The 72089-nt window shown below is 37.4% G+C and overlaps 3 protein-coding genes and 2 long non-coding RNA genes across 15 annotated transcripts; 3 read left to right on the forward strand and 2 right to left on the reverse strand.

Annotated features, from left to right (window-relative positions):
• The first annotated feature begins 3651 nt into the window (after positions 1 to 3651).
• On the forward strand, positions 3652 to 9470 carry LOC127126139 (uncharacterized). 2 transcript variants are annotated; one of them, XM_051055020.1, is made up of 7 exons: positions 3652 to 4049; positions 4456 to 4537; positions 5124 to 5174; positions 5919 to 6019; positions 8474 to 8556; positions 8755 to 8927; positions 9114 to 9470. In XM_051055020.1, exons 1-7 carry the CDS (start codon positions 3850 to 3852, stop codon positions 9228 to 9230), a joined length of 807 nt encoding a protein of 268 aa, XP_050910977.1. In that variant the 5' UTR covers positions 3652 to 3849; the 3' UTR covers positions 9231 to 9470. The 2 variants fall into 2 exon arrangements, with proteins under 2 accessions (XP_050910977.1, XP_050910967.1); XM_051055010.1 differs by having other exon boundaries at positions 3669 to 4049; positions 8474 to 8627; positions 8724 to 8927.
• Positions 9471 to 10219: 749 nt separating this feature from the next.
• LOC127126166 (uncharacterized) lies at positions 10220 to 27396 on the forward strand. Its single transcript, XR_007804921.1, has 4 exons — positions 10220 to 10581; positions 23212 to 23260; positions 24152 to 24340; positions 26910 to 27396. It is a non-coding gene; the product is annotated as an uncharacterized LOC127126166 (long non-coding RNA).
• On the reverse strand, positions 14943 to 25364 carry LOC127126153 (protein FLOWERING LOCUS T). Of its 2 annotated transcripts, none has more exons than XM_051055040.1 (5): positions 24945 to 25364; positions 24717 to 24778; positions 24591 to 24631; positions 24139 to 24355; positions 14943 to 15024 (listed from the first exon to the last, which is right to left on the reverse strand). In XM_051055040.1, the coding sequence occupies exons 1-5, from the start codon at positions 25143 to 25145 to the stop codon at positions 14958 to 14960; spliced, it is 588 nt and encodes a 195-aa protein (XP_050910997.1). In that variant the 5' UTR covers positions 25146 to 25364; the 3' UTR covers positions 14943 to 14957. The 2 variants fall into 2 exon arrangements, with proteins under 2 accessions (XP_050910997.1, XP_050910988.1); XM_051055031.1 differs by lacking the exon at positions 14943 to 15024 and adding an exon at positions 22512 to 23051.
• Positions 27397 to 46447: 19051 nt separating the features above from the next.
• LOC127126172 (uncharacterized) lies at positions 46448 to 48859 on the forward strand. 2 transcript variants are annotated; one of them, XR_007804923.1, is made up of 3 exons: positions 46448 to 47069; positions 47166 to 47216; positions 47380 to 48859. It is a non-coding gene; the product is annotated as an uncharacterized LOC127126172 (long non-coding RNA). The 2 variants fall into 2 exon arrangements; XR_007804924.1 differs by having other exon boundaries at positions 46448 to 47057; positions 47166 to 47293.
• Positions 48860 to 62949: 14090 nt separating this feature from the next.
• On the reverse strand, positions 62950 to 64612 carry LOC127126182 (uncharacterized). 8 transcript variants are annotated; one of them, XR_007804930.1, is made up of 3 exons: positions 63535 to 64419; positions 63283 to 63422; positions 62950 to 63203 (listed from the first exon to the last, which is right to left on the reverse strand). XR_007804930.1 is itself a non-coding variant. In XM_051055068.1 (3 exons), exons 1-3 carry the CDS (start codon positions 63946 to 63948, stop codon positions 63007 to 63009), a joined length of 402 nt encoding a protein of 133 aa, XP_050911025.1. In that variant the 5' UTR covers positions 63949 to 64421; the 3' UTR covers positions 62950 to 63006. The 8 variants fall into 8 exon arrangements, 1 of the variants encoding a protein (XP_050911025.1); XR_007804931.1 differs by having other exon boundaries at positions 63349 to 63422; positions 63535 to 64417; XR_007804929.1 differs by having other exon boundaries at positions 62950 to 63422; positions 63535 to 63691; positions 63818 to 64414.
• Positions 64613 to 72089: the final 7477 nt, after the last annotated feature.

Here is a 72089-nt window from a genome sequence, read left to right on the forward strand (position 1 = left end):
TCGCTTCCCGGTTAATTTTTGCTAAAGATCTGTTAAGGCTTATGGTGAACATGCTAATAATTTTAGGGGTTACGTGTCAGTATAAGGTTGAAGCAAAGTTAACATTTTGATAGACAATTGACACGAAGTTTGTGGTGAATTGAAAGATCAATTATGGATTGATATTATGATATTTATTTTAAATTTTATGATTTGTTTTACAAGTACAAATGACCATTTTTTTTTGGTTTAATACTAATATCAACTCTATTATATAAACGTAGAAAGTGTTTATTGTTCCAGAGGATGATATGCTGAAAAAGAAATGGATTGAATATGTTGGTGAGTATTTGAGGGGCTTTAAGATACAACTCACACATGATTATATTACAAATCCAGAGGGTAAATTAGAGTCTCCATACGTGATGTATTCATATATTGATAAGAATGTTTGAGAGGATTTTGCCAAGTCTTGCACCACTCCTAAATTTTTGGCTAAGAGTCAAAAAGTAAAGGGAATGAAGCCGGAGATATCTATCCACATAGATTGTCTCGTGGAGGATATGATAAACTCGATCAGATAATGATTAATGAAAAAAAGAAAATAAAGATAGAGCTGAGAGATCCTTCTATAATTCTTGATCGCTACCCATCTCCATCATTACGCCATGAAAAATGGAAGAGGACACATCAAAAACCAGGAGACGAGTTCACATCAGAGGCTACACGCAAAGTTGTTGAAAAGATTATAAGTATATATTTTTTCAACATTAATTATTTAAGTTAATTCAATTTGGTAAATATGAATTTTTATATGTGTTGTAGGATTTACTGGTTGAAAAATCCAAATATGGTATCTTTGTTCCACGATAACGTCATGACATTTTAGTAGAAGCGATTGGAATGGAGGAACATGGTGGGTGTTTTCGTGGTCTTGGAAGAGGTGTCAACTTGAGGTTCTTTTTTGGACCATCGCAAACAAGTAACAAAGTAATCCGTAAGAAACAAATTGAATAGATAATTGATCAAAGGGTGGGGGAGAAAGTACAAGAATTATTAGAACTTGAGCGGGAGAAGCGGACTCAGGAGGCGCTGGAGAACTGGACTCAAGAGGCACAGGAGATAGTGACTCAAGAGGAACATGATAGGGTGAATCTGGAGGAGCGAGAGATGTTATTATAGTGCTTCGGCACCCGTCCTCGCTTTGCCTACGTGCACTCTTCAATGATTTCCCATTGGAACCCGCATTGTTCCTTTTTATTTGATAATTTTTTTGCAAGAGTTTATACAATCACCAATCCACAATAATGATGAGAATTATAAAATCTCCTATCGGGATCTTGACTTGTATACATCATAATGTCAAACTCTTATGCGTAATCTTTACTCGATTAATGCTTCTTGAATCTTCCAATATCACAAATAAGCTCCAAGCCTCTGTGTGTAGAAATATACCCCTTGATCCTACCAACTCCTTGAGCGATAAACTGTCTGAAGATTTGAGAAGAACTCCACCTTATCCGTAGCCTTCCACACAATCACTGCCAAGGAAATTTGGAGAGAAGAACCTCCTTATTTTCACTGAAATTTTACAGCACCAATGACAACAACCTCAATATTGCAAGCTACTTGAAAATCTCAATCAATTCTTCAAGAACGATTAGTTTCAAGAGCACATCTCCTTCAATCAGTTACAAATCTCTCGTTATCAAGATCTGGAATCAAACTGAAGTTGAAGATGTAAGAGTTTTGTTGCAAGAGATTTGAACTTTCAAAAGCCGACGGTGTTGATATTTCACAAAATGACACAAAATAGTTATCAATTTATTGATTCGTTACATGAAAAACGATGACAACAATATTTTATATGTGCTTAAGATTAAACACAAAATGTGGTTGAAAAATTAGTTATATTCGAATCAAGAGTATTTAATGATTTGAATCAACTGAAAAAATGAAGTGGAATAAAAGAAAAATAGTGTTTTGACCCATTTTTTAGTTGATTTGACTCAAGAACAAAGTCTGATTCGAATCAAAGACCCTGTGATTCGAATCAAGTGTTAATTCTGATTCGAATCAATCAAGCTGAGCCAACATAAAAATGTGGAAAAAATGTCTGATTCCAATCATGTGTAAAATCTGATTCGAATCAATTCTAGCAGAGGTGACCCAGAATCGGCTGATTTGAATCATGTGTAAATTTTGATTCGAATCAAAGTGTTTGAAGATATTTGGTTTGCCTCTATCCAAAGTGATTCCAATCAGGATATGTGCTTGATTCGAATCAAACACACAAAATTTCAATTTTTCATAATTTTCAAAAGATTTTGAGATTTTTCTTTCCACCTAACTTGAATCAGTAACATATATGGCTCTTGTTTTGCTGACTCATGCAATTGATTAAAAACATCATAATCAAGTTCAAAACCTAACCAATGGTTTATGCATGCTAAAAACATAATATTTGAAAGTAAATCAAAATGAAAGTGATAAGACAAGGAATAAAATAATTGTATTAAAGGTGCTTCCCCTAAATGTATTAGGGACATGCAACTAAAAATGTGTATAAAGATGAGCTACTTAGAGAACAACAGGCTGCTGATGATGACAAGCAGGTTGCACATCATAAAGCATACACTATGAGAGCATACTTGTTGTATTTGGTTGACATTTCCATTTTGATGGACAAAAGGGTCACTTATGTGGATGCCATTTACCTGCAATACTTTGATGACTTTGAGCGGATCCATGAGTAGAACTAGGGGACCGCTTGCTTGGTATACTTGTACTCTAAGTTATCTGAAGGCTATATGTGGAAGACGAAACAGGTGACAAACATCGTCACACTATTGACAATAATATTTATTGGTATTTTAGTGTTTGTGTGTGATTTTTATTACACTTTTGCAATGTCATTACTGATGATTCTTGTGTTCCAACACTTTTCATGCTTGGATCCTCCAACACTTCTCACGTATCTCCGACTGGTCATGTGTACCGCCCTATATTGAGGATATGCCACGAACTTCTCCATTCGCCCCGTTCAGAGGGAACCAGACGACAAAGTCGTTCAAAGTGTATCTTAACCGCCTGGTAGCAGAGAATATACACTTCCATATGTACGTCGATCACCGTGAGATGCACCCATTTAACGACATAGTCTTATACTCGAGATGATTGGCTTGCAGCTCACGTCAGACATTTTCTTATCTGACTGAGCGTGTCATATGGCAGTTCGACTACATGGAGTACATTCTCAGAGACCCTTATGTGTTTATTCCTCCCGCTATGACGCATATCGATATGTATGTTATACTTCATGATTATCTTAATGAATTAATTGTATTTTATTTTGACTTATTTTGACTTCATTATATACTTTAAATTCATTACTTTATATATGTCATTTTCTAATTCATCATCATATATATATATATATATATATATATATATATATATATATATATATATATATATATATATATATATATATATATATATATATATATATATATATATATATATATATATATATATATATATATATATATTGAATTTAGCTGAGACCACCAAAACAAACTTAAAATTTACTTGTATCTTTAAATTGTATTTGATGTGAATATGGAGATGTATTACCGAAATAATCAACCAAAAAAAAAGTTGTCTCCTATAGAGATGAATGGTGTAAATTGAATTATTCTTCATCTTCTAATTAAATTTTACAAAATATATTTTTTTAACCAAAGACAAAGGTGCGCGTATGCATATCCGAAATGCGTGTAAAATTTTAGATTTTTATAGGTTCTTTTCTACAGCGGAATAGAATTTCACCTATAATTTTATGAAATTGATTGAGAAAAACAAAGAGCTATGATGAAACTGTTTGATGCACATTGCCATCTTCAGGATTCAAGAATCTTAAGCAAGACACCACAACTGATAAAGGCAGCACAAGACAGCGGCGTCGTCAATTTTGCCGTTAACGGAGTTTGCGAACAGGATTGGCTTTCCGTCAAGCAATTGTCCATCACTCATCCTTCTGTTCTTCCTTCCTTTGGCCTTCATCCCTGGTTAGTGTGACTGCGAGGATATTAGACCAAACGAAAATTAGAGAAAGTTAGTTAGTTATTTTTGTTGTAGTTAGACAAGTTAATGTATGTTTAGTTTCACATAATTGATTATGGAGGTGTAGAGTTGATTTTGAGTATTGAGGAGAATTGATTACGATATGTTTAATTGCTTTCGAGTAGAATCCATTATATGTTTGGTTGCTTTCGAGTAGAATCGATTATGGTTTCCGAAATTGATTTTAGAAATTGATTCTGGCCGAAAGTTAGTTGAAGGTAAAGTGATTTATATTTGAATAAATTCTTACAAAAGTGAGTTCAAGAGTAAATTTCAGTGTAAACACCACTAGTAATTTAAGAAAATAGAAGTGATTGAATGTAACCGTATGTGTTCTCGTGTAATTTTCAGGTATGTTACAGAGAGGAGCCCCAATTGGTTTAATAAATTGAAAGAATATTTTGATTCTACACCCTCGGCTGCAGTTGGAGAGGTATTTTTATTCCATGGATAAAATGTTGGTCATGTTCTTCTCATCTGTTTGCACCGTTCGACAACTATAATATCTTGCATGTATAAATTCTTCAGTTAAATTTAAAACTGTCGGGATGTGCTATTAACAGTTGCGTTTCCTATCATTATTAGTTGAGATTATCACTTGCTTTATACTCGAAAGTGAATTGAATTGTTCGCTCTAGAGAAGTCTAATCGTGATTTTTGTATGTCTGAATTGTATATGGTTCTGTTCGTAGGTGCATGTGCATCGAATGAATGAATTGAAAAATAATACACCCTCCTCCTTTGTTTTTCTTCCCTTGTTAGTTTTGTGATTTTCATGTAATAAGCTAGTAAAGACAGTTACCGTGTAAAAGACTTGATTTTACAATATCATAAAAAATTTCTTTCCAAGCTTGATTGTGGAATTTCATTGTGATTGGCGTTTTCTTTGTATTGACTTTGTAAACCATCAAATTTCAAAGGTACCTGAAAACTCGAATCACAAACAAGACACTGTTTAAATTGCAGACGAACAAGACTTTGTGATTGTGATTGTTGAGTTGTCTTTTTGTCTTCTACAGATTGGCTTGGACAAAGGATCACACGGAAAGAAGATTGATTTTTCTGAGCAGGTATTAGCTCCCCTTTTATTTTTGGCTAATTTTGTTTGATAATTTTGAAACTCTAATAACTTCACCTAAAGCAATAAATAGATGCACTTTTTTCTTGTTATTGTTTATATGCATTCTACAGTAATCTGAGTATGTATGAAGATTTCAAGAGAAAATGGGAGCAACCTGAGTCTTTCTAAAGAGTGAATTACAATTCTTATGTGAGTTAGCAATAGATAAGATGTCTATAAATAGACCTAACAGACGCTTAATTGCAATTCGGTTGGACCGGGCCCACCTGTTATAACAGATAACTTACAGAGTCAGTTATACCTGTCAGAGTAGGTAGTTATTGAATACAGTGAGTTAAAATCACAACAAATAGAAACTGTTCACGACATTATAATTCACACTCTAACAATAATTTTCTTTTGAAACATTATTTAAGCCTAAGATGATTTTGGTGTCGTTTTAGCAGTAATTGTTCGCGTATGGGGAAACAGATGTGCTGTATGTATATGAAGTTGAGCACTATTTCTACTTAAGTAAGTTGAATTGAGTTAACTTTAAAATGATCTTTGATGTTAATGCCCTTGCATTCGCTAAATAACAAAATTCCAAACAGAATCTGTAGCGGTGATAGGACAAATGTCATGGAAATTTTTTAAACTTGCTGGTATTGGTTTTGAGAGTGAAGACGGTGCTTTCTTGCTGAAGAATGTTAGCTGAATTTTTGGTTTCTAATAAATTAAGATATCTATGCAGGTTGAAGTATTAAGGCAGCAGCTTGAACTTGCTAAAGAGTTAAACAAGCCAGCATCTGTACACTGTGTTCGCGCTTACGGTGACCTTCTTGAGTTAATGAAGTATGCATATCTGTTCTTTCTTTTGTTAGGATTTAAAATATTGCTTGAGAACAATGATGATGAAAGGTCATATTTTCAAATTGCAAACTGCATTGTTGTCAAAATTGAGTTTCATGTCGGAAAAGAAAGGATGGGGGAGGTGTAGGATCATAACACGAACGATAAGATCTTGCCAAAATGATTATATTTGCATTGAAAACAAACTAGATAACAAATATAAATCACATATAAGACTTAATAAAACTTAAATTGAAAATTCATAAGATCTTATACAACTCATAAGCCACTTAAGTTTTTGATAACAGATAAAACCAAAACATAAAAGAAAATAGTCTAGCTCTAGACATCTAGAAAATCATTAAGCTAAGGTCATAATAGTCATCCTTCATATTATCTTCATCTCCGTCATTTTTCACGCCAGCTCCAACTTCATCAAGTTCATAACATGAATTACGCATTTTGAAATTATTTACAGGTACTGCCCCATTACCAGTCTTTGCAAACTCATTGGAATTCTATTTCTTCGACGTTAACATTCTTATCAATGCCCTTTTGTTCTCGTTTAGGAAACCCAAAGTCAAGTAAGGATCTGAACATTAGTTCTAAATCTGTTTCCATCATTACCCCTCAAGATGGACCATAGAGTTCAAGATAGGAAATGATTGGTTCTCGAAGAGCTTTGGTGAGCAAATTTGCCAATTGATCATTTGAATTAACAGACAAGGTGTTGGTTTCTCCCAGAACAGTCTACTCATGATTAAATGACAGCCAACACTAATATCATTGGTTCGCTCATGGAAGACTGGGTTGGAGGCAATGTGGAGAGAAGTTCTAGTCATAGTTCAAACCTTGCAAAACTTAACTTTTAATGTAAGAAATAAGTAGCAGAAGATCTATATAGTGGATGAGTTAGGGTAGAGAGAAGAAAGAACATCCATAAGACTACTAAATCCCAAAACTCTAGACAGTAATCGATTAATAAGATATGCTGCTGTGAGAACAACCTCTCCCCAAAATAGTTTTGGAACATTCTTCTGTAACAACAGTGGCCGAGTTTGGTCTAACATATGCCAATTTTGTGTTTGTAATACCATTTTGTTGTGGTGCTTTGACACAAGAAGACTCATCGACAATTACTTCTTTTTGACAAAATGAAGTAATGACGTGGTTGAAGTACTCCTTGCCCTTATCTGACCTAAATCTTTTGATGCTTACACCAAACAGATTTTTTGATAATTGAGAAGAAATTTGGGAAGACAGTCTCACTTAGGAGCTTTGATACCATGTGAACAGTTGAAAGACAATTTTTTTGAATGTGCTTGAGTTGCTTAGCACCCAGCAGCATTCTTGCCTAATTTACATACGTAGAAATTACAAGGATCATTAATGACAGAAGCAATTAAAATGGAAGCAATTAAGCTAGCACTACTTTCTAAGATACATTGAACTTGTTCTACTTGCTACACATTTGATCTAATCAACTTTGAAAGTGGAACATTAAAGAGGTATAGGGAAGTGAAATATTGATAAGCTTTTTCTCCTCACAATATCCTATCTTTTCTTGCTAGCCACCATTTAAGCCTCAATTATGTCCTCCAAATGTTTGGTCACTCTAGTCATGGTGTAATGATAACTTCGCATGCCACAAAACTTCGTCTTTTCAAATTGGTTTTTACTTGGTGTTTATTATGATTAAACACATAATTTTAGGGTTTGTTTGGATGTTGGGAGGGGAATGGAGAGGAAGGGGTTGAGATTAAAGGGAGCAGAAAATGGAAGCCTCACCTTGCATGGAGATTTATTTTTCTTAAAAGGGCTAAAATCCCTATTTGATGGAACTCAAAAAATGAATTGGAGGACTATTTGAGGAGTTTGGATTTTGGAAGGCTTTGAAAATTTTCCCAAATCATTTCCCTCCAAAAAAACTCCCAAATACGGTTTGGGAGTCGTTTCCCTTCCACTGCTTTCCTCTCCTATTTCTCAAACAAAGCCTTATAGAAACTAGTGAGAATGTTGTTCCATTGTTGAGAAAGGTCTACATAGTATGAATGTTGTCTAAAACCATTCAACATACACAACAATCGCCTCCAAGTCTATCATATTAAGAGGATATCTAACAACTACGTAACTGTTCTGTGCATAATTAGATATATTACTGCCACATTGCCTGGTTTTACATCCTAAGCCTCCTTTCAGATTGGAACGTCGAGTCCAATCAAAAAGAAAGATATGCTTTTCCATTTAGAAGTCTGTATTTTGTGGATTGTTACCATAATAAGAAGGAAAGCATTCTGAAGAAATTGAAAAGCTGTTCAGACCTGTGTACATCCCTGAATCTGACAATTTTTTCTCTGCCCATAATCTTTTTTTTCTTCTTGTTGTTAATATGGTAATTGGTAGTTACTTAGTGATTATTACGAAGTAGCATCCTTAAAAGATTTCAAAATGTTCCAGGTCTATGGGACCTTTTCCCGCCGGTGTCATCCTTCATTCTTACCTAGGTTCTGCTGAGATGGTTCCTGAATTTTCAAAGCTCGGTGCTTATTTTTCCTTCTCTGGCTTTCTTATGTCACTAAAACACAATAAAGCAAAGAAAATGCTGAAGATGGTGATTTTTGTCACTTCTGTTGTATGATTGATGTTCAATGTAGTTTAACATTATAAATGTCAAAACAATTACATTCTTGTATTCTATTCTATTTAGGTCTCTTCTGATAGGATCTTGTTGGAGACAGATGCACCCGACGCGCTACCAAAGTCGAACATAAATTCTCTTTTCTTTGTTGAAGGAGATACTTCTCTTGCCGAAAGAACAACTTCATCCTCCACTTCTGATTCGTCTCAAGCTGTAACAGATGCTTCGATGTTGCCGAAGGAAACACTCAATCATCCTGCTAACATTCATAACGTAAGTTGCTCAAGTATTTGCCTTTATTGTAACATTGAAGCTTTCAGAACCTACTTATCAGTTGTTTCTAGTTTCAAAATCCTCCTCAGTGTTCTTAAAACCGGACCTAACTGGTGAACCGAGAACCGGTAAATTTTCCAGTTGGTTTGCAATATGTTACATTTTCTATTTCATTTTTACATACAGGTTCTTGATTATGTTGCATCTATGCTAGAAATTACAAAAGAGGAACTAGCTGAATTAAGTTACCAGAACGCAGTTCGCATATTCTCCTATGAAGGATCAAAACTACTTCAAAAGTAAACAAATTACAGGTTCTTGTCAGATAAATTCTTAGCTTAATTAGGCAAGTTTATTTTGTAAGATAAGTCCCAACCAGAATTTAAATAAAGATATAAACAGAAAGATTGTAACAACAACAGTTTGATTAGGTGTGTGGTATATCTCATAGATTTGTTCCTCTCTCAAATTTAATTCTCTCAAATTTAATTACACTCAATTTTCCAAGTTAAATAAAAGATTAAATATATTATAATTTCTCTATTTTGCATCATTCTCTGTTTTGGTGTCTCCATTTTGTGGATAAATTTTGATAATGTGCCAAATGAGAGATGCTTGATTATGTGATGGATTTTATTTATTTATTTATATATCCCTCCAACTATAAAGTAAGAGGAAATAGAAATGTTTGAGATAATTTTTTTTTCTATAAAAAAATATTTTTTTTTAATTTAGGGAAATTAAAAAATGATTTTAGAGGAGAATTTTAGATGACTTAATTGATATTTTAGATAACCTTCTTGTAAAAAATAAATTTTTTGAATAATAACTATTGTCTTATAATTTTCTATAAAATCACTTTTAAATAAGATGAAATGTTTTTAAACTTTTCTCTTCCTTGATAGCATTTCTTCCAAACTCTAAGCAAAACCATATTCAATATTGTTTTTTTAAGTTCAATTGACAAAAGTTGATAGATTTAATATCATTGAAATTTATATTTTAGTATTCAGATTTAATAAGATTTAATATTATAAAATCACATGATAGATTTAATATCAATTGACAAAATTTATATTGTTTTTGAGTTTTTAGTGATTACTATCAACTTGTATATTTTCAGACAAGAATATTGGTTTGGAATACAAATGATTTTTCTAGAAATATGAATTGGTAAAAAAAGTATCATGCTTTATGGTTTAAATAAAAAAAATTGAAATGGGCCCATGAAGAGATAAGAAGAAAAGAATGGACCCAAACAACTTTTAGTGTAAAAAAAAACTTTAGCCACTTAATATCTATTCATGTGCTGTCTCCTCATTTCCCAACCAAAAAAAAAACAAACAAGCCTCTCTTCTTCTTCTTCAAGGAGATCTCACACTACAAACTACAAACCATTGTTATCACTTACTTATGAGGAATGATCAAAGAACTGTGATCCAAAATTAGAGACAGAAAGAGAGAGATAGTGACTTTTATTTTTTTATATATATTGTTTTTCATTTTCATCAATTTTTTTATTTAAAAAAGAAAGAAAGAAAGTTGTTGTTCTGTTTCTGTTTTTGGTTGGGGATCTTTGGCTTGGGATTGATTGATGAAGTCAAGGGACATCTCAAATTTGCAATGAATTAGACTCAAATTAGGCTTTTCTTAGGTTGGTATTTTCCTTTTCCTTCTCCTTCCATTCCATTATTGCTCATCTTTTTCAATTATCAATATTTACATATATTATTATTATTAATATTAGAACAAAATTTATATATTATTCTTAGTACTTATATTTCTTTTCCATAAAATACACTTATATATATTTTTTGTTAATAAATAAATAAATAATTATACTCTTATATAGTTTTTGTTTTGTTAGGAAGTGTGGTAGCTATTGCTAACTAGATATTTTCTTGAAAATATCTGTGGTGTGTGGGATATTTTACTACATTTTTTAGAAGAGGATATTTTGGTACATTCTGTACAGAAATTTTGGTACAGCTGTATCTGACGAGATACTCTTTGTTTTTACTTTTTCTTTTGATGCAAAAGTCAAACAAATTTTATTTAAACTAAAACTGTAGCATGTGATCTTAGCCGTAGATATGAAAAATGCGATTGAGTGGTATGATTCATTCTTTTGATTAATCTCTTACTAAGAGGAATATATATTAAGAGTAGTGCAACACTCAAGATGGAACAATCTTTTGAAAAAGTAAGAGATAATGATCGAGATGGTGCTGGTGGTACCACTTCCAGGATTTGTTTTCTTCTATAAAATACAACTTGCTTAAATATTAGTAACATATAAAAAAATATCTATAATTTAATCTTTCAACACATAAAACTATTAAACTATATTAACAAAATATTAAAAACTATACTATATTTTTCTGTTTCAACCGACTGCAGTTTAAAATTCAAACCAAACTTTCAATTAATATATAGGTAACTGACTTTAACGATTTATTTTTTATCGTTAGATATGTAATCTCCGAAATTGAAATATATTAATAATAATTTTTTTAAAAATACATAAAAAAATGTTTAAACGGGACAGATATACCTGAGAAAACAAATGAAATATCCATTGATTCGATTTATATGCTAGCCAACCACAAGCACAACAGATTTCTAGAAAGAGCAAGCTAAAGGGAGGAGAATTCGAACATCTACCAAACACAACATACCCCTCTAAATATCCAATCATTTTAGCGTGTCCAACTTCCAATCAAACAGAGAAACAACAAAATTCGGAGCTTGAGTTCGAATGGATTTTCACGCCAAACTGATAGTGATTCACAGTTAAGCAAATCTGCCTAAAACTAGTCTAAATAGTCCAGACCACATAATAGCAGATCCATACCAGACTTTAAGAAACCAACTTCTCCTTTCCAAAACTTAAAAACAACTTAAAGACCCCAAAAACCAAGTGTTGTGTTATGCAGTGCCATTTGGGCTATACAGGCAATAAATTGGTCTAGATGAATTGCAAATTAGGCATATCACATTTTGGATTGTTTGTCACATTTTGAGTTTGAGATTTTGTTTGAATTGCTAAAATGTGATAGAATGGATGAACTAAATTTAAATTTATTGTTTGAATTAGTTAAAATATGATGAAACAGAATGAATTGAAATGATATCCATTCTATTTCTATTCTATTATGGGCCCGTTTGTTTTAGTTTTTCTTTAAAATGATTTTTATAATGTTAAATATTTTAGTGTAAAAAAAATTTACTGAAAATTTGGTTTGAATAGTTATTCTTAAAATGTTATTTTAGATATTTCATCATTTTTATGGAACTTTTTTTGGATATCAAAATTTCAAAAAATCACTTAACTTTGAAGCTATTTCAAATAGCTTTTCATAAAAATCAATTTTGAGATTCAACTTTTTGAAAAAATTGTGACTTTGATTATATTTTGATCTTCAATAATGTATATTTATGTTATAGAATGAACAATTCAATCTTTTAATTTATAAAAAACAAATTTAGAGAAACTTGTAATATTTTGAAAAACATTTTGACTATATTTTGATCTTCAATAATGTATATCACCTATCACTAGGATTATTCTAAGATACAGTTCTAATAGAAAATTGAACCAAATCGAACATAAAAAAGTTATCTAAACTAAACAAAAATGTTTGAAATTTTCAGAACTAAATTGAACCAAACTTATTCTTTGATATATTTGTTCAAAATTTCGAATTGTACCAAATTATTAGAAGATAACCTTTTTTTAAATTAGACTATTTATTAAAGAATTGAACAATTATATATTTTTAAATAAAAAATTTTAAACTTGTTTTTAGCAATTTTTATTTTTAATTTCGTTTCGGTTTATTTATCATTTGATTTGGTTTTAGAACTGTTTGTGCAACACAAGTTCGATTTAGTAACTAAACATAATGGTTGGGTTATTTTAATTTTAGTTCGTATGATTCGGTTTAAGATTTTTGTTTTGAACAATCCTACTTACCACCACATTTTTTACCTTCTAATTTGGACAAAATAAGAAATTTTCTCTACCCACCTTATAATATCTAAACTATAGAACGAGATCTCCACGCTGCTCTGCGCCATTCTGATGGGTTATCATGAGGAAAAGGTTAAAGACTCGTCAAAACAAGTAAGAGAGACATCACATATTCATCCAAAACCTTAAGGTGTATGAGTTATTTTACTTATAAAGTGTTTAACCTCCACTTTTCTGAGTAATGTGAGACTTATAACTCACATTTGTTTCTCAACACAACTCATATTTGTTTCTCAACAATCTTTCCCTCAAGTGTGAGTCCATCCACTATGCTCCCCTTCAAGCTCTGACAGGTCATCACGAGGGAGAAACATTCACATTGGATCAAACACTCACCTAAAGGTCAAAGGCTCACCCAAACAAGTGACAGAGACACCACATATTCACAAAAAATCTTAAGGTGATAGATGTATGAGTCATCTTACTTATAAAGTGCTAAACCTCTATTTTTCTAAGTAATGTGGAACTTAAAACTCACATTTATTTTTCAACCCAACTCATATTTGTTTCTCGACACATTTCAGTCTATTCCATCTTATTATGATTAGCTATTTTAAAACTAATAGAGTGAAACAAAGGAGGATAAAAATGTCTTTCCATTGCTTGCATATTTCATACTGGAATCAAACAAAATTGTTATTCCACGGAAATTAAAAGATATAAAAAACTGAAGATAAATGATGAAATGAGATGAAATATAATTTATCATATTCTACTCCATTTCAATCAATTCAAACAATTAACATAGATTTATTCATTTCTATTGTATCTTATTTCATCAATTCAAACCTAAGGAGTAGACTCCAAAGTTGACTTACCAATAATTCTATTTGCAAGAAAGATCTCGTGAAACTAAAATGAGGAAATCTCTATAAGCATTCATCCCTAAAAAAGAACTCAGAACTGAGAAATTTAATGGGATTATATATTTCAAATCTTAATTCGTAATTTCACAACAAAACATTTGATTTTTCAACCTTCAATTTTTATAGTTTTTTTTTCTAAGTCTCTTTTCACACAAAAATATTGCAAATCATTTCTTAATACGCAACTACCAAAAATTGAAATTCACCAAAAAAATTAAAATTGTTGTAATAAAGAAAATCAAAAGATTTTACTATTAAAAGTGATGATGCTACACAGATTATAATATTATAGAAGTTGTCTTATAATCTCTTTTAGATGGCTTGAAGCACAATTCCTTAAGGAAACAAAAAGTTGGCTAAGATTGGTGCCAACTTGTCCATAAGGATATCTTAGACTTTCGAAATGCAAGTGTGTGCATGCACACACATGTAGTTGGAGTAACGGTTCTTCATAAGACTCAGTTGAGATGAAAATTATATGCAGTACATATCAACTTATCATATTGTATTTGAATTAGAGTTTCGTCTAATTTTTATAAAGTCATTCTATATAATTTTTTTTAAAATTCTATCTTTAATATGAGATTTAGTTTTGTTTGGATATCTCTCACTTTCAACGCTGTTGAATTTGGTGCGTGGATATAAATGAATGATTGGAATAGATATTTAACCACGGCGATGGTATGTGGTAACGAAGGATGTGGTAGCAAGTGAGCTAATTACCACCACATAATATTGACCGTGATAATGAACTAAAAGCGTGCTACATATAACCGTACAATTGGAATTAACAACCGTGGTAAAAGGTTATTTGGTTTGATACTCAGGAACGTCATTTTGGGGTTTATTAAACTGGATAGCGCCTTACGGTTGAAAAAATCAACTGTGGTGAAATATATTGCTTTTTAAAAATGTATATTTTTTTATTTTACAGAAATCTCATTTTTTAACATGTATTTTTGAGAAACAGAAACAGAAACAGACAAAAAATAACAACACAATACATTTGTGAATAAAAACAAATTGACAACTATTATGAACTAAAATGACATCAAATCGACATATATTTTACCCATCATTACATCAAATAAGAAACCAATCAACATACAAAAATATTATGCACTACATTCATTATTTTAAAGAAATCAAGATGCACAATGTGACCGTGAACGTCTTTTGGTGTCTTGTCTTTAAACACCTATAATTTCAAATAATAATACTTGTTAGTATATAACATATAGAAATTATAACATACAATAAATTATGAATAAACAATAAAAAATATTTATTTATTATTTTTATCATATGCCTTCTTCATGATTATAACAAATAGCATGCACATCATATGTATCATCTTCTTCATATGAAGTGAGCACCCGTGTTGTGAAAGAAGGGGTGTCAGAAATATCAAAATTTAAATCTTAATTTTTATCACTATGAAGAATGTGCTTTCTTTGGAGAACAATTGACTATCTTTTGTCAGAAGGGTCAGAGACATAAAACACTTGTTCTTGGGATGCCATGATGAATAGTTTGATCATATAAGTTGCCTTGGCAAGGTTAACCTGTGTGAATCTTAACTCATCAGTTTGTAAATCGTGAGAAGAACGGACCACAAAGTCTGGTTAGTACTCTGATTACAAAAGGAGTTCATTTCATCAGTGCTAAGTCCAAACCTAAGGTTTCTTGGTTCATGGTCAAAATCTGGAAACCACAAATCAATTTTCTTCCATTGCAAAAATCAACTACATGACAAATTTTTCCATCACGTTTTCTTTCATCTACATGCCATCTAATATTCTTTGCATCATTCGTATTAGCAAAGAGTCTCTATTTTGGCAGGAGGATGCTTTTTGCTAACATCGTCATCGGCATCATCTCTGTTGTCCTCACCTTTGTAGCGTAACTCACCATATTCTCTTTCTTGTACAATATGTAATCATTACGGCATGCAAGTATTTTGATATACTCCAAATTTATTGGACATAATATCTTCTTGACCTCATAACTGTTCATGAGAATGATCAACACTCAGCTGCCGTAATTGAAGACGATAGTGATGAAGACGAAGTCTGCGCCAACTTTGTGACGCATGGCCAGACTTGCAAAAATTGGGTTGCTGTTGACGTTCCTACTGTTATTCATCGCTCTAAGTAAGTTATTTTCATTTATTCCTAAAGAAAAATCCTTCTTCTATGCCTAAGGGAGAAGTGAACATTGTTGGACATTTTCCTGATTATCATCAATAAAATACAATTTTATTCATCCACATCTATGATGTTTTATTATTTTACTTACTTTTTGCTTTTTCTGAAAATGGTAATCACAAAAAAACATAAATAAATAATAATCTTCCATCTTGATAATATTTGGTCGCACTCCACTTCTCTAAAATCAAAATATCAAATCATTATGCAGGTTGTTTCTCAAACCCTTTGAATACAATGATCCTACTCCCTCTCCAAACTTCGATTTCCCTGTGTTTGAAGCTGAGGAAGAGAATGATGATGAAGAAGTATTTGATGAGTTATCTCGTTTGCTTGAGCACGAGGAAAAAGCCATTCAGCCATTCGAAGAGCAGATTGAACTGGTCAACTTGGGTTCCGAGGATGATGTGAAGGAAGTCAAGATTGGGTCTCAACTGTGTCTAGAAGCTAAGAAGGGGTTGATTGATCTTCTTCGTGAATATTCTGATGTGTTTGGTTGGTCCTATCAAGACATTGGTTTGGATTCTGAGATTGTGGAGCATAGATTATCGTTGAAGTCAGAATGCCCGCCAGTCAAGCAGAAGTTGAGAAGGACACATCCTGATATGACAATAAAGATCAAAGAGGAAGTGCAGAAGCAGATTGACGCTAGTTTTCTTGTAACCGCCGAATATCCGCAGTGGGTTGCAAATATTGTGCCTATTCCTAAGAAAGATGGAAAAGTCCGTATGTATGTTGATTATAGAGATTTGAAAAAAGCTAGTACGAAAGATGACTTTCCTCTTGAACATAACTGTTGGGGGAGTTTTTCAAAAGGGAGCATTGAACATTGTGAGACTTCTTTTCTAGAGCAATATCTTTGTGAGAGACACACCAGATATTCACCAAAAACTTTAAGGTGATAGGTGAGTGGGTTCTCTCACTTATAAATACTCAAGTCTCCATATTATCAACCAATGTGAGACTATTATCCACACTACTCACACTTGACACATTCTCAACAATAACTATGTTCCGACAATTTTTATTTGTTTTAGCAAGTACTTTTCATTTGTTTTAGCAAGTCCAACAATTCAGTGAAATTTTTATTCCTCCATCCATTTTTTGTCTTCATATTAAACAATTTTAACACCGCACACAACCGTGTAAAACGGGTACATCTTTTATATAACGGCACATTCTTGTGGTTACATAAAGTATCATAAATATAAGTTTTCTTATTTATATCAACTTAATGTAATTACATTCAACTTATTAAGTTTTTTAAATTATTTTCGATGTCGATACATAACTACGTAGAAAAATATCATTAACATCGAGTGCTATATTAAAAAATTAAAAAAATTAAATCCAGTAAATTCAACTCAGATAGATGGTAAAAGTCTGGAAAATACTTGATATGATGATAGTTGAGTTCAAACACATAAAATCTATGCTATGCTAGTTTCACCATTAAACTCTTTGAAACAAAAAGCAAAAAGTTAACTATTCTTATGGAAACCAAAAAGATATTTATTTACTGATACAACCTGCTGCACAAATTGTATACCAGAAAGCACTCTTTGAGTGAGTGTGTACTCCTTAGAGAGAGAAAAGAAAAAAAAAGAGAGAGAAGAAGTTTCTATTCATTCCACACACCATTCTGTTTCAGTACACAAAGTTATATAGCTATTACATCATAACCACTTGCGAAAAATACGGAAGGGTAAAAAAACAGAATTGCAACACAATTAAACCACTAATGCCTTTCACCAAGGACTCTCCTCTAACAAACAAAGTCTTCCATCCAAGCTGGCTTTTTGGTCAACCTTTTTCCAAGCTTTGGGCTTTCTACTTTGGTCTCCCTCTCACTATTGGGCCTATTATCTTGCTGTTGTGGGTTCTCACAAACAGGGCCCGTATCACTCCCCTCCCCTTCCGAAATCACCTTGTCCTCAAGGTGGAAAGTAGGATAAGTAGATGTGAATGTGGCAAGATCCTCCCAAGATGCCTCTTCCACTGGAGATCCTTTCCACTGAACTAGAACTTGAGATGTTGGTAAACCATGTATGAGTACAGTGCGTGTGTCCACTATTGCATCCGGCTGTTCTAGGGGCTGGTTGTTGAAGCTGTCACTTGGCAGGTCCTGTGGAGGCGGAATATCAGTGGCGCGGAATGGTTTTAGGACTGAAATGTGGAACACAGGATGAATACGACTATCCGGTGGCAGCTGCAGCTTGTAGGCAACAGGACCAATACGCTCAATAACCGGATACGGTCCATAATATTTCTTAGACAGCTTGTGATAGCGGTGTTCACGTGCCGTCGTTTGACGATATGGGCGAAGACGAACAAGGACCAAGTCTCCGACAGCAAACGAAAGGTCGCGGCGGTGGGCATTGGCTTTTTGAGTCATACGATGTTGAGCAGCTAGCAAATTCTCCTTAAGTGTGCGTAATAATTCATCACGAGTAAGGAGAGCATCTTCCAATGCTTGAATAGAAGTTGATCCTCTGGTGTACACCGGAATGGAAGGAGGTTTTCTACCAAACAGAGCTTCAAATGGTGACATTTTGAGGCTGCTGTGATAACTAGTATTGTAGTGGAATTCGGCCCATGGAAGAAAAGAAACCCAAGTAGAAGGTTTGTGTTGAGTAAATGCCCGTAAGTACTGCTCCAAGCCTCTGTTAACCACCTCGGACTGCCCATCTGTTTGCGGATGGTAGGCACTACTCATAGATAACTTCGTGCCACTCAACTCAAAAAGTTTGCGCCAAAAGTTACTCATAAAGATCGGGTCACGATCAGACACAATTGAGCGGGGAAAACCATGGTGGCGAACAACCATGGAAACAAACAATTCAGCCACTTTGGAAGCAGTAAAGGATGCCATGAGAGCACCAAAATGAGCAGATTTGGATAAGCGGTCAACCACCACTAAGATCACCGTATAACCATGAGCTGAAGGTAGTCCTGTAACAAAGTCCATAGTGATGTCTTCCCACACCACCTCTGGCACAGGCAAGGGTTGTAACAGCCCGGCAGGAACTTGAGTGGAGTATTTAATTTGTTGACAAAGAAGGCACGAAGCTACAAAACGTTCCACAGCTTGGCGCATACCCTGCCAAAAGAAATTGGCTGCAACACGAACGAGGGTACGTTTAACACCTGCATGCCCGCCACTAGGGGTGTCATGAAATTCACTAATAATAGTAGTGCAAAGCGGCGACGAGGGATTAAGAACATAGCGCCCATGACGTAAAACCAGCCCATTGCTGATGGAATAAGGAAACATCAAGGTAGCTTGTGCAAATTTCTCATGAAAAGCCAACAAAAAAGAATCCGAGGCATTTTCCTTTCGGAGCTGCTGTATAATTCCGAAAGTAGGGGAAGAGACTAAAGCCAAAAGTGCAGAAGAATCAGGTGAATCCCAATCGGGCCATGCTGCCGGTACGCGGGACAGAGCATCTGCAACTTTATTTGAGGCACCGGGTTTATACTCTATGCGAAATTGAAAACCCAATAACTTTCGCACGTATGCCTGTTGATCGGGAGTCTGAATAACCTGCTGTAATAATTCCCGGATGCTTTTATGATCAGTCCGAATGATAAAAAAATGACCCAAAAGATATTGTCTCCATTTGAGGACTGCGTCGGTGATGGCATGCAGTTCTTTTATGTACACAGATGCAGCCTGTAATTTTGGGCCAAGTTTCTTACTAAAAAAAGCAATGGGATGACCATCTTGCATTAGGACAGCCCCAATACCGAAGTTAGAAGCATCAGTCTCTATGACAAACTCTTTAGAGAAATCTGGTAATCGGAGAACTGGAGCTGCCATCATAGCCTGTTTAAGAGCAGAGAATGCAGCAGTGGCGGCTGTAGTCCAGCTAAAAGAATCATGGCGTAAGAGATCTGTCAACGGTGCTGCAATCGTGGCATAATTTGCAATAAAACGGCGGTAATAACCAGTCAAGCCTAAGAATCCCCGAAGTTGTTTAACATTGGAAGGCGGCGGCCATTTCATCATGGCATCCAACTTGGTGGGATCAGCATGAACACCCTTGGAAGACACTATGTGGCCCAAATAATCAATGGATTCCTGACAAAACAAACATTTGGACAGCTTGACAAAAAATGAATTAGTTAACAGGCACTGTAAAACCAAATCCAGGTGATTTAAGTGGTCCTTAATAGAAGAACTGTACACTAAAATGTCGTCAAAAAAAACAATCACAAACCTCCGGAGGAACGGAGAAAACAGTTGATTCATGGTCGCCTGAAAAGTTGAAGGCGCGTTAGTAAGGCCGAAAGGCATGACCAAAAACTCAAAGTGGCCCTCATGTGTGCGAAATGCCGTTTTGTACGTGTCGCGAGAATGCACTCGAATCTGATGATACCCTGCGCGAAGGTCCAGTTTGCTAAACACAGTTGCCCCACCAAGCTCGTCCAAAAGTTCATCGATGGTGGGGATAGGAAATTTATCCTTAACCGTCGCTGCATTCAAAGCACGATAATCGACACAAAACCTCCAAGAGCCGTCTTTCTTTCGGACCAACAATACAGGCGAGGAGAAAGGACTATGGCTGGGAATGATGATCCCTTGATCAAGCATTTCGCGGATTAATTTCTCCATTTCTGTTTTCTGAAATTGTGGGTAACGGTATGGTCGCACATTTACAGGTTTTGTTCCTTCAATCAAATGAATGCGGTGATCGACGGAACGACAGGGAGGGAGGCCCATAGGGGTGGTGAAGATGTGATTGTAACTCTGTAAAAGGTCGCGAAATGGTGAGGTGAGGTGTTTGGGAAAGGAATGGGTGGAGTCAGGTTCTTTATGTGACTCCGGGAGGGACTTTGTGATAGTGAAAATACCCGCAATATCATCACTGTGTACAAGGGCTTGGAGTTGATGCAAGGAAACAGAGTGTGGTGCCAAGGAGGAGTCTCCCACCAAGGTGACCGGAGTACCTTTCCAACAAAACTCCATGGTGAGAGCAGAATAATCATGGGAGACCTTTCCCAATGATTGAAGCCACGGAAAACCCAACACAACCTCCGGGCCCTCAATTGCTAAGACAAACAGATCAACGGAAAAGGTAATACCTTGTAAGGTAATTGGAGCATTCTTACAGCACAAGGTACAAACCAAGAAGGTGCCACATCCGGTTGCCACCCGGAAACGAGAACACGGAGTCACAGCTAGACCCAAACGCTCTGCCAGTGTTGGTTTAATGAAATTGTGGGTACTTCCGCTGTCAATAAGAATCGGAAAATTGTGGTGCTGATACACCCCTGTAACGCGCAGCGAACGATTCTGTAATTGACTAGATAACGCGTGTAAGCTAGAGATGTCACCTGAAATTTCATCCGGCGGGTGGTCCTCAGGTTCTAGGTCTGGTTCCTCGTCTTCATCACCTAAGAGGATGAGAACCTTGCTACTGCAACGATGGGATGGATTCCATTTTTCATCGCATCGGAAACATAACCCCTTGGCACGGCGATCCCGGAGTTCCGCCGGAGGTATGTGACGGACAGCAACATTGGTTTTAGGTGTGGGTAGTAATGGGGGTAGGGTATTCGGTTTAAGGGTGGGAGAAGTATTATGGGCGAAGGGAGTGTTTTGGGGATTGGTCGTAGAAGTTGCAATAGATGATATGTTTGGGTTTGTATTGTGAGCTGGGCCTTTGGACCAAAATTTTCCCTGGGTTGGAGTGTCATCCAAACGGGCTTCATAAGCCCTTGCCATAGCAAAAGCTTCCATAAGTGTTGAGGGTCGGTGGAATTGCAATTCCCGGCGGAGATTTCGTCGCAAACCAGTAATAAAGAAACTGATAAGTAAGGATTCAGAAATACCAGTAACTTTGTTCATGAGATCTTCAAATTGGGCCTGAAAATCCGCTACTGAACCGATTTGAGAGAGTTTAGATAAATCACCTTCTACGTCTTCGTATGGAGTTGGGCCAAAGCGGTTGCGAACAGCTTCCATGAAGACGGTCCACGACGGAAGCAAGTGGTTGCGCATCGCCCACTGGAACCATGCGGCGGCGCGACCTTCCATGTGAAATGACACGATCTGAAGACGTGCGTTTTCTGGTGTCTGGTGAAAATCAAAAAAAGCTGTGATCTGAAATAGCCAATCGATTGGATTAGAACCATCGAAACGAGGAACACTGAGTTTAAGCGAACGTGATGCCGTTTCCGGAGACCCGTGCGGTGGATGTTGATACGTGGAACGGAGGTTAGCAACCTTGGCATCAACCTCCAGTAAATGACTATGGAGAGTGGAATGAATGGTGTCAGAATGTAAGGCAAGTGATGATTTCAGAAGATCACGTAACTCAGCCGATTGGGCGTCCATTTTGGATTGAAGGGCGTTCATAAGCTCAGAAGGGTTCATGATGAAAGCACCAGTGATACAACCTGCTGCACAAATTGTATACCAGAAAGCACTCTTTGAGTGAGTGTGTACTCCTTAGAGAGAGAAAAGAAAAAAAAAGAGAGAGAAGAAGTTTCTATTCATTCCACACACCATTCTGTTTCAGTACACAAAGTTATATAGCTATTACATCATAACCACTTGCGAAAAATACGGAAGGGTAAAAAAACAGAATTGCAACACAATTAAACCACTAATGCCTTTCACCAAGGACTCTCCTCTAACAAACAAAGTCTTCCATCCAAGCTGGCTTTTTGGTCAACCTTTTTCCAAGCTTTGGGCTTTCTACTTTGGTCTCCCTCTCACTATTGGGCCTATTATCTTGCTGTTGTGGGTTCTCACAAACAGGGCCCGTATCATTTACTCTATGGTTCTAACATTTCGATCTAGGGAATAATATGAAAGCAACACAACAATTGGCTCCATCTCCATCTCCAGCTAGATCTGTCATTGCCCTGCCTGTCGGTCCGAGAGCGCAATCTCGCAGCCAACCGTTTCGAGCTCGTCGAAGAATTTGAAATTGAAGTCTGAGCAGAGCGTTTTGAGTTCTTGGAGGATTCAGAAGTAGCAACAATATTTTCTGTTGTTTCATATTTCCATCTGCATTTATCAACCATAACATATTTCATATGCAACATATTTATCAAATTAAAAACTGTGGTTGAAATGTTTCTGTTGTTAGAATTTCAAGTTTTCATTCATATTTTGATATCATCTTTGATGCTAAGAACAATGTTTGAATTTTTTTTTGGTTTTGCAGTTAGTTGGAAGCAATGTTTGGAACATGGAACCCTAGATCTGAACCATATGTATGTATATATATTGTTGGATTTTTTTTCTTCACTTTATGCATTTTCATTTTGAAATTAATCTCTATGCTTGTTAATAAATCATTTTATGCTATTTTATTTTTGGTTAATTTAGTATTTTAAGAGTGTGTTTTTTCCAGAATTTTATGAAATTTATTTCCAGAATTTTATTCTGATAAATTAATTTTTTGTAAATATTTTATATATTCTCATGAGCATGCTTTAAAATTTTATTTAGTTTATAAATATAAATTTAGAAATAAAAATAATAATAAAGAAAAATAGATAGTTATTGGTAGTTGTATTTTATTTCCGAAAATAAAATATTTCTACCATTTAATATGAGAATAAAAAGTTGAGAAGTTAGTGTATAAATTTTATTCTTAAAAAAAGTAAATAATATTTATAAATAATTTCTGAAACTTTAAATTAAGTTTAGAAATTTATAGACTAATTTTTGTTGTCTTGACCAAAATAAAAAATAATTTTTTGTTGTTGTTTGTGTTATAATTTACTAGTATGTAATTTTACTTTGGTAGTGGATAGTGCTGGAACCCATTTTTATAGACTGTGAAGTCTGTTATTTTTTTCTTAGAAAAATAATAAATTTTAGATGTATTATAATCTAATTTTTCAGTTAATTTTCTTCCATTTTTGTTTATATCTATAACAGTACTTTACAATTGATAATCATATATAGAATTATGGACCAAAATTTGTAGATAATCAAAATTGGAGTATGCAGTGATTCCCAATTGAGTGTAGAAGAGTTAATTTAAAATTGAAAGTTCCTTAAGAAATTAGATTTTACAAAACTTTATTTATTGAAATATCTAATTTCTTTTCTATGTAATAATATAATTAATCATCGGCATAACCTTCTTCCACCAGAGCCAGCTTCTCTTTGAATGTTAAAATAAACAGCAGCAGCTGGCAATCCCAAGTTGTAAAGTTCTGCAAATTCTTTTGTGTTGAAATTTTGTCGCCATCCCGGAGCATACACCGTCTCTCTACCGAGTTGACGAAAAACCGCAAACACGATTCGATGAATCCCCATCAACGGTCGTGGACTCTCATAAGGTACTACTTCATGCCCTGTGAAAATATTTTTAAATATTGTTAGTGTAAAAGATTTTACAGTATCAGATGATTTAGTATGATCTGATGATGATTGTGATTCACTAACTGTATAAAATCTTTATATATATGTTGTAATTTTTTATTTTTATATTTATGTATTTAATCACATTTTCACCTTATAGATATTTGATTAACAACATCATCATCACAAGCAAATAAAAATGAAGAAATGAATGAACACAAAACATACCAAAAGTAGGCCCAGTAGTTGCAGGAATATCAGTCACCAACCTGAAACATATTAATAGAGTATTAATTAATTAATTAATACATAGTCATAGCATTTTCAAAGCTTATGATTTTTTTAATTACTCACCAATGAAGATACTCCCTCAAATTTGGGTTACTAGGGCTAGGTGCATCTGGATCCACCATGATCTGTAATAAAATAAATTAATTCAAAATCAAATATAATATTTACAAACAAAAATACAGTGACAAAAGAATTTTAATTTTTTTAATTTTTCGTTCTAATTCAGTTTCTGTTTTGTTAACCTCGAAGTACTGAGTTCGAATTTCTAAAGAAACAACGGTATAAAATTACCAGAGTATAGAAGTTTCTAAGATCATCACCCCCAACAATAACCCTTGGTTGATTGATAACTTGAGAAGGTTTGAATTCACAGCCATTAGTAATATTTTTATTATTGTAAGAAACTGTTAAAGGAATAGAAGCTTGAAAGAGATCCAATACATCACCAATTACAGCTCCAAGAACAAGAGGGTCTCTACTACCACTTGACATAGTTGAAAAAACAACAACTAGAAATTAGGGTTTTAGTAACATATTCATGTTATTCATGTTGTTGCTAGTTTAGTTAAAAAATTCATACCCTAGAAGAGGATATTTATACTTGATTTAGGGCATATAATGTCACTTGTCAAGGCAAGTAAGTTGGACCAATGATATAAGAATGACCACGTGAAGGGATGTTATCATCTTGCACTTGCATTTTTTTTTATAACTTCTAAATTGATTGAAACCCTTTTTTGCATCAAAAGATACTATCTAGGGCATACACTTTTTTAATAACTAAATTTAGACTAGATATACATTGATTATATAGTATTATTGGAGGGATTATAACTTTATGTTTTAATCTAAAATTTGTTTATTTTTCTTAATGCATATTACTTTTGGAATTTTATTTATTTCTTAAAATGGAAAAAATTTAATTTGTTCTTTATATAATATACTTAAATTTCTCATTTCTTCTATTTTATCTTTTAAAAATGAGTTTTATATAAAGTGGTGAGATCTATGTGAATTCCGCTTAATAAAAGAGCTAATGTTGCATAGAAGAGATAATGTTCTAACAATCATCTATTAATAATAGTTTTTTCTTCAAATTTTTTTATAAAAATGATAAAAAATTAAAAGAAAAATTAATTTATGTATCCCTAAAATAAAAGTTTTTACAATACATTAGTATAGTTTAGATAGTTTGACCCATTATTTTGGTAGATAGGAAAGAGCAAAGCCCAAACCCAAAAATACAATTTGCGTTTAGACAAATATATATTTTGTTTTATTTAATAATAATAATAATAATAATAATAATAATAATAATAATAATAATAATATATCAATTTAATGAACTAAACATGCGTAGCACAATGAAACATTTTATTAGCGGAGGACTCGTTTGTTTGGTGGCGGAACAATCATGATTTTTCAATTAAGACGACCTATTTGTAGCTGCAAGTTACTAGTAATACAAAGCCTTTTATGGACGACACTTTAATTCGAGTGTTGGGAAACTCGTGGAAAATAAAGCATTCGAGCAAGGTTCTTATTATTGGTTGGAGAATGATCCTAAACAAGTTACCAACAAGAGTGGAGCTCGCTAGGCGTGGTGTCGTGGCAGAGTTTCATAACTTAGTCTTTCCTATTTGCTTCATTGTTAATGAGGACATGGACCATCTTTTTTATGTTGTGCCTTATTTTGAAGAAGGCTTGACTGGATGTGTGCGATTGGCTTGGAGTGGATTTGGATTTTCAAGTGGGATTCATGGTCTATTTGTTAAAGCTTTTGAGTTTGAAGTTAGCTAGGTGATTTAGTGTTGATGTCCATTGCCTATTCTGTTTAGCTATCTGCCGGTCAATTTGGTCTTGTAAGAATTGTATTCTTTTCAAAGGAGGGGGTGTTGAGTAAGGTTGGTATTATTGGGAGGTTTAAGCGACTTGCTTGAGACTGTTTTACTGCCTTTAACAAAATAAAAAAGTAATTTGTTTGGGCGGATTGGTGCATTAAATATGGGAGATGCTTGGTGTAGGTTGGTTCGGATGGGCAGGTTGCATTGCAGGTGTTGGTATGTTATTTGATTGAGTTTTGTTGAGGATTATTTTTGTTCATGCGTTTTGCTTTCTGCAAAAGTCTGTTTTGATTTTGGGAAGTCTGTTTCGATTTTGGGAAGTAGCTTGTGTGCAGTTTGAGCTTTGGCTTTGAGTGTTGCTGTTTCCTAATGACACTCTTCATTACTTAATATTGACGAGTATTTTTGACAGAATCAGTGGGATTTTGAGCCAAAGGCAAGATAAAATGATGAAGAAAGGAACAAAAATGTAAAAGTGGTAGAAAGTTGGGACTTATAGAAAATAAGAGAAGAAAAAGAAACATTTGCCACTGAAATTCTCGCGACTGTGATGCTCTCATCGTGGTTTTGGTGAAGCAATATCGTAATGAATCTAATGCAGCGTGATGACGCAAAATTTCGACATGCTTTTTGCAGCTTTAAATAGAAAAAGGTGGAGACTTTTTTAGGGTTCCAAATTTTAGAGAGAAAGTGACGCCCGGGCTTTTGTGGGCGATTTCAGAGAGCATTTGAGCCATTGAAGAGGATATTTTCCATTAATTTTGATGTATTCTTCTTATCAACCCAAGATAATTATTAATTGCACTATTAATGGCTAAGTTCTTTTAGATTAAGTCATTTTATGATGAACCTAATTATACTCTATTGGATCATATGAATGTTTGAGGTTATTTGATTTATTTTATGTTATAATTATTTTTCAATTGTTCTTGTGTTCATTTCTCTTTGTGCATTGACGAACGTGCAAAGTGATTTCTAGATGAATAAGAATTTTTGATAGTAAGTCTACCAATCTAAACTAGGACAATTGTTCAACTTAGTAGTTAATTAGGAATAAGTAATTATAAGTTGTGGTTTTAGGATTAACGAACTTAGAAACACCTAGTTTAATTTGGATTGGCCTAAGGAATTAGAGAATTATTGTGTAAATTAGTGAGCTTCACACCAAGGAATTGAGTGCAGTTGTCGTGTTAACTATTCGTGTAATTTTCGCGTAATTGTTAATCATCTGATACATATTTCATCAACAAGTATAAGTAGGGGATTCGATAAAAAAACCTAGTCACTTTTCATTATCAATCTTTATTCCCAAAGTTTCTCATTTTTGTTTTCGTACCAATGATAGCTTAAAACCCCCTTTATTTAATTTTAATTGCATTAATATAACCTTGTTTTAATTCACAATCCCTTGCAAAGTTGTGAGTCAAAAGGATGACTCTGTACTCTTCAGTGGCAAGAGGGAAAAAAACATTTATAAAAACAAACTTTATGATTTAGAAAAACAAAATGTAAAATGCATTATGTCAGTGAACGGGGAACAATGGACTTGGCATAGACGGTTGGGTCATGTTAGCTTGAGAAGAATCTCAAAGCTTAACATGCTCAACTTAGTCAGAGACCATCCAAATCTGAAGTTTGCTTCAAGTTCTCTTTGCGAGGCATGTTAGAAAGACAAGTTTTCTAAAACTTATTTAAATCTAAGAATGTTGTTTCCACCTCTAGACCACTGGAACTCTTGCACATTGATCTGTTTGGGCTAGTTAAAACAACTTCAATAATGGGAAAGAAGTATGGATTAGTCATTGTAGATAACTACAACAAATGGACATGGGTAAAATTCTTAAGACACAAGGATGAGTCACATTCTGTGTTTACCACCTCCTGTTCTCAAGTGCAAAATGAAAAAGGCTTAATAATTGTTATAGTCAGAAATGATCATGGTGGTGAATTTAAAAATAAAGATTTTAGAAAACTTTTTGAAGATAATGGAATCTCTCATGATTTCTCATATCCTAGAAATCCTTAGAAGAATGAAGTTGTAGAGAGGAAAAATTATACTTTGTAAGAGATGGCCAAAACCATGATCCATGAGACAAATATTGTTAAGCACTTCTGGGCAGAAGTAGTGAATACTGCATGTTACATTCTAATTAAATTCTAATATCCTAATGATAAAGATTTAAATTCTAATTTCAATGATTAAACTAATTAAACTAATAATGTACTAATTAAACTAATTAAACTAATTAAATTATAAAAGAAATCAATTAAGAAAATAAAAGAATTAAATAATTGAAAATGGAAAATGAGGTGTGAAATGGATTCTTGGTTATTGGGCTGCAAGATGAGCCTATTGCTGATTTTTGGTACAATAAGCAAATAAAAAAAGGTGGTGTGTAAAGAAAAAAAGGAACTTGGGCTGCGTCTGAGCCCAAATCAGAATTCCAACGCTCAAAAAGGGGGGGGGGGGTGCGCATTGGAATTGTGAGGTGAACTAGAAAAAAAGGCTAATGGGCTTGGTTAAGCCCAGTTCCAATTCTTTCCAAAAGTACAAGGGGTGTATTGGTAATGTGTAGTGTATGGTAAGTAAATTGCATGGACCTAACTGAAATTGAGCCTAAAGCACACACCTCTGTTGACTTATCCAAGTCAACAAAGTTCAAATGAAACTCCATGTGTGCGCTCATCCTTCGCTCCCTCTCACCGTCCGTCCACCGTGACTCACCATGCCGACGGCCATCGCTAACGCCAGTGTTGGCTTAAACCTAACCACCACTACCGTTGGATGTGCAATGTCAAGCCAAATACGAATATGGCCATGGAATTATGAGACAGTTCCCGTACCGACGGAATCGAACAACTAAATGGAAGAACCCTAGCCATCTATAAGTTAAATTAAATGGTGTATGGCGCAAATCAATCCCTACTAATATGGATTTCCATTCTTACCTCAGATACTACAACTTGGTGTGCTCAGAGTAAGAAAAAGACACTTAATAAGAAATGACATACCGGAGAAGATGATCGGAAAATCCACCGGTACGTTTCCTGAACTTGATTCTTTCTTCTTCTTCTTCTTCTGGATTAGAATAGTGAAAAGTGAGGATGTTGTGGCTTAGCTCAAGCAAAATTGAAACTTCGATGTGAAGCTTCAATGGCTTCTAGGAGAAAGTAGAGCTCTGAGTAGGGTGAGGGAAGAGATTGCAAGAGAGAGAATGCACAAATTCAAACAGATTTCCCAGGGTGATGAAAATGTGAGAGACGAGTTTCTTAAATAGAGCTTAGGTTTGGAAAATGCTAGCTTTGGAATGCCGTTAGTGTAACACCCTTTTAAAATACCCCGAATTATATAATTAAAATAACAACATATCAATCAGAGTAAATATGCAATCAAGGGTGTCACACAATTACTTCACACCATAATAACTGTCATGCTCTTTATTTAATCAAAATAACATTTTTTTGCATAATTCGCAGCGGATAGAAATCAAACCGATCATTCAAAACATATAACATATTACAGGTAAAAAGGTTCACAACCAACAGTAAAACATTTAAAACATCCCGTCCCGATGTTACATCTATCAGAGCATGACCCACTAAAGAGGCTACACTAGACTCAAAGCACTAGCTTCTACTCAATCACTGCTCGTTACCTGAAAAATAGTTGTAAGGGTGAGTTCCTCAATCGATATAATAAGCATTATAAAATATCATGCAATGTTAAGTAATTTAACACATTAATCACCCTAATCGCATCACACATTCAGTAACGGCACATCAACTCAAACATCATGATCAATATCAACACAAACACCACTTCTCAATTAAAATAAATACCCATACGACAAACCAACAACAATGCAACTCTAATGAGACTCGACTCGTCATGCATGTGGTACCATTCGGAGTAAAACTCCCAACTTAAAATCATTGCCGTTTTATTGGGCATCAAGGCATAAGCCTTCAACTTTCAACTTAAAATTTGCCAATCCAGGCCAACGTGGTGTGAGCAAAGCTCCGACTTATTCAACTTTTGCCAATCCAGGCCAACGTGGTGTGAGCAAAGCTCCGACTTAATGCATATGAATGTATATGACATACACGACTTTAACATTCCGACAACATAATAATAATAGCAACACAACAATGTTTTCAACATAATCAACTTATAATCAACTTCGACATACACGACTTCAAAATTCCGACAACATGATAATAATAGCAACACAACAATGTTTTCAACGTAATCAACTTATAATCAACGTTGGCTCACCAAGCCTACAACTCAGTATTTTCAACAACTTTCCGTACACGGAACAACTTAACAACTCAGTCATACTTGTAACGACACTTCATAACATAAACCCAATAAAATTACTCATCAAAATTGACTATAATATTACTTCATAACATACCCCAATCCCTACTATGTCACACGCCGACAACGGCCAATCACCAATTATGTTCACAACATTAAAATGTCAATTTCTCCACTCTGCAACAGTGTTAACCGGTTAACGCCCTGGGTTAACCGGTTAACGCAGCACAAAACACGCTTTCTGGCAAAACTCAACAGTGTTAACCGGTTAACGCCCTAGGTTAACCGGTTAACGCAGACAGAACATCAATTTCTCAGACACCATAACAGTGTTAACCGGTTAACACCCTGGGTTAACCGGTTAACGCAGCACAAACAGCAATTTTCACAATTCAAAACAGTGTTAACCGGTTAACACCCTGGGTTAACCGGTTAACGCAAGACAAAAAGCTGTTCCTGCGCTAACACAAAGCAGAATGCAGAATTCTCCGCATTTTCCGCCGTTGGAGGACTTCCGGACCTCCGATTCCAATTCCGTAAAAAGCTACACTCTCGGGAAATCACGACTCCCACAATTACCGATTCAATTACAGTTTTAACACAACTTATCCAACACAATTTCTCAGCATTCAACATCCCAATTAGGGTCGAATCAACGGTTTATCACTACCCATTACATGTTAATCTATAATACCCATTAAACGACGATAAACCCCCCTTACCTGTATTAATCCGGCAGCCTTTAGCTTCAAGCTCTTCTCTTCTCCAACCTTCTTCCTCTTGTTCTGCCTCTTTGCCCTTTCTCCACTTCCTCAATCGCTTCTCTGTTTCACGTGAAAACTCTTTTTACCAAATGGAACCCTTTTTCCTTATTTCCAACTTATATATATATTTTCCAATAATTATTATTTCAATAATAATAATAATAATCCAATAAATTCCAATTATTTAATTAAATTAATAACTATAATATTAACTTAAATTAAATAATTATCTTATTTTAATCGGGGTGTTACAACTCTCCCCCACTAAAAGAGTTTTCGTCCTCGAAAACATACCTCAAGCGAATAACTCTGGATAAGACTCCTTCATCTGACTCTCAAGTTCCCAAGTCACATTGCCACCTGCTGGTCCTCCCCAAGCTACCTTCACCAAGGCAATCTCTTTACCCCGCAACTGCTTCAACTCTCGATCCTCGATAGGTGATGTTTCAACAGTCAGGTTATCTCTCACCTGTACATCATCCACTTGGACTACATGCGACGGATCAGGAATGTACCTTCTCAACTGAGACACATGAAAAACTTCATGCAAATTCGCAAGTGACGGCGGTAGAGCGATACGATAGGCTACCTCTCCTATCCTCTCTAAAATCTGATAAGGACCAATAAATCGAGGTGTCAACTTCTTCGACTTCAAAGCTCGACCAACCCCAGTTATCGGAGTAACACGAAGAAACACATGGTCTCCCTCTTGAAACTCAAGTGACTTCCTCCTCTTGTCGTGATAACTCTTCTGACGACTCTGAGCAATTCTCATCTTCTCCTGAATCATCTTAATCTTTTCCGTAGTTTGTTGAACAATCTCCGGTCCAACCACAGCACTCTCACCGGACTCATACCAACATAACGGTGTCCGACATCTCCTACCATACAAAGCTTCAAACGGCGCCATACCAATGCTCGAATGAAAACTATTGTTGTAGGTAAACTCAATCAAAGGCAAATAACAATCCCAAGTACCTCCCTTTTCCAAAACACAAGCTCTCAAAAGATCTTCTAATGACTGAATCGTCCTCTCAGTCTGACCATCAGTCTGCGGATGATATGCAGAACTCAATCTCAGCTTAGTTCCCAAAGCCCTCTGCAAACCTTCCCAGAACTTCGATGTAAATCTAGGATCTCTGTCCGAAACAATACTCGACGGAATACCATGCAAACTTACAATCTTCTCAATATACAACTCAGCTAATCTCTCTAACGGATAATCCATTCTAATCGGAATGAAATGAGCCGATTTCGTCAATCTATCAACAATCACCCAAATAGCTTCAAAACTCTTACTTGTCCTCGGTAAACCAGAAACAAAATCCATACTGATACTATCCCACTTCCACTCTGGAATAGCCAACGGTTGCATTAGCCCAGACGGCTTCTGATGCTCAATCTTTGACTTCTGACAAGTTAGGCACGCATACACAAAACGAGCCACATCTTCTTTCATTCCGGGCCACCAAAATATTTTCTTTAAATCCTGATACATTTTTGTAGCTCCTGGATGAATACTCAAACTGCTTCTATGACCCTCTTCTAGAATGCTTCTTTTCAAAATCGCATCATTAGGAATACAAATTCTTTCTGTAACACCCTTCTAAATACCCCAATTTATTTAATTAAAACAACAGATATATATATCAGAGTAATTATGCCATTTAAGGGTGTCACACAACCACTTCACACCATGTTCCAATTATCCAGTCATGCTCATTTATTTAATCAAATAAAACATTTGCATACTTCGCAGCGGACTAAAATCCAACATCAAATACAAAGCATGTAACACAATACATGTAAGCTTATTCAACAATCATCAATGAAAACAAGTAAAACATCCCGTCCCGATGTCACATCTATCAGAGCATGACCCACTAAGGAACTACACTAGACTCCAAGGACTAGCTTCTACTCAATCACTGCTCGTTACCTGAAAAATAGTGTAAGGGTGAGTTCCTCAATCGATATAACAAGCATTATAAAACATCATGTAATGCTAAGTAAATAACGCATTTCGTCACCCTAATCATATACACTTTCAGTAACGGCACACCAACTCAACATCATACTCAACAGTAACATAAAGCACATGTAAAATCTCAAATCATACTCACATCAACACCAAACACACGTATAATATTGGAATGCATCCATTCATATTATATGTCATACATACATTATGCAATGAGACTCCATGCATGCGGTACCGACTATTCGTGAACATATAGTTCAACTTCACCGACCAAATCCAGGTACGGCTACCAAGCTCACTAGTCCCACTCATTTGAGACCTAGTGACTCACATCACTAATTCCTCACCATGGGAATTAGCTACCACCCCAAGGGCCATGCTATGCACGCTAAATCACCTAGCATGCAAACATCTACAACAGTCCAAAATGACTAACATCACTAATTCCTCACCATGGGAATTAGCTACCACCATAAAGGCCACAATATGCACGCTAATCACCTAGCAATGCAACATCAACAACAATTCAAGAATAGACATATGCTCACACTCTAAGCCATAAACAGTCTATTCACAATGCATACATAACTGATACATTCACAGCATTATGCATACCATTTCACAATATCAACACATTTTATCACAAAAGCATATTACATCATGCCAAACAACAATCACAGTATTAGCACACTCTACTAATACCCATACTACTCAAAACAACGGGAAATGATCCCTACTACATCATACATCAGCTAAGTTACATCACTCAGCCTAAACAACCAAAAACTGCGCAACAACAGTTCAGAAAAACCACAAGTCTGCCCATACGCGTACTGCCTATGCCCATACGCGTATGGCCCAATTCCAGGCCAAGCCCATACGCGTATCACCATCTCATACGCGTATGCTACGCGTATCACTTCCCCATACGCGTACCACCAGAGGCCAAAACCACGTTCAAAACATCATCTTCTTCATCCATACGCGTATGGCCTCACCCATACGCGTACCACTCATAGGCTACGCGTATCACACGCGTATGGCGCGTATCAGCGCCAGTTTTCTCCCCTCCAGCTATCCCATACGCGTATTGCCTAGTGCCATACGCGTACCAGGCCATCTCATACGCGTATTGCCTAGTGCCATACGCGTATGACCAGAAACCAGAATTTCCAGATCTGCAATGGCTTTCTCTGCTACGAAACCTATCCAATCCAACCTTCCACAGTCCAATTTTATACAATAATCGTTCATATCATCTAATACGAATCATATCTTGTTCAATCTCACAAATCCTAACACTATTGCATCTAATTCCTACGAATTCCTTTCAATTTCAATCCAGATTCGTTCATCTCAACAGTTCACAATTTTCCGCATAATTATTCCAATCAGAGGTAATTCAATGGTTTATCACTACCCATGACATATTATCCCATAATACCCATTAATCGATGATAAACCCCCCTTACCTGAGTTAATCCGGCAATTCTCTGAGCTCCAAGCTTTTCCTTCCTTCAACCCTCGTTCTCTGGTTCTTTGCCCTTTTCCACTTTTCTGTCTCTTTTTCCTTTTCACGTGAAATAACTCTTTTTACCCATTGGGACCTTTTCTAAATTCCAACTTATATATTTTCCAATAATAATAATAAAATAATCCAATTATTATTTAATTAAATTAATAATTATACTATTAACTTAATTTAAATAATTACTTTATTTTATTGGGGTGTTACAACTCTCCCCCACTAAAAGAGTTTTCGTCCTCGAAAACATACCTCAAGCGAATAACTCTGGGTAAGACTCCTTCATCTGACTCTCAAGTTCCCAAGTCACATTGCCACCTGCTGGTCCTCCCCAAGCTACCTTCACCAAGGCAATCTCTTTACCCCGCAACTGCTTCAACTCTCGATCCTCGATCCTCATAGGTGATGTTTCAACAGTCAGGTTATCTCTCACCTGGACATCATCTACTTGGACTACATGCGACGGATCATGAATGTACCTCCTCAACTGAGACACATGAAAAACCTCATGCAAATTCGCAAGCGACGGCGGTAAAGCGATACGATAGGCTACCTCCCCTATCCTTTCCAAAATCTGATAAGGACCAATAAATCGAGGTGTCAACTTCTTCGACTTCAAAGCTCGACCAACCCCAGTTATCGGAGTAACACGAAGAAACACATGATCTCCCTCTTGAAATTCAAGTGACTTCCTCCTCTTGTCATGATAACTCTTCTGACGACTCTGAGCAATCCTCATCTTCTCCTGAATCATCTTAATCTTTTCCGTAGTTTGTTGAACAATCTCCGGTCCAACCACAGCGCTCTCACCGGACTCATACCAACATAAAGGTGTCCGACATCTCCTACCATACAAAGCTTCAAACGGTGCCATACCAATGCTCGAATGAAAACTATTGTTGTAGGTAAACTCAATCAAAGGTAGATAACAATCCCAAGCACCTCCTTTTTCCAAAGCACAAGCTCTCAAAAGATCCTCTAGTGACTGGATCGTCCTTTCAGTCTGACCATCAGTCTGCGGATGATATGCAGAACTCAATCTCAGCTTAGTTCCCAAAGCCCTCTGCAAACCTTCCCAGAACTTTGAGGTAAATCTAGGATCTCTGTCTGAAACAATACTAGACGGAATACCATGCAAACTTACAATCTTCTCAATATACAACTCAGCCAATCTCTCTAACGGATAATCCATTCTGATCGGAATGAAATGAGCCGATTTTGTCAATCTGTCAACATCGTCAACGGTAACGCCAACTTAGAAAATCCCTTAATGAACTTCCTATAATAACCAGCCAAACCCAGAAAACTTCTTATCTCAGAAACTGACTTCGGAGCTTCCCACTTAGATACCGCTTCTATCTTAGAAGGATCAACAGCAACACCACCTCTTGAAATCACATGACCAAAAAAACTAACCTCTTCTAACCAAAATTCACACTTAGACAGTTTAGCAAATAACTTCTTTTCTCGTAGAACTCCTAAAACCACTCTCAAATGCTCAGCATGCTCTTCTTCAGATTTCGAATACACCAAAATATCGTCAATAAACACCACAACAAACTTGTCTAGATACGGATGGAAAATCCTATTCATATACTCCATAAATACCCCAGGCGCATTAGTCACACCAAAAGGCATTACAGAATACTCATAATGTCCATACCTTGTTCTGAAAGCAGTCTTCTGAATATCCTCAGTTTTCACACGTATCTGATGATACCCAGATCTCAAATCTATCTTGCTGAACACACTCGCACCAACCAACTGATCCATCAAATCATCAATCCTCGGTAAAGGATACCGATTCTTGATCGTCACTTTATTCAGTTGCCTGTAGTCCACACACAACCTCATAGTACCTTCTTTCTTTTTAACCAACAACACTGGTGCACCCCACGGTGACACACTCGGACGAATAAATTTCTTATCCAACAGATCTTCCAGCTGACTCTTCAATTCAGTTAACTCAACAGCAGACATACGGTACGGAGCCATCGATATCGGCCTAGTACCAGGTACCAAATCAATCGAGAACTCAACTTCACGCTCTGGCGGCAATTCATTCACTTCTTCAGGAAACACATCAGGAAAATCACCCACCACGGCTAGATCGCGAATCACCAGTTTATCTTTAGCCTCCAAAGTCGCTAACAGCATAAACAACTCTGCCCCATCTGCTACTGCCTCATTTACTTGCCTAGCTGATAGAAACAAACTCTTTCCTCCCTCAATCTCAGGAAAGATCACGGTCTTATCGAAACAATTGATATAGACCCGGTTAAACACCAACCAGTTCATACCCAGGATAACATCAATCTGCACTAGTGGAAGACACACTAGGTCCATCTCAAAGTCTCTACCAAAAATACTCAAAGGACAATTCAAACAAACTGAAGTAGTAGTCACTGAACCCTTCGCAGGAGTATCAATCACCATACTTCCGTGCATCTCAGATATCTCTAACTTGAGTTTCACAGCACAATCCAAGGATATAAAGGAATGAGTAGCACCGGTGTCAATAATAGCTACAAGAGGAAAGCCATTAATATAACACGTACCTCGGATTAAACGATCATCTGCAAAAGTCTCAGAACCCGATAAAGCAAAGACCTTGCCTCCCGACTGGTTCTCCTTCTTTGGCTTAGGACACTGTGGACTGATATGACCCACTTCTCCACAGTTGAAGCAAGTCAGAGTCTTCAACCGGCACTTTGCAGCCAAATGACCACCTTTACCACACTTGAAACACTTCTTCTCAACACTGGTACACTCGTGGAAACGATGTCCCGCCTGACCACATCTGTAACACTTAGCAGGGGCACTAGAGTCTCCCCCACTAGGCCTCTTCGTCCCACTCTGCTTCTGAAAACCTTTGCCAGCTGCATACGGTTTTCCACGGTCATTCTGATTCTTGCCTTTTCTATCAACCCTCTGTTGATAGCTCTCCGCTCTGGCTTTGGAATCCTGTTCAAAAATCCTGCAACAGTCAACCAAGTCAGAAAACACTCTGATCCGCTGATATCCAATCGCCTGCTTGATCTCGGGACGCAACCCGTTCTCAAACTTCACACATTTCGAAAATTCTCCAGCAGCCTCATTATAGGGAGTGTAATACTTTGACAGCTCTGTGAACTTAGCAGCATACTCAGTAACAGACCGGTTGCCCTGCTTCAATTCCAAGAACTCTATCTCTTTCTTTCCTCTGACATCCTCTGGAAAGTACTTCCTCAGGAATCTCTCTCTGAACACAGCCCAAGTGATCTCAGCATTTCCAGCAGATTCCAACTCAGTGCGGGTAGCAACCCACCAATCATCAGCTTCTTCTGACAGCATATGCGTACCGAACCTGACCTTCTGGTTATCGGCACACTCAGTCACTCGGAAGATTCTCTCGATCTCCTTCAACCACTTCTGAGCACCATCTGGATCGTATGCTCCCTTGAACATTGGAGGATTGTTCTTCTGGAACTCACTCAATTGACGAGCAGCTCCCATTCCCACAACATTCGGATTCCCTCCAAGTACTCCAGCTTGCATACCAAGAGCCTCAGCAATCGCAGCATCATCTCTACCTCTTCCAGCCATCTCTATTCTGAAAACCCAACAAGCTAAAACAATAAGTACTGATAGGGTTACACAACACCTATCCCGTACCGGGGAAACAGAATAACTACGACTCGACTCGACCGACTATGCTCTGATACCACTAATGTAACACCCTTCTAAATACCCCAATTTATTTAATTAAAACAACAGATATATATATCAGAGTAATTATGCCATTTAAGGGTGTCACACAACCACTTCACACCATGTTCCAATTATCCAGTCATGCTCATTTATTTAATCAAATAAAACATTTGCATACTTCGCAGCGGACTAAAATCCAACATCAAATACAAAGCATGTAACACAATACATGTAAGCTTATTCAACAATCATCAATGAAAACAAGTAAAACATCCCGTCCCGATGTCACATCTATCAGAGCATGACCCACTAAGGAACTACACTAGACTCCAAGGACTAACTTCTACTCAATCACTGCTCGTTACCTGAAAAATAGTGTAAGGGTGAGTTCCTCAATCGATATAACAAGCATTATAAAACATCATGTAATGCTAAGTAAATAACGCATTTCGTCACCCTAATCATATACACTTTCAGTAACGGCACACCAACTCAACATCATACTCAACAGTAACATAAAGCACATGTAAAATCTCAAATCATACTCACATCAACACCAAACACACGTATAATATTGGAATGCATCCATTCATATTATATGTCATACATACATTATGCAATGAGACTCCATGCATGCGGTACCGACTATTCGTGAACATATAGTTCAACTTCACCGACCAAATCCAGGTACGGCTACCAAGCTCACTAGTCCCACTCATTTGAGACCTAGTGACTCACATCACTAATTCCTCACCATGGGAATTAGCTACCACCCCAAGGGCCATGCTATGCACGCTAAATCACCTAGCATGCAAACATCTACAACAGTCCAAAATGACTAACATCACTAATTCCTCACCATGGGAATTAGCTACCACCATAAAGGCCACAATATGCACGCTAATCACCTAGCAATGCAACATCAACAACAATTCAAGAATAGACATATGCTCACACTCTAAGCCATAAACAGTCTATTCACAATGCATACATAACTGATACATTCACAGCATTATGCATACCATTTCACAATATCAACACATTTTATCACAAAAGCATATTACATCATGCCAAACAACAATCACAGTATTAGCACACTCTACTAATACCCATACTACTCAAAACAACGGGAAATGATCCCTACTACATCATACATCAGCTAAGTTACATCACTCAGCCTAAACAACCAAAAACTGCGCAACAACAGTTCAGAAAAACCACAAGTCTGCCCATACGCGTACTGCCTATGCCCATACGCGTATGGCCCAATTCCAGGCCAAGCCCATACGCGTATCACCATCTCATACGCGTATGCTACGCATATCACTTCCCCATACGCGTACCACCAGAGGCCAAAACCACGTTCAAAACATCATCTTCTTCATCCATACGCGTATGGCCTCACCCATACGCGTACCACTCATAGGCTACGCGTATCACACGCGTATGGCGCGTATCAGCGCCAGTTTTCTCCCCTCCAGCTATCCCATACGCGTATTGCCTAGTGCCATACGCGTACCAGGCCATCTCATACGCGTATTGCCTAGTGCCATACGCGTATGACCAGAAACCAGAATTTCCAGATCTGCAATGGCTTTCTCTGCTACGAAACCTATCCAATCCAACCTTCCACAGTCCAATTTTATACAATAATCGTTCATATCATCTAATACGAATCATATCTTGTTCAATCTCACAAATCCTAACACTATTGCATCTAATTCCTACGAATTCCTTTCAATTTCAATCCAGATTCGTTCATCTCAACAGTTCACAATTTTCCGCATAATTATTCCAATCAGAGGTAATTCAATGGTTTATCACTACCCATGACATATTATCTCATAATACCCATTAATCGATGATAAACCCCCCTTACCTGAGTTAATCCGGCAATTCTCTGAGCTCCAAGTTTTTCCTTCCTTCAACCCTCGTTCTCTGGTTCTTTGCCCTTTTCCACTTTTCTGTCTCTTTTTCCTTTTCACGTGAAATAACTCTTTTTACCCATTGGGACCTTTTCTAAATTCCAACTTATATATTTTCCAATAATAATAATAAAATAATCCAATTATTATTTAATTAAATTAATAATTATACTATTAACTTAATTTAAATAATTACTTTATTTTATTGGGGTGTTACACTTTCCCCCAATTTCAACACACCTCTCGCATCAATCTTAAAGTCACTCTTCTCTGATTGACCACAACGATTAAGGATATCTACTAATTTCACATCCAATGTCTGTGCCTCTCGGATACTATCCATAAAATCATTATTAATCTTTAGCATTCCTAGCATTACACTCTGCGGTGTTACTTCGCAAACCAAACTCATATCACGAAATTGCTCAATTAATTCCAACTCCTTAATCATCATGGCTGACACATGCAAGGTCTTTCTACTTAAAGCATCGGCCACAACATTTGCTTTTCCTGGATGATAATTCAACCCGAAATCATAATCCTTAAGCAATTCTAGCCACCTACGTTGTCTCATGTTCAGCTCTTTCTGATCAAATAGATACTTTAAACTTTTATGATCGCTGAAAACTTCAAATCTGGAACCATAAAGGTAATGCCTCCAGATTTTTAGCACAAACACCACAGCAACAAGTTCAAGATCATGCGTAGGATAGTTCTTCTCATGAATTCTTAACTGTCGCGACGCATAAGCAATTACTTTATCATTTTGCATGAGCACACCTCCCAAGCCCATCAATGAAGCATCACAGTAAATTATAAACGGTTCCTCCGGATTTGGCAAAGTCAAAACCGGCGCCGACGTCAATCTCCTTTTTAATTCATTAAAACTCTCTTCGCACTGAACATCCCACACGAAAGCTTTACCTTTACAAGTTAATTTAGTCAACGGAAGTGCTAACTTAGAAAATCCTTCAATAAACCTTCTATAATATCCAGCTAATCCCAAAAAAACTTCTAATCTCGGTAACCGACTTAGGAGTCTCCCATTGCAATACAGCTTCTACCTTGGAAGGATCTACAGCAATACCCTTTCCTGAAATTACATGGCCGAGAAAACTGACTTCTCTTAACCAAAACTCACACTTGGACAGCTTCGCATACAATTTCTTATCTTTCAAAACATCCAACACTAATCTCAAATGTTCCTTGTGCTCTTCTTCGGACTTAGAGTAAATCAAAATATCATCAATAAATACTACCACAAAATGATCCAGATAAGTATGGAAAATACGATTCATGTATTCCATAAATACTCCCGGCGCATTAGTCACACCGAAAGGCATCACAGAATACTCATAATGTCCATACCGAGTTCTGAACGCTGTCTTCTGGATGTCTTCATCTTTCACTTTGATCTGATGATAGCCCGATCTCAAATCAATTTTACTGAACACACAAGCACCCACTAATTGATCCATCAAATCATCTATTCTCGGTAGTGGATACTTATTCTTGATCGTTACTTTATTCAATTGTCTGTAATCGATACAGAGCCTCATACTACCATCTTTCTTCTTTACTAGCAACACTGGAGCTCCCCACGGCGACACACTTGGTCTTATAAACTTCTTCTCAAGTAAGTCTTCCAATTGCTTCTTTAATTCATACAATTCAGATGCCGACATTCTATACGGTGCCATCGAAATAGGCCTAGTACCAGGTACCAGATCAATAGTAAATTCAACTTCCCTCTCTGGCGGCACACTAGGAATTTCATCAGGAAAAACTTCAGGGAATTCTTTCACCACTAACAGTTCCTCAATCTTAGCTTTACCCTCAACCGACAACGTCGCCATCAAAGAAAACATCTGAGCTCCCTCTTTCATTAATTTTCGCAATTCTCTGAAAGGTAACAAGTCAACTCCTTCCTCTTCAGGAGTGGAAAACCTCACCGACTTACGATGACAATCTATATGAACATAATTATACTCTAACCAGTTCATACCAAGAATCACATCCATCCCATCCAACTGCAAACATACTAAATCAACATAGAAATCTCTATCGAAGATCGACAAAGGACATTTTAAACATACCAAAGAAGTAGTTATTGATCCCTTAGCTGGGGTCTCAACAATCAATTCACCACCCAAAGCGGACAATTTTAAACCCAGTCTTCGAGCACAGTTAGCAGAGATAAAACAGTGTGTAGCACCGGTATCAATAATAGTAATTAAAGGAGTACCATTTATGAAACATGTACCTCAGATAAGTCTGTCCTCACTGGAGGTTTGAGTTCCAGTCAATGCGAACACCTTTCCAGTTTGAGGTTTCTTTGGCTTCTGACACTGACTTCCAATATGCCCCTCTTCGCCACAAATCACTTCCTTGTGCTTGCAATCAGCTATTGCATGGCCAGTCTTACCACAGCGAAAACACCTCTTTACTTCAGCAGTGCATACATTACTCTTATGACCAGCCTGACCACATTTGAAACAAACTATACCAGCAGGAGCACCTCCCCCACTAGCTCTCTGAGCCGGAGCAGCTCTTTGCTTCCCTTTTCCCACTGGAGCATCATACGGCTTGCCACGATTTTGATGTTGCTTGCCCCTGCGGTCACTGACAATCTTGTAATGAGCATTATTGTCTTCTTCAAATATCCTGCAGCTATCAACCAATTCTGTAAAAATGCGTATCTTCTGATACCCAACAGCCTTCTTAATTTCAGAGCGCAATCCGTTTTCAAACTTGATGCACTTTGAAAATTCAGCACCAGCACCAGTGTAATGAGGATAAAATTTGGACAACTCCACAAATTTTGCAGCATAATCAGTGACAGACAAGTTTCCTTGCTTCAGCTCAAGGAACTCAATTTCTTTCTTACCACGGACATCTTCCGGATAATACTTCCTCATGAATTCCCTACGGAATACATCCCAGGTAATGACTTCACCTGCCACGGTCAACCTCTCATGAGTCTCTAGCCACCAGTCATCAGCTTCGACTGCTAGCATGTGAGTACCATACCGAACCTTCTGAGCTGGAGTGCAATCCATAACACGGAAGATTCTCTCGATCTCTTTCAACCATCCCAAGGCTGCATCTGGATCATGCTTCCCTTTAAACACCGGCGGATTCTCTCTTTGAAAAGTCGCCAAGCTACGTGATCCAGCATCTCCACCAGCATTTGGCAAGTTCTGCACAGCTTGTGCCATCGCTTGCATTGCGGCAGCCATTGCAGCGTCATTCCTTCCAGCCATTTCAACTTATTACCACAACACAACTTAAAAGTTAGATTGGTAACAATACACAATTGTTAGACAGTAACGACACGACAACTGGCCGGACAGACCGACCTGCTCTGATACCACTAATGTAACACCCTTTTAAAATACCCCGAATTATATAATTAAAATAACAACATATCAATCAGAGTAAATATGCAATCAAGGGTGTCACACAATTACTTCACACCATAATAACTGTCATGCTCTTTATTTAATCAAAATAACATTTTTTTGCATAATTCGCAGCGGATAGAAATCAAACCGATCATTCAAAACATATAACATATTACAGGTAAAAAGGTTCACAACCAACAGTAAAACATTTAAAACATCCCGTCCCGATGTTACATCTATCAGAGCATGACCCACTAAAGAGGCTACACTAGACTCCAAGCACTAGCTTCTACTCAATCACTGCTCGTTACCTGAAAAATAGTTGTAAGGGTGAGTTCCTCAATCGATATAATAAGCATTATAAAATATCATGCAATGTTAAGTAATTTAACACATTAATCACCCTAATCGCATCACACATTCAGTAACGGCACATCAACTCAAACATCATGATCAATATCAACACAAACACCACTTCTCAATTAAAATAAATACCCATACGACAAACCAACAACAATGCAACTCTAATGAGACTCGACTCGTCATGCATGTGGTACCATTCGGAGTAAAACTCCCAACTTAAAATCATTGCCGTTTTATTGGGCATCAAGGCATAAGCCTTCAACTTTCAACTTAAAATTTGCCAATCCAGGCCAACGTGGTGTGAGCAAAGCTCCGACTTATTCAACTTTTGCCAATCCAGGCCAACGTGGTGTGAGCAAAGCTCCGACTTAATGCATATGAATGTATATGACATACACGACTTTAACATTCCGACAACATAATAATAATAGCAACACAACAATGTTTTCAACATAATCAACTTATAATCAACTTCGACATACACGACTTCAAAATTCCGACAACATGATAATAATAGCAACACAACAATGTTTTCAACGTAATCAACTTATAATCAACGTTGGCTCACCAAGCCTACAACTCAGTATTTTCAACAACTTTCCGTACACGGAACAACTTAACAACTCAGTCATACTTGTAACGACACTTCATAACATAAACCCAATAAAATTACTCATCAAAATTGACTATAATATTACTTCATAACATACCCCAATCCCTACTATGTCACACGCCGACAACGGCCAATCACCAATTATGTTCACAACATTAAAATGTCAATTTCTCCACTCTGCAACAGTGTTAACCGGTTAACGCCCTGGGTTAACCGGTTAACGCAGCACAAAACACGCTTTCTGGCAAAACTCAACAGTGTTAACCGGTTAACGCCCTAGGTTAACCGGTTAACGCAGACAGAACAGCAATTTCTCAGACACCATAACAGTGTTAACCGGTTAACACCCTGGGTTAACCGGTTAACGCAGCACAAACAGCAATTTTCACAATTCAAAACAGTGTTAACCGGTTAACACCCTGGGTTAACCGGTTAACGCAAGACAGAAAGCTGTTCCTGCGCTAACACAAAGCAGAATGCAGAATTCTCCGCATTTTCCGCCGTTGGAAGACTTCCGGACCTCCGATTCCAATTCCGTAAAAAGCTACACTCTCGGGAAATCACGACTCCCACAATTACCGATTCAATTACAGTTTTAACACAACTTATCCAACACAATTTCTCAGCATTCAACATCCCAATTAGGGTCGAATCAACGGTTTATCACTACCCATTACATGTTAATCTATAATACCCATTAAACGACGATAAACCCCCCTTACCTGTATTAATCCGGCAGCCTTTAGCTTCAAGCTCTTCTCTTCTCCAACCTTCTTCCTCTTGTTCTGCCTCTTTGCCCTTTCTCCACTTCCTCAATCGCTTCTCTGTTTCACGTGAAAACTCTTTTTACCAAATGGAACCCTTTTTCCTTATTTCCAACTTATATATATATTTTCCAATAATTATTATTTCAATAATAATAATAATAATCCAATAAATTCCAATTATTTAATTAAATTAATAACTATAATATTAACTTAAATTAAATAATTATCTTATTTTAATCGGGGTGTTACAGTTAGAAGTTAGTTAAGTATGGTTAGAAGTTAGTTAAGTGTGACTCACTGTAACTGAAAACTCAGTTGGTTAATGAGATAGAAACCCAGTTAGTTATGTTGGTTTAGATTGATTAATGAATGAGTGAGTTGAAACTTAACTGGCTGTTACAGGTTAGAATGAGAGTAAGGTTATATTGAAATGGTTTTTAATGACCTGCTGCTCATGTTGCAGGTTGAAAAATTTGGTGACTTTGCTTTGGCTTAAAATAATGAAGAATGAATGTTAATGGCTTTGATGCATAAACTGGATGTAGCAGGTAGCATTGGAATTAGGTGATGAGGCTATTGGATAGAGGTAACCTGCTAAACTGGTAATTGTTAAGTGCAAGTGTGTTTTGGTTCATATTTTGAAAGATGAATGTGATCCTTGGTTTATGCTTTGGTTCAATGTTTCATGAGTTTAATTTTCACTATTTGTATTCGAATCCTTGCCTTTGCTTGTTTCTTTTGCTGCAACAAGTTTGGCCTATCATGTTCAAACCAGGATTAGCCATGGTAGCAAGCTTGGAAAATGTTATACTGTGAGGTATGCATCCCACTGTGATGAAGATGCAATGTTGCTATACCTTTAACCTTGCATGTTGTGTAAGTCATTTTTCAGTTCAGCAGGTATATGGCTAGTCATGGTTTAATTTCTCATTGAAATGCAAAGTGAAAAAACCATGTGCTTGAGTTGGCATGGATTGGTTGTGTCCTGCTGTACAGGGGAATACTCACTTGGCCTTTTTTACTCATGACAACCCTTGTTGGTATGCATGTCCATTGATGTATTATGATTGTGGAAATTGCAGCTGGTGTGCAATCACAGGTGAAGCAGGAGTAGGTCATGTGAAGCAAGCCATTGGCTCCACAATGCAGATGTCTTATGGATGCTAATGATGATGATGACATGATGAATTTGATGGTTCCAATACAGGTCAGGACAATGGTATGGAATTTCAAAGTTTGGACTTCTCCTTACATCCCATTGTCTCACTGAGCTAATGGCATGATGATTGTGTGGTATGCTGCCTATTTGCAACAGGATGATGGCCTGCTGTCCCAAACCCCAGTCTGGCCAATGTTCCTGCAGTAGGTGAGATCCTTCTTGGTTTTGCTTTATGCTGCATGATATTGCATTTAGTGGCCAGCCTCAATAGGATTTTATACTTGGTAAGTGCTTTGTTGGTGCATGACATGTGTTACAGGTTTGTGTGTTAGGCTCATGTGTCATGACTGAGTTGTTTGAATGGTTGCAGGATGGTAAATTGCTAGTAGGACTTGGTGCATTGATGCTTCAGCTGCAACTGGCATTACATGTTGGTCTGTGAATTGGTTTGTTTGGTTTTGGTGGTTCTTGACATGTCATGACTGCATTTGGTTGTGTTGGTCTGTTGCTGCAGGAAGTTTCCCAGGTTGCAGCTTCCATGAGCCATCACCACCATAAATTGCAAGTGTGAGCATGTTCAACTGGTTATCAGCTGGTTATGTGGTTATGGTGTTGGTACAAGGTTTCAGGCAAGGCAAAGTGCAACATGGTATTGAACTGTCTGCTGCAGCAGCAGGGCTAGCATGTCATGTATTTCCATTGGCTTGGTCACACATTTCCATGGTTTGATGTGTAAGGTTTTAGGTTACAACCAAAGGTGATGAGCAAAGGACAATGGTTGGACTGTTAGAGAATTCCTTGGACATTGATCAAGGGCAGACCAAGGCCAATGGTGAATGGTTCAAAAATGCCAAAATGACATGGTGCTCAAATTGCATTACTTGCAATGGAAGCAACCAAGAAAAACACCAACAAAAATGAAGGTTGGATGACACATTAAAGCAAAGGGCCATATCGAGTTTGGATAGTCAAGAGCAAGTGAGAGTTGACTTTGGTCAAAGTTGACCAAAAAATCAACTGTTGACCAAAGTCAACAAATGGTCAAAATTTCATTTTCTTTGTAAATGGACAATGAATTATTGGTTAGGATGAAAATTAGGGTTTTTGGATTTTGGGTTGACTTTGGTCAAAGTTGACCAAAAAGTCAACTATTGACCAAAGTCAACATTTGGTCAAAAATATCAAGACTTGTATTTTCTTATGTAGAATCAAATGTAATGGTTTAAAATGACATGAAATGGATTGAAATGGATTGAGAACTGATTGGAAATTGGTTTTACAATTGGTTTATTTATGACTTGACTGCTTGACTTTGAAAAAAAAGAAAATGACTTGATTGACAATATATGTTAACAAGGCCATGAAATGAGGTCATAAGATTAGGGTTTTGATGTAATATTCATGAATCAATGGCATTACTAGCAAGTGGCTTGAGACACAAGAAGTTTGGTTGTTTGGATGACCAAGACCATAGATGTATCCACAATCACATGAACAACACCATGACTTCGGACCAAGACCAATGCTCATATAAGCCCAAAGTAAGGTTTGGTTTTGCTTAAACGGTGGCGCTGTGAGCTGGAAAAGTTTAAAGCAAGATACAGTTGCTGATTCGACAACTGAGGCCGAGAATATTGCTGCCTCAAGTGCAGCAAAGGAAGTTGTTTGGATCAAAAAGTTCATTAGGGAACTTGGCATAGTTCCTAGCATTGTGGATCCCATTGGTCTCTATTGTGATAACAATGGTGCTATCGCACAAGCTAAGGATCCTAGATCTCACCAATAATCTAAACACATACTTAGGCGTTATCACCTCATTCGAGAGATAATAGATAGAGGAGATGTGAAAATATGCAGAGTACCTACACTTGACAATATTGCTGACCCACTGACAAAGCCTCTTGCGCAGCAGAAGCATGATGGTCATACTAGATCTATGGGCATTAGGGGTATGCCTGATTGACTATAGTGCTAGTGAGAGATTGTTGGTGTAAGCCCTAGAGGCCAATACTTTTGGTACTTGTATCGAATTATTTATTAATAATAAAAGGTTTTTTTATTATGTTTGTTTAGTAAAGTCCCTAGAATAGCTAGTCCGTTTAATGTATCAATTATGACTTAATCATGAGATCACATTAAACATAAGGACACTATTCTTAAAGTATATGTAGTCGAGCTTTATTGTGAAGTTGGATAACATTAAAGCATTAAGGCTATTACGTATATAGACTAATGATCACATCTCATGGATCATGGATAAGGAGTTATCAAGTCTTAAACATAGGTATGAATATTAAGAGTAATATTTATACTGGATTGACCCGCTATGAGAATACTATATATAGAATGTTATGCAAAGTGTCATAACTTATTCTCATGGTGATAATGGTGTATACCACCCTTCGACCTGAAACCACTATGGACTCTAGATGTAGAGTCGAGTGCCTTATTGCTGATCAAACGTTGTCCGTAACTGGATAACCATAAAGACAGTTGATGGGTACTCCACGAAGCATGCTAAGGGACATGAGTGACCTAGATGGAATATGGCCATCCTGCGTAATAGGATAAATGTCTATGGGCCCAATATTGAACTGGACAAGGATGACACAGTTTATGCCTTGTGTTCAATATAGACATAAGGGTAAAATGGTAATTGTACACATAAGTATTATCACAAAAGGATTTGTTAGATCACATGACATTTTCGTATCTTGGGTAGCAGTGATGTGTTGCTAGATACCGCTCACTGTTTGTTATGTTAAATACGTTATTTAATATAATTGCCAATGCCGCGAAAATCTATAGGGTCACACACAAAAGGACGAATTGATGAGAGATAGAGTAACTAAGGAACATCGTAAGGTACAGTGCACTTAAGTGAATTGTAGAACATCGTAAGGTACGATGTACTTAAGTAGAATACAAAATATGGTAAGGTACCACGCGCTTAAGTGATTTTGGCATATTATAAGATATGGTCCACATACACTTAAGTGGGCTTTTTAGCTTGCAGCCCACACAAGTGGTTCTATAAATAGAACCTTTGTGCAGAAGAATTTTGTGCAGTTGCAATTTCGTTTCTCTTTCTCTCACTCAAAGCCTTCAGCAGCTAGCACTGAGATTGAAGGAATCCGTTCGTGTGGACTGAGTAAAGGCGTTGTCATCGTTCAACGTCCGTGATCGCTTTGTAGATCTGCATCAAAGGTTTCAATTGTCACAAGAGGTAACGATTCTATCACTGATCATGCCCATTCGTAAGGATCACTAAAGGAGAAAATGTTAAATTCCGCTGCGTTTTGGATCGCTATTCTCCTTCATGAACTAAGGATAAAAACCTGTAGATCATGTTCTAAAAAGTTCTCAGAGTCTTAATTCCATCTATCAGATATTACAGGTTAATATGATTGACTCATCGACCCATAATATTCTCAAGAGAAACTCGTCTGAGTGTAGTATCGCGTAACAACTGTTATCAAGTCTACACTTGCACAGTTTCCGCACTACATCCTAAATAGGCCAAGATGGGTTAAATGTTCTAAGGTCCTAAGCTTCTCAGACCCAATTAGAAATAGTAATGCCTAACCACAAATACTTGTGTGACATTTCCAAATCCAAAGGAATCTCCACTGAGCAGATGGATCTCAAGTCAACTTGTTAAGGACTACTCCACACAAGTCGAACATGATTATACCATCCTCCTATCTTAATTGCACTCAAGTTCGGGTTAGAACTTATCTCACCACTCAGAGATCACCAAGCACAACAAGCAAATTATATCACACATACATATATACAAATATATTCACACAAAAAGTAGGCTAAACCCACTGGAGACTACTCCCCAGCAGAGTTGCCACTTAATTTCTGTAGCGGGAAATTCATGATCATCAAGCTATTGACAAGCTAGAGATCAATTAACAAGAGTCGCCACCGCGCTTTTATTGTTTCCAAGTGAAAAGGGAAAAAGTACGAACAAAACCCAAAAAAGTAAGAAGTTTTCAAATAAAAACTAATAAAAGTCAGAGATCACAGTTAAGGGGGTTGGTTACACAGAGGGAAGGTGTTAGCACCCAAAGTGTCCTAGGTACTCCTAGGGAGACCTTTTTGTGTGCATATGTACTTGGTATAAAGTGATGTTTACAAATAAATAGAATGGGGGATGAGAAAAGAATTCATTAATTATATATTTGTGTGCCTACGTACCAACATAAAAATGAGGGATCAAAACCTCGTAGTTCGTGATACAAATTTCAAAAATGGATGCATTTATTTTAACAAAATTTAAGTTCGAAAGGCACAAAGGCCTAAAATGGTTTGAATGAGTTAGTTCTTTTTGGTTTTTTTGAAAGTTTGAGTCAAGTATGGTTAACTTTATTTACAAGTTTGATTTAAGAAAATAAGTTTGAAAATGCAATGGCATAAGGCCAAAGTTTCAATCTTTTTGCAAAAGTGGTCAAAGTTTAGAACAAAAATAGTTCACACAAAGAAGATTTTAAAAATGGAGGGAGAGATTTTTGAAATTAAAGAAATGGGGAGAAGATGAAGGGACTATCCTATGTACACAATTAAAAGTTTAGAGTTGAAAAGATCTGACCAAGTGGGTAGCAATCCAACAGACAAAAATGTCAATAGAAACCCAGAATTCCCTTGGACTTTTAGAATCAAGCAGTACACAAATGCACAATTATATTATCTTGAAGAGCAAGGCATCAAATAAATATGGCCTCACCCAAGCTTATCCCTTCCATGATCTTCTTCAAAATAGCCCATGCAACAGATGAATTCCACAAGTCACAGGTTCAAAATAACATCTTCACAATGATCATGTTGCAGATGAACTAAGAGAGGTCTTCAAAGATGTATCAGATGAATTTCAAATTGCAAGCACTTGGTTCCTCAACAAGTTGGCATTGGCCAAGTCCATTAGCATAGGAAAGTTGCCTAGATTCTAAGTCCATTTTCTCAAGATCAAACCAACAGTCTACTCAAAAGTTTTTTAGTTTTTTTTTGTTATTATTATGTACATTAATGGTCAAAGACCACACAAACAAGCAAAGTATACACAAACAAAATACATCACATAATATGGTCCAAATGGACAAAGTGAAAATTGCATTAACATAAACAATTAGAATGATATGAACAATGGCAAATGAAATAAAGTGCTAAAAGTAAATTGTATTAAAGTAAAAGCTTGAAATTAAAAGTTAGTGGTTAGTAGGTTAGAAGTTAGTATTGTTTTGCTTTTGCTTTTCAAGACATTCTTTGGAGAACACTCAACCCACTTATCACAAGCATGAATCCTTGAACCAAAACATCTTCCAAAGGAAGGAAAGAAGGCCAAGTTTCCACACAATACCATGAAAGAGGGGAGACTTACAATCTCACTAACTAGAATGCTTATGCCTTTTATGTCACAAATTTAGCGCTATGTTAAGCAATCGTAATTGGACTTATGTAGAAATCACAACTATTTGAGGTCGGGCAATAGAATTGTGGTGTTAATGCATGTTAGAGACATAGTATAATGGACTATGCTCATGAAACATACCACACACAAAAAAGAATATGCAAAAGGTGTGGCCTAATCTCATCCATACTCATGTTAATTTTTCAATCAACTAGCATTAGGACTTTGAGATGTCATAGGCCAAATGGAATGAATGAATTAAGAAGAAGAATGAGATGAAGTGGGGTGGGGATGAATGAAATCACAAATTGGTCAAAGGAGGACTTTTACCAAATTAATATCACTCATTCATTTTGGGAGATGGAATGTACATTCCATCAATCCCCTAAATCCAATGATATTAACTTGACAAAGTCAAATCAACCTTGACCAAGGCCCAACAATAATAAGCAAACTCAAACAAGTCAATACAAATGGTCAACAAAATTTAATTGGCATTTATTCAATTAAAAGTAATAAAATAGTGCATTTAAATCAAATATGGTTTGTCCAATTCCTAAAATCTCATCAAAACACCAAACAAATGGCCATGAGATTTATCATATGTCAAACAAGGTCAAAGGACCTTGGAGAAAAAATATAATAATTTTTGGACATTTAAAAATATTTTTAAACAATTAAAAACAAATGCAAAATCAATTAATTCATGAAAAATATTAATAATGATCCAAAAAATAATTTTAATTCAGAATATGAAAGAGAAAAATATTTGAATTTTTTTGGTGAAAGTCCCATATTTTTTGGATCAATATTGAATTTAATATGAATTATTGAAAATAATGCAATAAAAATAAAAATTCAGATAATCAAAAATACGTGGACCATCAGATCTCCCTCATTAATTGAGGTGGCAAATCAGATGGTCCCTAGCGTGCGTTCCACATGGACTTGAGTCAACAGCGCTGCATAGGTGGTAATTAAAACCAACGATCAAGATTAAAACAAAAGGAACGAATCATGTGGTTCAGAGCTTTGCCAACTCACCGCCGGAGCCAGAGCTCCGGTGGACCTCACCGGACTGGTCCACCATGAACCATCACCAAAATGAAAAACAAGGACATGATCTTAAAGAAAAAATGGCATTGAGCTCGAATCTGACCTCCATTCACTCCAATCCAAGTATATTGAGAGATACATGGAGTTGAAATTTGAGGTACATGAACTGAGTTGCTTCGATTTGACCTCAAAGCAACTCAAACTTCTTGCCTACATTGGTAGGACTTCAGACAACCAAAGAATCAATAGAATTGAGCAAGAATTGAAGAGAATCGAAGAGTTTAAAATTTCTGGAAAATACCTTCAATGGAGGTCTGGATTCAACTGGTCTTGATCTTGCTTGTGTTTAATCTTACTCCATTTGCTTGCAGAAGAAGGATTGAATGGTTAAAAAGCTATGGATTCCTGGAGAATTGAATTTTAAAACAGTGGAAATTCAAGCTCAAATTCAAGAGAATTTTTCAGGCTTATCCTTTGAGAAGTGAGGGTTTGAAATGGGGGATCAAAGCTGACGCGATTGTGTGTGTATTTCTGAGAAATTGAAGCTCTATTTATAGCTGAAATGGGTGATAATTGCACACTTCCAATTACTTTCCAATTTTGGCAAATGGTGATGCAATGGTGCATGGGCACGCACAGGCCCATGAAATGATTGCTAGAGGTCCACAAATGAATATCAGATGCTCTGAACTAAGCTTGGATTGCAAGGCAAATGCACATTGATGTTTGATGTTTGATCCTTACCAAGTGATGTCACCCTGTTTAAGCCGTGAGCAGCCTATGCATTTCTCATCCAAAATGAATGAATTTGAGATCTTTGGAAAGGTGAGATCAAGATGAACAACTTTCATGTTCAACACTTTTTCATTTGAAGCTTGGAACTTGAATAAATTTGAGGTGGAAGTTTGGAAATTTTTGACATATCAAAATTTTTCTAAGTGTCAAGCCATATGTCTCAATATTCCACCTTGCTTAACTTTTTATAGGAGCTTCAAATGAGAGAAGTGTCTTCATCAAAATTGTATCTCTCTCAAATACCTTAAAAATGGTCACCAATTTCATGTCATTTGGATTTTAAATGATAGAGTTATGCATTTTTGAAGTTTGGAAAAATCACTTGATTAGTGGTATAGGTCAAAAGTGACCTATAATGTAGCCTCATATCACATGCTCAAAAAAGTTGAATTATCTCCCACTACAAACATCAAAGATGAAGTAGACAAATTGAATTTGATTGTGCAACTTGGAAAGGTTTAATATCATAAAAATTGAGCAATTTATGGCCTTGGGAAGTTGACTTTCAAATTAGGGTTTAGACAAAATGACCTATAATGTTTCAACATAGAAAATGATTTTCCAAGCAAAACTAGATCTAAGTCTCAACATGAAAGTTGTTTGGAATGTCATTTATAGAAATATTTCTCTTATAATCATTTTAATATGGTGAAAATTGTAGGAGATAGGGTCTAGGGAGACCCAGTTTTGATCAGATGAATTCATCTGGCCAGCCACCATCAACCAACTTGCTAATTTCCAATTCTCTTGACTTTCTTGGCTCATGGTAGATCATATATGCATAAGATGATGAATTTTGAAGTTTCCCTTGAGAAATTTGATCAATTGGTGAGATAGCTTGTTGGAGAAGTTACTCAAGATACCTAGTCAAACTAGGGTTTCCAAGGCAAATCACCCTCAAACTCTTGAAGAAAACTTGATCAATATAACATGTAGAGAACATTGGGACTCATATATGATGTTCATAACCATTCTTGGATCAATTCATGATTGTGCTCTTTGTTCATGAGGGTCTCAAACCCTAGATGTGAACTTGATGAATCAATGGAGATCATGCCCTACCTACAAAAGAGTTAGGCAAATGCAAAGACATATTTTTGGTATTTTAGTTAGTGGAATGATAAAATACAAGTATGATATAATCACAAAGTGCTTGGTGATCTCTCCCAAAACAAACCCAATGAAAAGGGGGGTAAGGAGGATGCCAAGGCATGATCCCAATGCTAATGCTTATGATGGATTTGCATGAGGGATCTTAGGGTCAAAATTGGGGTCTTACAGTAAGGAATTCTTTCAAATCTCAAACACCGGAGATATAAGGAAGATAATCCCTAGTCAACCCCTTCTAGCCAAGGAGTAGGAGTTTCTTTCTTAAATATAAAACCCTCAATCTCAAATCGTGGCAGGGTAGTCGTCAATCAGTTTGACCAAGCATTCAAACTTCAAAAGAGGAGTGTCCTACCTGAGGATCAACCATATCTTATCCCTCACAAGAGGTCGGGAAATACCAAATTCCAAATGGTTGTCCCTCACCAACAGAGGAATGAGGCAGTCACAACCCCTTTAAATCAAATAGACAAATGTCACACGATTTGTTTCAGCAAAAAGAAACAAGAAACAAAAAGAAAAAAAGGAAAGCCCGCTAAGTCAAAAATCGTAAACGAGTGACTTAGGGAAAAAATTAGGGACATCCATGTGGATTGTAAATCTGAACCAATCTAGCAAAAATAGGGAATTGAAAAAACAGAAAGAGGAATCAAAAGAAAGTCCTCAACAAGAACAAAATCCCGTGGCTACCAAACCAAACAAAAGAAGGATGACTGCCACACCAAAAACCTCGTGGGTTCATTAACCTTTTCACTCCCAAATCCCTTTTGGAAGAAGAGCGCTTGGGCCAAACTAGATGAACGTAGGACTGGAGAATATCACGAAGAGCGGGTGGGTTAGGATAGGTTCGAGCCTTATATCCTTCCTTTCTAAAACCGTGAACCAGACCACGTTACAACCCTCAAAAGACCTAATTGAAGCAGGGCTTATTTTGAAAGCGTACTATGGTCAGAGCAATCGTGTTAAAACTGACTCCTCAGCAATTCGCTCATAATTTGTGTTGATATTGATATGACATTCTTAATCAGTGATGCATTCATTGTATGTCATAATTCCAGTGAACATGTTTGGATTTCAAAACAGCATAAACATGACATTGTTATTATCATTTCTAAAAATGAACATGCGTTACTCATGAGTGAGCATTTGATATCAAGAGACTTCCCATAATGAACGTGCCTTGGAAAGCTTGATACCCCTAGAAGAGAATGATGCCTAAAGACTTTGTTAAGCAGAGGCAAATTACTTCAACTAATTGAATCGTAGGACAGAACATCTGAGAACTCCGTTGAGCAGAGACAGGTCGCCTTGATTTGATCGTACTCAGAGAGATAAACGCCTAAGACTCTGTTGAGCTGCGCCAAATCATTTTTGATCGATCACAACGAATGCTGAAAGCCTGAGACTCCGTTGAGCAGCAACCATCCACCTCATGTGATTATATCAAGGAGCAGAATGTCCAAGAACTCCGTTGAGAAGAAGGATAAAATGTTTCATATTTCAATCAATCTGAGATAGTTACATCAAGGAATTTCAACAAGATTCAGTTAGTCTGAGTCAGTTATGTCGAGATTTGGCGAATCTCTCCAAAGATCAGATAATTAAGGGAGTAAATCACTCATGTTGACCGCATCAGAAGACCAAACGCCTGAGAACTCCGTCGAGTAGGGGCAAACTATTTTGATTGATCATAACAAGTGTTGAACACCTGAGTCTCTGTTGAGCAGTGACCAGTCACTTCGTGTGATTATATCAAGAAGCAGAATGTCTAAAGAACTCCGTTGAGCAGAAAGACAAGACACTTTAATTTTCGGTCAATTTGAGGCAATCACGTCGATAAATCTCTACAAGATTCAGTTGATCTAAGTAAGTTACGTCGAGATTCAACAAATCTCTACGAGGCATTAGTCAGGGGCATTCCCTTAGAGATTTGCCAGCCAGAGGAAGAGTTATTCCAAGAGCTACATTGGGGAAGCCTACCTCAGGAACCCAAGAAATCAATCTTCCGAGATAGTTAATTAGAGATATACAGTTCCAAGAAATTGGGGCAGGTTAGATCGAGATAGATAGCATGACAAGGATGCTTCATAACTGGTGACTGGGGAAACACATACGGATTCCCAACAGACTGGGGTATGGCTAACTAGAGAAGGAAGATCCTTTATATACTTTTGAAGTTGTTCAGAGCAAGATCCATGGTGCATAAGAGACTGCTAAGTTCGAGATGAATGTCGGGGAGTCACGCTAAGCACATCATCATACCTTTCAGAAGAGAACCCGGTCATAATCGATAAACCTAGTGGTTACTGGTACCCAATTTTCTCAATCTCCAGACATTTCCTACCATACCGTCTAACCAAAAGCCTGACCATACATCAGCATTGCATAAATAATCATGCATTACATAACATTGCATCCCTAAAAGAGCATAACATATTTCATCAAGATGGAGCATTACACCGTGTAAAATAAACATGTATAACTGCATAAAAGTCTTTCTCGAAAGCATAAAAAAGGAAGAAAAATCCTCCATTGATACGTTCTTCCTCCCCAATGAGGACATCATCAAGAATCCGTGGATTGGTATTCCCCGCAGGTTCTTCCGAGATATTTCTTCTTTGTGTTGCCTTTTGCAAGTACCCTTTTGAGTCTCTCATCAGTCACTTACCTTTCGTAAGTCCCTTCGGCCTCATTCCAGTCCTCCTTACCTTTCGCTTGGAGAATATTATTGAGATAACTTACCTTTCGTGAGTTTATTTCGTTGCTTTGGGCACGAAATCACGTCTCCCCCTCATTGCCTTTTGCACGAGTAGGGTACCTCTGTCAGATCTTTGCTTCCTGTTTGTTAAAACGCTTGATGTAGGTTTGGTGAGTCCCGGGGTTTGGGTAACCATTGGTCGAAAACTTCATCCCCGCTATTGTGCCTGAGGGATGATATGAAGTTTTCGTGCCTACTGCAAGGTCCCCGCCTGACAGAGCGTATTGAATCCCAGATTTTTTCTGGCAAATTCTCTCATTTCAGTTTTCGCTTGGTGAAACATCTTTAGAACTTTTACAAGTATTAGTGACCTTTCGTCAAGTAATTTCCTTTGGGAGTCTATTCTATTGTTGCTGCTTGCAAGCCCTCCTTGCCTTTCGCTTAGAGAAGATGATTGAGATAACTTACCTCTCGTGAGTTTATTTCGTTGCTTTGTGCACGAAATCACGTCTCCATCTCGTTGCCTTTCGAACGAGTAGGGTACCTCCGTTAGATCTTTGCATCCCGTTTGTTTAAACGCTTGATGTAGGTTTGGTGAGTCTCGGGGTTTGGGTAGCCATTGTTTGAGAACTTCATCCCCGTCGTTGTGCCTGAGGGATAATATGAAGTTTTCATACCTATTTGCAAAGTTCCCTACCTGTCAGAGTGTGCCAAAGCCCAGATTCGTCTGACAGATCCCATTAAGTCTAGGTTTTACCTAGCAGGTCTTGTCCCATTCTTTGTTTTGCCTCGTGCAAATATTTGCGGCCTTTTGTCCACTACTTACCTTTCGTAAGTATTCCCTGCCTTTTGCATGGGAGGTCTTCCGCTTCTAGCTTACCTTTTGTGACTCCCCTTTGTGTCTTTCGCGTAAAGGCGGTTATCCCCAACTGCTTACCTTTTGTAAGTCTCCTCAACCTTTTGCTCGAGTCTTGCTATTCTTGAACCTGCTTACCTTTTGTAAGTGACCCCTGCCTTTGGCCTGGAAAATATCTTCCTACAAAGAAGTCGTTACTATCTCTTGTATGAGAAGATTTTCCTTTTCGATTTCGTCTTAACCCTCTGTTAAGAAGTTTCGCATTACCTTTTGTATGAGAAATACTTTCACCTTTCTTCTTAACCCTCTGTTAAGAAGTTTCTCATTACCTTTTGTATGAGAAATACTTTCACCTTTCTTCTTAACCCTCTGTTAAGAAGTTTCTCATTACCTTTTGTATGAGAAATACTTTCACCTTTCTTCTTAACCCTCTGTTAAGAAGTTTCTCATTACCTTTTGCATGAGAAATGAAGGAGAATTGCGGTCCAAAACGCAGCGGAAATAAAATTTTCTCCTTTAGAGATCCTTACGAATGGTCATGATCAGTGATAGAATATTTACCTCTTGTGACGATTGAAACCTTTGGTGCAGATCTCTTGTGATGATCAAAACCTTTGATGCAGATCCACGGAGCGATCACGAACGTTGAACGATGACAACGTCTCTACTCAGTCCACACAAACGGATTCCTTCAATCTCAGTGCTAGCTGGTACGAATGAAGGCTTTGAGTGAGAGAGAGAGAGAGAGAGAGAGAGAGAGAGAGAGAGAGAGAGAGAGAGAGAGAAAACGAAAATAATGCAACCGCTATTAATGCTTCTGCACAAGGGTTCTATTTATAGAACCACTTGTGTGGGCTTCAAGCTAAAAGGCCCACTTAAGTGTATTTTGGCCCATATCTTATAATATGCCCAAAATCACTTAAGCCCATGGTACCTTACCATATTTCGTATTCTACTCAAGTACACCGTACCTTACGATGTTCTATAATTCACTTAAGGGCACCGTACCTTACGGTATTCCTTAGTTACTCTATCTCTCATCAATCTGTCCTTTGTGTGTGACCCTGTAGGTTTTCGTGACGTTGACAATTATATTAAATCACGCATTTAACATAATAAACAGTGAGCGGTATCTAGCAACACATCACTGCTACCCAAGACACGAAAATGTCATGTGATCTGACAAAACCTTCTGAGATAATACTTATGTGTATAATTACCCTTTTGCCCTTATGTCTATATTGAACACAAGGCATAGACCGTGTCATCCTTGTCCAGTTCAATATTGGGCCCATAGACATTTATCCTGTTATGCAGGATGAGCAAATTCCATCTAGGTCACTCATGTCCCTCAGCATGCTTCGTGGAGTACCCATCAACTGTCTTTATGGTTATCCAGTTACGGACAACGTTGGATCAGCAATAAAGCACTCGACTCCACATCTAGGGTCCATAGTGGTTTCAGGTCGAAGAGTGGTATACACCATTATCACCATGAGAATAACTTATGACACTTTGCATAACTTTCTATATAGTATTCTCATAGCGGGTCAATCCGGTATAAATATTACTCCTAATATTCATACCTATGTTTAAGACTTGATAACTCTTTATCCATGATCCATGAGATGTGATCATCAGTCTACAAACATAATAGTCTTAATGCTTTAATGTTATCCCACTTCACACTAAAGCTCGACTACGGATACTTTAAGAATAGTGTCCTTATGTTTAATGTGTTCTCATGATTAAGTCACACTTAATACATTAAACGGACTATCTATTCCAGGGACTTTATTAATCAACCATAATAAAGAAAATGCCTTTTATTATAAATAATTCGATACAAGTACCAAAAGTATTGGCCTCTAGGGCTTATACCAATAAGAAATCCTTTTACCTTTCATCTTAACCCTCTGTTAAGAAGTTTCTTATTACCTATCGTATGAGAAATCCACCCCAGCTTTCTTCTTAACCTTTCATTAAGAAGTTCTCACTTCCTTTTGTGTGAGAATCCCCAGCAGACCTTGTGCCTAGGAGTTCTCGTTACCTTTTGTACGAGAATCTCATCCCCCTTTTTCTTCTTAACCTTTTGTTAAGGGATTTCTCACTACCTTTCGTGTGAGAAATTAGACCATCTTTCTTCTTAACCTTTTGTTTGGAAGACCCTTTTTTCTTGTGCAGAGGAGCCGTTGCTGCCTGTTGTGCGAGAAAATCATATCCCCCAGTGAGGTTGTCCCTCATTCCCATTTTCTTCTTAACCTTTTGTTAAGAAGTTCTCATCACCTTTTATGAGAGAAATCTGTCTATCCCTTTTCTTAACTGTATCTGAAGATTTTGTTTCTCTTGCTAAGGAGTCGTTGCTACCCGTCGCGAGAAAATGACACTTCTTAGTTGAGCTACTTGCCTTTAGCAAGATGTCTCTTTGCCTTTTGCAAGAGTTCTTATTTCAATTATTTTATCCACCGGTACTTGCCTTTTGCAAACACCTAATTCTTTTACCTTTGCGTAATCCTGCGGGAATACCTCGATCACCCGTTACATGCCAAAACATGATAGGGGAGGCGAGAAAAGAAAAGAAAGAAGAAAAGAATGAAAAAGAGAATGAAAACAGAAAATGGAAAAAGGAAAGAATAAGAGCGAGAAGGAAAAGCTAAGAGAAGGACGAAAAATAATCAATCATGCTGCATCAGCATACTGCATATGCTCATATACCCATTTACCCCATAACATCCCTGTTCCCAGCAGCTGCCCTGCACAAAGACTAGCTCGTTCATCCCACATATCCCGGTGAAGAAGTTCCTTGTGACCTATCCTCCCATTACATTTCATTTGTTCCGTGTGCGAAAATTTTCCAGTACTCTAGTATTTAATCCTCTCCTACCTTTATTGTCTGGAAGTCTTTGTTATCCATACATTCAGGTCCGAGAAGATTAAATAGGGGCAGGTGTCATACCCCGAAATTCTCCCCACCCTTCACATAATCATGTATGTTACTAATCCAAACATTTGCATATCATCTCCGTTCATTCATTTCATTGAATAAGCATGGTTCGACATTACAACCATCATTTCATCATCATGTCAATAATTGTTCAGATTAATTCTAACGTCGAATTAATTTCAACTTCAAATTAATTTTTGAAGTTTAAGTTGATTTCTTGGTTAGAGTTGATCTTTGAATAAATTCGGTTTTAGAAATCATTTCAGCTTTTTTCAGATTAATTAGGAGTTGCGTTATTTTGAAGTTCAACTTGAATTTAATGCAAAATCTATTTTTTAGGTTCGGTTTGATTTTGGAGATTTTGACAATTTTAGAATTCAAGTTAATTTGTAGAATTTTCTTTCCTTTTGTTAATGGGCCATTAGTGGTTTAGAGGTAGCCCATTTAACCACCAAATCCATTCAAAGCAATTATCCTTTTCTTAATCCAAGTTTATTAATCCAATCCATTTTCCAATTAATCCATTTTTTACATAATATCCAACCAACTCCAATTAATCAAACCACCCAATCCATTTTAACCCAATTTGCCACTAACCAATTCTCTTATCCATTTTTTACATAATATCCAACCAACTCCAATTAATCAAACCACCCAATCCATTTTAACCCAATTTGCCACTAACCAATTCTCTTATCCATTTTTTAATCATTATCCAATTTTCATAATCCATTTTGTTAACTCAATCCTATATCCATTACCCATTATCTATGGACTATATTCATTAATACTCCCTCCGTTCCTTTATAAGTGTCACTTTCTTGCAAAAAATTTGTTTCTTTTTAATTGTCACTTGCAAAGTTTAAGGTAGTATTAATTGCAATTTTGTCAAAATTACCCCTAGATAATGATTGTAGAGAGAGAAAAAGTAAAATGAATGTAATAAATAATTAAGGGTATTATAGGTAAAAGAAAAATTATTGTTTGAAAAGTAACAATAATGATTAGCTTCCTTGATAGGTGTAAAAAGTCAAAAAATGACACTTAAAAAGGAACGGAGGGAGTAATAACTAATCTCTACAAGTCAAAGCCACCACGTGAATTTCCAAAAGGCAAAGTGTTGTACAATTAACACGTAAAAGCTGCTAAACCATTCAAAAGGCTGCAAAGCGCAGCTACAAAAACCAAAAGGAAAAACGCTACTATCCATGAGCCACTTCCAAACTCAGCTGCAAAACCAGCTGCTACAACCAACTGTAAGTGCAACACGCGACAAACTGCACAATACTCCAAGCCGCTGTAACTAGCACAAGCAACACGGGAAGCTGCAACAAGACAGAGTTCCAACGTGAATTCAAAAGCTGAAAAGCAACTTCACACCAGCTACTAAGCCGAACAACGTACAAATCCAAAGCTATAAGCGTCAAAATGTGAGTAAAGACTGCAACTCCAAGCTGCACAAACACCTACTAAATGCTGCAAAAAAAACTGCATCCAATGTGAAACGCACAACCGACGACATCAGCTCAAAGCCAGCTAACCACCTGTATAAACGGAAACAGAAACTCAAACATGAGCAAACGCAGGTGAACATTCCAAACCATAAGCCATGCGAAAGCCACCAACATTTGAGCTCCATCCAAAAGTACAGGCTACCTAAATAATGGGGAAAGCTTCAATCCAAACGGTAGCAGAGTAAAACACTTCAAACGCAAGCAGGCCGTGCAAAACAAACACAAAGTACGAAAGCTGCCTAAAGCTACAAACCAAAACGTAAATGCTTAAGCCAACACAAGCTTAAGCAAAAACGCAGCTTCAAAACACAAGCACCAAAATGCGAAACGCATAAGCGGTAATGAATTAAACAAAAACGACATCAAAAAAGAATTAAAAGGACATTGAAAAATTCAGAAACACAAGCTTCAAATTATATAAATACTCTGATTCACGGCGATTTTTGGCTCTCGAATCTTCTTCCCTCTCTCCAATTTCTTCCAGAACTTCTCTTCTCGAAACCTCGCCTTCAATCCTCCATAACCGCTTCCACCACCATTGCTTTTCACGAGTCATAACTCCACACCAATTCCGAAAAGTTCTGCAGATCAAACCGCGACGGAAGAGGGATCTTCATCCATCGTTGAAACCGAGCAATCGCGAGCGGCAATGAAATCAACGTGACAGAAGCGAGTCACAGAAAAATAAAGCAGGGAAAGGAATTGAAACTTCAAATCGTGCTTCGCCTCTGTCTTGAAGTCGACGTCGTCGACGCATCCGCCATTATCGCTGTTGCCGGTAAAACTCTGATTTCATCGTTTGAGCCGCTGCATTTAGATCGAGGGTGTGAGACGTTTAGGATCGTGTGAGTGAGGACGTTGGGAAGCTCCACCGCCGCCGACGATGAGCTCCGGCACGGCGGAGTCGTTGGAGTGACCGATCGGTGTTTGAAAGTGAAAGATCCATATCCTTTGCGTTTTACTGTGTTGGTTTGGGGATCCTATTCCCGTTGTTGCATCTGGAATGATGGTTTGGGCTTTATGCCCAATCTCCTCTAATTTCCCTTTGCACACTCCTTAGCCTGCGCACCCCCTGATTGGGCTTATAGGATGAACATTCCAGGCCCAATCTCTATTTGTTTGAGTCCACTTGCTGGTTTTTTTGGACCTTTAGTGTTAAGAGGATTAGAACTTAATTAGAATTTTGCTTAGATAATTGACATGGTAATTGTTAGAACTTAATTAGGATTTTGTTTAGAATGTGGACTTAATAATTGTTTGTTTAGAATTTTAATTAGGATAATCGTAAGATAATTGGTTGGTAACTGTGTTTAGAATTTAATTGCTAATAATTCTAGAATGTTCATTTTTGTTAACTGGTTGACATTAGAATTTTGTAAGATATTTTTTCGTTGCCATTAATTCTCTTATATTTTACTTTGATCTAATTTCTGACAATTAACTTCTAATTCTTTAATTTCCACATCTAACATTTAAATTCCGTATCTAACTTTTACAATTCCGTTTCTAACATTTATTTTTTTGTCATTTACTTTACATTGCTTTATTTTGCTTTACATGGTACATTCTCACTTCATCTTAAAATGAACATAAATAATGGTAAAGACTAAAAACAAACAAGAATACAATAATTCCCTTAGCATGGAAAGGACTTTGGACAAAGGATTTAGAGATTTCTATTAGGACCCTTGCATTTGGACTTAGACTTGTGTGATTGACCTATGCGACTTGGAGTTTCCAAGGACTCGTAATCTTTTATTGCAAGAATGGAATGCATTCATGGCACTACTCGAGGGAGACTTGATTTGTATTTCCATTATCCAATTGTTCTAAATCAAACTCAAAAACACAATAAATGGCGATTAGGATCATACGTTACGAGCCTGAAGCGATAAAGAAGGGATGAGACTGGAGCTTTCCTACACTCATTCTGAATGCTTCAAACACAAGACGTTTGGCTTGGTAGTTTGAGGTATTCACCTTTATCCATAGTATTTAGTGCAATCCGAAATCAATAACACTTTCTTCAAAACTTAAAAAACAACTAAACTCATTCAAACCTTTTATTTGAGCCTTAGTGCGACACACTCGAAAACCCTTCTTCAAGGTAATAAAATCAACCAAACACACAAACAATTTCAAACCCACGAACAACGAAAGCTCTGATTTCTCACTTCAACAAGTGGGCATACGTAGGCACGAGGATCCCAATCCTTGGCGAGCACACTAATTTAAAATCTACCTCCACTCCGCAAACCTTTGGCAAGAAAGCGTTCGATAAATAACACACACATAAGCGAAAACATCCTAGATGGTTCCCATGGAGTACCATGGATGTGAGGGATGCTAATACCTTCTCCTTACATAACCGACTTCCAAACCTATTCGTGGTTGCGATGACCATTCTTTGGGGTTTTCTCGATATTTTCCCATTCCTTTGGAATAAATAAAAACCGATGGCGACTCTGTATTTTTCGCGTAGCGACAAGGCCTACCAGGAATCGGTGGTATCAATATTGGTGGTTCTTGCAAGTAATTTTTTATTTTATCGAATGTCGCCTGACAATCATTGTTCCACACAACCGATTGGTTTTTTCTCAACAATTTGAATATCGATTCGCAGGTAGCCGTCAAGTGTGATATGAATATGGAGATGTAATTAAGTCACCCAAGGAAGCCTCAGACTTCCTTTTCTGTTCGGGGAGATGGCATTTCTTGGATGGCTCAAACTTTGTCGGGATCAACCTCAATACCTTTCTGACTGACTATCAAACCCAAGAGATTACCGGATCGGACCCCAAAAGTACATTTAACTAGATTCAGACACAATTTAAACTTTCGGAGTCTGACAAACAATTTCCTCAGGTTCACCAAGTGATCTTCTTCAGTTCTGGATTTGGCAATCATGTCGTCCACATAAACCTCAATCTCTCCATGAATCATGTCGTGGAAGAGGGTTACCATGGCGCGTTGATATGTTGCCCCTGCATTTTTCAGGCCGAACGACATGACTTTGTAGCAGTAAATTCCCCAAGATGTGATAAAAGTTGTCTTCTCCATATCTTCTAGCGACATCTTTATCTGATTATACCCGGAGAACCCATCCATGAAAGAAAAGACGGAGAATTGAGTTATGTTGTAAACCAAAACATCAATATGAGGCAAAGGGAAGTCATCCTTTGGACTCACTCTATTGAGGTCTCGATAGTCCCCACACATTCTGACTTTACCATCTTTCTTAGGAATAGGAACAATATTAGTAACCCATTGTGGATATTCAGAAATGGATAAGAAGCTAGCGTCTAGTTGCTTCTTAACCTCTTCCTTGATTTTGAGTGTCATATTGGGTCTGGTCCTTTTGAGCTTTTGTTTGACTAGAGGACATTCAGGCTTGAGTGGAAAGTGATGTTCAACAATGTTGGTGTATAATCCTGGCATATCTTGATATGACCAAGCGAAGACGTCAACATATTCACGCAACAACTCTACCAACTCGGGGTGTACATCCTTGGCAAGATATACCCCAACTTTCACTTCTTTTTTGTCAGTTTCAGAACCCAAGTTAACGACATCGAATGGCTCTGTGTATGGCTAAATATCTTTCTCTTCGTGCTCAAGGAGCCATGCTAGTTCAGCTGGTAATTCACAATCTTCCTCACTGTCATCTTCAACTTGGTTGATTGGAAATCCAAATTTACAATTGATTTTAGCCACGTTGTAATCAATGGTTTTATTTGCTCTGTATATGATGAGCTTATTTTAGTATGCTTTTTTTTTAGAAAAGTGAAAAAAGGAAAATAAATCTTTTGCCATTTCGTTGTTTTTAGTGAAAAAGGAAAATAACTGAAAGAAAGTGAACATAAGTTTTGTATGCAAAAAAGTACTTTTTATTTATTCACATAATACTTTTAAACATCGGGGCCCTTACAAGCTATCCTCTCATCTCGGGCGAAGACGAGGGATGGAGAAAACAAAATGCATTACGTTTTTTCCGAGTACACCATGGGAATCACGGTGGCCGTCCAATTGGGAAGCTTGAACCATGGAGTACATTTGCGGATGAGGTTGGGTTCCCCTGGCTTGCTACCACTATACTCTCCAATAACTACCACGGTATGCTCGTTTTAATAGACAGTGCTGCTGAACTTGACCGGGTTGAATTGCTTTTCTTCGGGCTTGCCTTGTGTGCTGCTGGGTAATAACCGATACCAAACCTGTCACGCTTCTCTGTCATATTGACGAACTTACCCTAACCGGGAAGTGGGCCTTTCTCCAATGTCTGCTTGGCACTCTTTGTCGAGGATAGGATGGTAGCGAATGATTGGTTGTTTTTGGCAGTAGCGGAACCGACTTCTTCAAACTCTAAACAGTGGAGCGGAACTTCGAAGATCCCTTCATCTATTTCAATGTATTTGAAAGAGGAGAGTTCACTGACCAACAAATCTTCTTCACCATACACAATTACCAGTTTGTCATCTATCAAGTACTTCAGCTTCTAGTGCAATGTAGATGTAACTGCCCCAATGGCATGAATCCACGGTCTACCCAACAAACAACTGTAAGCTGGATTGATATCCATGACTTAGAATGTGATGCTGAAATGGTGGGGTCCAACACATATAGGCAAATCGACCTCCCCAATTACCTGCCTTCGGGAACCATCGAAAGCTCGAACGATCAATGTGTTGGTCCTCATCTCGGGCCCCTTAAATTGTAATTGGCTCAATGTAGATTTTGGCAATACATTAAGAGAAGAACCAGTGTCAACGAGGACTTGAGATAAGAGAGAGTCAGTACATGTGACCGAAATGTGTAGTGCTTTAAATCCCAGATACCTATTGGCGGTGATATTGGCAACCACGTCGTCAAATTGGTTGACCGTGATATCCTGCATCAAATGAGCGGAATTTAGAACTTTCACCAATGCTTTACGATGAGCCTCAAAACTCAACAGCAAAGACAAAATTGATATTTTTGAGGGAGTTTGATTCAACTGGTCAACAATCATGAAATCACTTTTCTTAATCAATTTGAGGAATTCTTGGCTTTCCTCAAAAGTGATACTCTTCTTGTGATCTTCAATCTGTTCTTTCTCAACCATCGTCCCTTTACCCTTGGATGCTTTAGACTCTGCAGCTTTGTTATCAATAACTTTCGTCAACACTGGAGCAGTCGTCACGTTCGGAGTGGCAAGTACAGTTACCCCTACCTGCGGAGTCGGAGTAGGAATGACCTTCTCCTTAGGCGAGATGACTGTGGGTGCTGGAGACACCCTATGAATGTATTTAGGAGCTAATACACGGCCACTTCGAGTCATGCCTCCCGTTCCAGCAATGTTGACGATTTCTGTGTCAGGAATGTAAATTTTTTCTCCTCCCAAATACGCTGTAGTCTCATAATTCCAAGGCACTGCCTTGGTATTCTGATACGGAAACGGAGTGGGAACATGAAAATGAAATGGCTGAATCCTCTTGGGAGGAGCTTCAACCTTCTTTTTTCTATACTGCCACTTCTTCTGCTGCTTGAGACTTGGAGAACTGTATTAACCCTTGATCCTTCAGTTCTTGCACACAACCCCTCAGCTTGTCGCAATTGTCTAGATCAAACTCGAATATTGTGCAATCATCATGTACACCTTCTAGAAACCCAAATTGTTCAAGCCTCTGTAACACAACGGACATCGGAGTCTTCACTTCTTCAGCCCTTAGTATAAATTCGGTAGCCCCCTCTTCGATCACAACATTGATTGCTGTGCCACTATGGTTTGGCAAGGGATTAGTCTTTACATTTGGGTTTTCTTCAGAGAAAGACAGAATCTCTTGATCAATTAACTCTTGGATCCTCTTTTTGAGATCCAACAGTCCTCGGTGGAATGTCCTATATACCCTGCATAGAGAGCGCATGTGGCATTAGGATTGTGACTGCGATTAAAGGGAGGAGAGGTCGCTGGAAGTTCTCTTGGTAGAATAGCCACGTGAATCAGATACGACACTAACTCTGCATATGGTACCGGGATTTTATCGAATTGGGGATGATTACCAAAATTGCCCCTGTTGTTCTGACCTCGATTTTGTCCTCTATTATCACGATTATATTGTTGGTTCGGATTTTTCTAAGCGGGTGTTGGTTGTTGATTGCCTTCCTGCAGTTGGTACTGGAATGACGGTTGCTGATATTAAGCTGCAGCGACGTATGGATACGGATAATATGTCATAGGGGCCATTAGAAATTGATATCGGGGGCGAGCCTTCGCCGTCACAACGTTTTCTTCCCCTTCCTTTTTTTAGCGAAGCCCCCATGCGGCCTCTTGTTGGTTGTCTACGATGCGGTCGTGTCTGTGATTTTCCCTGATTTCAGCCCGCTCTTAACACGTTCCCCAATGGTTACCATATCAGCAAAATTTGTTGATGAACTTCCGATCATCTTCTCAAAATACAGCCCTTGCAGTGTACCCATGAAGATGTCCACTATTTCGTTGTCAGATGATCCTGACCGGACTCTAGACGCTATTTCGCGCCAATGTTGAGCATATTCCTTAAAGGTTTCATTAGATCTTTGAGACTGATTCTGTAGTTGAATCCTTGTCGGAGCCATGTCAAGGTTGTACTTGTATTGTTTCAAGAATGCCTCAGAGAGGTCCCTTAATGACTGGATCTTTGAGCATTCTAAACCCATGTACCAATCCAAGGAAGCCCCAAACAGGTTATCTTGGAAGTAGTTGATCAGGAGATTGTCATTATCAATGTATGAGGCCATTTTCCGACAGTACATGGTGATGTGACTGCGGGGACAACTGAGGCCCTTGTACTTTAAAAGGTCAGGCACCTTGAATTTTTGTAGGAGTACCACGTTCGAGACCAAGCAGAGGTCTCGAGCGTCTATACCAAAGGTGTAGAAACCCTCAATGGTCGTTATTCTGTCATCCAAGAGCTGATAATCCGCAGGTCTGGCCATATCAGCAGTGGGAGGAGCGACCTGACTGGACGGTCGGGAGGTTTCTAGAGCAATTGGTGCAGGCATGTTCGGGGTAAACCACATCTGAGGTAGGTAAGAGAAACCCGATGGCACAGTTTGAGCAACATGAATTGTCTGAGGATATTTCCCTCCAGCCTGAGCATTGGGGGCCTGAGGTGCCCCTGTCTGCACATGCTAGAGTGCAGGGTATCTTAGCATGGGCATGGAGGTTGCCCTAGGATAACCAAGTAGGATGGCCTAGAATTGACTAGCGCTTGTAGCTTGAGCAGTCTGAGTAGGAATCTGGAAGTGGAGGCGCGGGCCTCGGTAGTCCTCTTCAGCGTCAGGAGTATCGTCAGGAACCTGACCTTGGTTGTTCTCTAGATCAGCAACATCGACCGGAGTAGTTTGGATGGTGGGAACACCCCACGGGAAACCAGAGTTTCCAGCAGCATCAGCGACAGAGAGAGACGAATGAGGGAAGAAATCCTCCCATGGGCGAGACTAGAAGCTAATTATGGGGGCATTCCCCACGGGTAGGCAGCAGCAAGCCTAGCAGAATCAACATGGACCCTATGATGGTTCCCAGTATTCGACACCACAGTTTCCACCGGAATCTTGACGGTAGTGCCAGCAACAACAATAGTAATGGTCACCCCAACAACATGGGTGACGTTGGCAGGAGTAGAGGCATGGGTCCTCTGAGATTAGAGGATCTCAAAGATAGTCTCCATGTTTCCCCTGAAGAGGTTCATTCCGCCTTGAACCTGGGCAAGGGACTCGCGGACAACATCATTGTCGGCCATGATCTTTGACTTGTTGGAGCGAGTGTAGTATTGATGACGAGTCGTCGTTGTTGCTGTGGAAAAACAGAGAGAGTAAGCATTTTTTTTTCTGGCGGCTTTTGACAAATAAATGCGTGGATGCATGTATGTATGCAAAAATATTGATGTGTACATTTATTTTTCATTCATTTATTTTTGTACAGGAAAACAATTCCAAAGAATCAGTGAGTTTGTTTATTTAACACAAGCAAATACAAAGCATAAAGAGAAACAATTTATGAAGCCAATAGCTGAGAAACTCTTTTATTCAATATCGAAATATAAGTACAGGTCAAGGAACTGCCCATCGGGCTACAAAAGTGTCACATTGGTCCTATCGGACCTCAACCTAGTGAATTACAAGTCAAAATTAAAGAGCAATAACTAGAAACATCTTGATAACATCTCTTCATAGTAAGTCTGAGATTTTGGGGACAGTCAGGTGTCCCACTTCCCCAATATCGCACTCCCTTTAAGTGGTAAGTCGTGACCTAGTTCACTTGGAACGTTGTTCACAACTGTCTTCTCTCGATTGAAGAGATCTTCAAGATGCTTGTTCACTTGTGTTTTGGTGGCTTCCAGGTTCTTATGTGATTTCCCTTTTAGCTCTCGAACCTCTTCTATTCTCTGGTTTAACTCGTACTGATTTTGGCGAAGGGTGACTTCTAGCTGCTTGGTGCGGCCTTTCTCATCCTTCAACTCTTTCTTGCAAGCTTCTAGCATACTTTGGAGTTTCTTGGTTTGTTCCATGTGTTTAAGTTCCGCTTTGCTGGCTCGGTATTGAGTCTCGGCTAACTGCTTCTTTTTTGCTGTCAAACTGGCATAAGTCCCTTTGAGTGTGTCACCCACTTTGAGTCTTTTGAATACCTCTTCTTGCACCTCATCATCTTCTTGACGAACTCTATCTCTCTTCTGATTC

This window comes from Lathyrus oleraceus, chromosome 1, assembly GCF_024323335.1.
Source record: "Lathyrus oleraceus cultivar Zhongwan6 chromosome 1, CAAS_Psat_ZW6_1.0, whole genome shotgun sequence".
NCBI lineage: Eukaryota > Viridiplantae > Streptophyta > Magnoliopsida > Fabales > Fabaceae > Lathyrus > Lathyrus oleraceus.

Excerpts from the sequence above, each read along its gene's own strand:
- LOC127126139 (XM_051055010.1), top strand. The coding sequence starts at position 3,850 with ATGATGAAACTGTTTGATGCACATTGCCATCTTCAGGATTCAAGAATC. Across the intron at positions 6,020-8,473 it reads GACCTTCTTGAGTTAATGAA|GTCTATGGGACCTTTTCCCG; the intron begins GTATGCATATCT and ends AAAATGTTCCAG. Across the intron at positions 8,928-9,113 it reads ATCCTGCTAACATTCATAAC|GTTCTTGATTATGTTGCATC; the intron begins GTAAGTTGCTCA and ends TTTTACATACAG.
- LOC127126153 (XM_051055031.1), bottom strand. The coding sequence starts at position 25,145 with ATGTCAAGTGGTAGTAGAGACCCTCTTGTTCTTGGAGCTGTAATTGGT. Across the intron at positions 24,779-24,944 it reads TTAGAAACTTCTATACTCTG|ATCATGGTGGATCCAGATGC; the intron begins GTAATTTTATAC and ends ATTTTATTACAG. Across the intron at positions 24,356-24,590 it reads AACTACTGGGCCTACTTTTG|GGCATGAAGTAGTACCTTAT; the intron begins GTATGTTTTGTG and ends ATATTTTCACAG.
- LOC127126182 (XM_051055068.1), bottom strand. The coding sequence starts at position 63,948 with ATGACTCGTGAAAAGCAATGGTGGTGGAAGCGGTTATGGAGGATTGAA. Across the intron at positions 63,423-63,817 it reads AAAAATCGCCGTGAATCAGA|GTGGTTAGCTGGCTTTGAGC; the intron begins GTATTTATATAA and ends CCGTTTATACAG. Across the intron at positions 63,204-63,348 it reads AGTTTTTTTTGCAGCATTTA|CTTCCCGTGTTGCTTGTGCT; the intron begins GTAGGTGTTTGT and ends GTCTTGTTGCAG.